Source organism: Xiphophorus hellerii, chromosome 19 (assembly GCF_003331165.1).
Source record: "Xiphophorus hellerii strain 12219 chromosome 19, Xiphophorus_hellerii-4.1, whole genome shotgun sequence".
Taxonomy (NCBI): domain Eukaryota; kingdom Metazoa; phylum Chordata; class Actinopteri; order Cyprinodontiformes; family Poeciliidae; genus Xiphophorus; species Xiphophorus hellerii.
In genome coordinates this window covers 5,020,699-5,092,787 of record NC_045690.1, presented here as the reverse complement: position 1 = coordinate 5,092,787, position 72,089 = coordinate 5,020,699, and the positions used below count along the sequence as shown (strand labels likewise).

Genomic DNA, 72,089 nt, shown 5'->3' with positions numbered 1-72,089 from the left:
CTCCAATGAATAATCAAAACTAAATTAGTTGGCAATTATTCATTACAATTACTTGTTTCAACCCTACAATTACTATTATTATTACTACTACTTAATTTTTATTTATTATTATTATGACCTATGCAGGATGAAACTATTGGTTTAGATTAATAGTTACTGGAAATGTTAACTATTTTGCTCAAAATAAAAACTTTTTTTAAAATTGAGGTTCCTTTTATATCAGAAATAAAGATTAAAGTCTGTCTGAAGTTCCTCTGTGCTGCCCTCTTCTGGTCAATTTAAAAACAACATATTCATTTCGCTCGTTTGTCCGGATGCTTTTACTAAAAACAGGTTCTCATTGTGTAAACAGAACCCGTAATCACAGCAGAGGGTCTGAAAGCACCTAATGGAGAGGATCGGTGAGTTTACCAGAGCTCAGAGCGCTTACCTTTCAGAAAATTTAAGAAAAATACATTATGTATGTTGTCTGCAAGAACACAAATTGAACATAAATTTGTGCCAATTCTTATTAGCATTAAAGATTTTGTTTTTAAATTGTCCTACAAACAGTATTTTGAAACATTTTCTGGTTTTACTGTGTGTTTTAAAAGCTCAACCATCATTCTCTGGGACTTTTGTTTAGGAACAATAATGTACATCAGAGGGGAGGAGAAATTAAACCCCATGAAGACAAAACATTCAGACAAAAAGCATACGAGGGGCTGCCCTTCGCAAATACACCACAAATACCCGTATCATGCTTTATTATCACCCTGAGGGCAAACCACACAAACACACACCTGCACGTCTCAACTTACTTCAGCGCAACTTTATCAACTTGACGCCTAAACCCTGAATTTTACTGTCAACCTTCCATCATTGGAAAGTGAGCAGAAACCAAAACGCTCTCCCCACTCACGTCTGAAAGTGAGACATAAGGCAGCGTCAAACATACATTTAGGACGTCCACTTAGACGCGTCCTCGTCTTTAATCTAACCTCCAACTGAAGCTTGTTTAAAACAACACGACAGCGCGGAGGTTAAACACATCACAAGGTGACAAAAACAAACAAGGATGAACATCCTTTAAACTGACTTCAAGTCAACATCCTGGACTCTGCACAAAGCGAAGCCTTGATGTGACTTTGTGCTTGTAGCTCAGCGGGTAAAGATGATGAGCTGCAGGTTTGTTGTCTGTTCATTCCTGCTTTATGCCACCCAGGGTTGTTTCTGGCTGCACAGTGGCGCAGTTGGTAGCACTGTTGCCTTGCAGCAAGAAGATCCTGGGTTCGATTTCCGGCCGGGGTCTTTCTGCATGGTTTTGCATGTTCTCCCTGTGCATGCGTGGGTTCTCTCCGGGTACTCCGGCTTCCTCCCACAGTCCAAAAACATGACTGTCAGGTTAATTGGTCTCTCTAAATTCTCCCTAGGTGTGAGTGTGTGTGTGCATGGTTGTTTGTCCTGTATGTCTCTGTGTTGCCCTGCGACAGACTGGCGACCTGTCCAGGGTGAACCCCGCCTCTCGCCTGGAACGTAGCTGGAGAGGCACCAGCAACCCTCCCGACCCCATTAGGGACAAAGGGTGAACAGAAAATGGATGGATGGATGGGTTGTTTCTAGCTTTTTGGGGGCCCTAACCAAGATGCTCTTTGGGGGGCCCAATAGTTTATCAATAAAATCTGAATAAATGGGTCTGGAGTCAGTCAGCGCAGACTGTCACATGTAGAGAAAACTTTTGTGCAACAACACTAAAACTGAGTTTATGATGAAGAAATTCTAGATAGCTAAATAATTATCTGAGACTACCATGCAAAAATAAACAAACGAAAAATGTCATAAGTGACATAATCTGCCAGCGAAACTACTACTTTTTCAAAGTCAAACAAGATGGCCGCCATGTGCAAGGAGTGCAACAAAACCTCTAACGTTTATCACCCAGCTCTAATTACAGGGGACTGTTGTTTTAATCTTGGTGCTTAAGTGTCTCACTGTCTTACTTTGGCTTCCTCGTTCGTGTCCCACGTGAAGGAAATGGCGTTGTAGGAAATCTCCTCGATGTTGCCAATGGTGTTGAAGCTCTCTTTATAGTCGGCTGAAAAATCGGACATCAGTTTATCGATTACTCAAAAGGTAAATAGTAGGAAATGGCTGCCAGGTTCAGCAATGACTTAAATTGAATCCAGTTAGGTGAGGCTTAATTTAAAATAATGCCATAGACATGTTTGTCAATTGGTCCCAGACTTTTCACGACTGAAATTTCAGAGTTTGCTCATTTCAAAACATAAAATACGCTGAGGTTAAATTAACTTTTTATGGTAGATTTTCCTTCACAATGTCTACCATGGAACAAATATTGAAAAGAAATGATTGGAAAGTTTCATAAACTTTAACTTTTTGAAGTTCTTCAACTTCAGTTTACCAGAACACAGGCTTGTCATTTAAAAGTTTTGTCAAGATGAGCAGTAAACCATTGATGTTTTGCTCCCTTATTGCTCAACAAAGTTGCAGCTGGGAATCTTACCGATGTCGAGACAGCGCTGTTTGGCCGTGTGCTGCCTGGAGTGCCAGTACTTCCAGTGTTTCAGCTGATCATCCCTGCACTTCTCCTCTCCGAACACGACCATCACCACACTCTGACAAAGAAACATTAATGGGTTTGAACATTTATTTCAGTAATAACACAAACAGCTGTTGCAGTTTTTTTTTTTTCTATCAGGTATATTTTTTAAGCGTTCCTACCCTGACTTTTGTGATGGGTTGCTGAATGCTCTTGTTGTCAACCTCTCTGAGTGTGATGGGGTAAAACTGCCCCTTGTTGAGGTACGTCATCGTCCCGTCACCAGTCTTCTGACGCAGAGATTTGGATGCCTCAAGAGAGTACTCAAAGTTACTCCTAGAGGACGAAAGGACAGGATGCATTCATGATGTAAAAATGATTCAAGGTATCAATAAACAGGAAGACTTATGCTTTACTTGTGAACCATTTTCAGACTGATCTGATGTTTTATGATCATTGTCATGATAAATACCAATTCAGCAAGATCCCTGAAGTGTGTGTGCTATCGCAAAAGGGCTGATGTTGGCCTTCTTTAGCGTAAATATGGTATTTGAAATGACGAACGGAGAGCCAGAGTTTTGGTAGACGACTATAAGGCTGACCAGAATCCAGCAAAGTTGACCTTTGGGCTTCCAAATTAAAGACGTCTGTCTTTGATTTCTGATGATTTTGGTTTTTTGGAAATCTCAGAGCAATGCGAAGTGTTTGCATTCTTCTGAGAATAAAAGCAAATGCAAGCCACACAAGCAGTGCTATTCACTATGATGCTAAATCTAACTTAAATGGTCATTTTGAAGATTTTAAAGTACAACCCTGTGAGGGGTGAAACAAGTAATCGGATTAATCATGATGGATTGACTAAATAATTGTTCATTTATTAATCGATTAATAGTTAACCAGAGTATACAGTCACCTAGTTCAAATTATGTAAAAGAAAATCAATTTGAGCATCTTTTGCTGTCCTTTTGGGGTTAATCAGTTAAAATAATCACAAGATGTAATTCTAATATTGTATTAAAAACCTTTACGTGGTTAAGTGAAAAATTGTCAGAATGTGCCAATTTTTAAAATCCAATTAATTAATTGTCAGAATAATTGATAACTAACATACTCATTAGTTGCAGACCTAAACCCTGTTGAATGGTGGCTGCTTTCAGACACACACAGTGTGACATCACCTCTTAATAAATAAATTCTCACAGAATGAAGGCTAAAAAATATCTCATAGCTAACTTATATGCAACTTTTCATGAAGACTATAGGAACTTGTTTTAATTCTTTAATATTGATGAAAATGTACTAGTTTCACTAGCAGATTATTTCACCTATAACATATTTTTTCCAAGTTAAAAAAATATTTTAGTGGAATTAGTATTTAAAAAAAAAAAAAAATTCAAGAATTATTTACTTAAAATAAGATCCTATATCTTGGTGAAAAGGTACTTGTAAGTTAATTTAGTTTTATTTCAACTGTACTGAGATATATACACTCGACAGAAACAGTAAGATTTTGTTTCTGCAGTGTGGAACTGGCTAATATCAGCACATGAAACCGATATCTGAAACTGGCCTCAAAAGTTTGATCGGTGGATCCGTCATGGAAAGCAGAGCGCCTTACCCTGGTGCCGTTTCAAACTGAGTGTAGTCCTCGGGGGTCATGGTGGCCATGCGTAACTGGAGATCTCCTGGGAAGGCAAACATCTGCAACACACAAACAGGAAAGAAGTAAAGCAAAGGAAACACACAACTTGCTCTACCATTATTATACAGTAAATAATCATCACTTAGTTTGTGCTGTTATTTTTTATCTATATTTAGTGGGTTTTTTGTTTTATAATCCCCTGTAGGTACAGAAATGTAGAGGGGTTTTGTTGGGATCCTCTTTTCTGAGGTAATTCCCCTCCAGGATAAAATAGAGAAAGAAGAGGTTGAAAAGACTTTGGCTATTGTACGAGAAAAGTACAGCACTTTATTGTGTTGGTGAGACAATGACATAATAACACACTGGCCACTATTTTGGCATGTTCAAATAAAAACCAGGGAAGGTTGAGCCCACCGCTGGCTCCATGGGATCGGGTGAATATCCCATTGTTCGATGGGAGAGATCTGACAGAAGAGAGGGAAATGGAGGAAAGTAAAAAAGAGGTGTAGGGAAGGAGGGAGGTGGCTAGCAAGGAAACCATTAGGAGCACATGGAAGGAGGGGAGAATCGAAACACTCGCCTCCTGGGAACCATCCTTGAAGCCCTCGGAGAAGGTGGAGTCGGGGGGAGTGCGGGACGGGGCGCTGGAGTTGCACTGCACCACGGTCTGGGCCAGATGGCGCTCGAAGGCGCCCACGTGACTGTCCGTTTCGTTGCAGTTGTTCGGCACCGTGACAGAGAAGCCGTGGGCTGGCACCTCCGTCTTTACGGGCGTGTAGTTCGGCACAGTGGCGATGGAGACGGTGACGGTGGTGTCTGGAGGAACAGAGCGCGGTTAGCGGGAACGTTTTTTTTGTTTACATGGCGTTTTCATGCTTAATGGTTAAATTTAGGACCAAATTGCAACATTTTGCATTTTCAGCTGGTGCGGTTTGCTTTCACACTGCACTAAGTCAAGCGATCCAGAATATTAAAAACCTGTTCCCCTCCTCGCCTGTGGCGGCGCTGCTCCAAGAACTACTGAAGGAAATGACACAAAAACCTCTGAAGAAGACCTGAGAGCTACTTCTGTCTTCACAAAATGTAAACTAAAATGGGGTAGCGTGAGATTTTAGTGGCTGTAGAATTTCTCTCTCGTCTTTTATAAAAAATCCCCTAAAAAAACAAAACAAACATCATCCATTTCTCCCACTAGCCCTTTACTTGATGGTTTGTTTTGGTTGAATTTACCCAGAATGCCATGCGCTATAGTTCGGTTCTTGCTTTTGGAGCAGTCTCTGGTTCGCTTGCATCCACATATGAATTTGAACCGCAACAAAGTTCACTTTAATCGAACAGAGACAGAGGTGGAGAGTTTGCTTTTTAGGTCCACATCGGAGTTTGATTGCACATTCACACCTCCTCAAATGAACCAGACTTTCTAGAAAAATGAACTGGAGTACGATTATAGCAGACCGAACTGAGCTGGTGTGAATGCAAACTTAAGATGACCTATTATGCTTCCTGGAACAGGTTAGGATAGGTGGTCAGTTCTGCCTGTTTTGAGCTCCTTTCAGAATGACCTGTTTTAGAGCCTTTTGTTACTTTAAATCTAAATAAGCTGCTGCTGGCCAAGCCATCCATACTCAACGTTTACACAAAATAGCTGCACACAGACGCAATTATACAATCGTAAATCATTGAAAGGCAGAAGTAGAGCCTCATTTACAAACAACAAGGAAAGCATCAAGTTGTTTCTGAAGGTTGTTTCAACTTGTCTTTTCCAGCAGCCATTGTACAGTGCATACAGCGGTAAAACCAGCTGACCAAATGGGTTGCTAGGTAACAGGGCTGGGCTTCTGGGGTTGCTAGGTAATGATGCAGTTCCATTAGGATTGTGACTCAACAATAAGGAGTAATATTTTTTTTTTTGAAAAGGCTCATTTTCCAGACACCAAAAAAAGCAGAAACGTATAGCCAAAACCTGTCTGGGTGTTTTTTGTTTTTTCTTTTAAGTGCTCGGACTGTTTGGACTGCAGCCAAGAATCAGATAGATGTACAAAAAACGTTCCAGGTGTGAATCTGGAATCATAGTTCCCCTCTAATGAGGGTGAGCCGACCTGGTGAAGGAAAATGAGCCCTTGTCTTGTCCTGGGTCAGCTGAAGAATGTTGACGGGTGTTTTGAGGACCTGGATCCTGTTCTCCATACCAGCTTCTGGCAGAGGAACTATTGGATGTCTGGCCTGGATCTGGTGCCTGCAACAAAAGAACGGAGATTTCTACTGTATCTGTGGGCCTTTGTCCTGGTACGCTGTGTGAAATGCTAGCATCTTACAACATACAGCAATAGATTTTTAACGCCTGCATCTTTTTAAAGTGTAACTAACCCCCTTGTGAAAACATAACCCCGCCCCTGACAAATTTTGAAAAAAAAAATCCAGCAAAGTGGACAGAACCAAAAGTCACTGGAGGCATGGCAAAATAAAGCAGAATTAAACAAATTTACTACAAAAATCACAAATACAGAATCCTAAACAACCTATTTAGACAGTTTACCAGCAAAAGAAAGTTGATATGGGGTTAGCTACACTTTAAAGGGGATGTTTTATATTTTTACAGTGCTTTGATTGATGTAAGTCCTTCCAATTCCCACTAATTAAAGTTTAAAATTGTTTTGTTTTCTTTCATTTAACTTCACTCTAACTTGAGAAAATTGATAAAACAAAACAGTTTTCATGAAAGGAAACAATTCTAAACTCAGAGCTATATGAAAAAATATCCCCCCTTTTGTTATATCATAAATTAATTACATTTTACAAATCTCACTCAGCCTTAAAATAAAAAACCTGCATAATTAAGAAATCATTAAAAAAAGAACCTGTCTGACAACATGAAGCAAGCGAAAAGCAACAGGTCAGATCCTAATCTAAAGAAATTCAAGAACAAACAGACATATATCAGTCTGGAAATGGAACCAAAGCAGATTCTAATTCTTATCTACAGATTCAGCAAATATGGAATAATGCTGAATATTCCCAGAAGTTACCAGCCTCCCAAAATCTGAGAAAATATTCTATGGACTGATGAGACAAAAGTGGAACTTTTTGAAGATTTAAATCCTCTTACATCTGGAAAAAGAACATTATACAAATAGCCAAGCATGGTGATGGTAGTGTGATGATCTGGGCCAGCTGTGCTGGACAACTTGCAGTAATTTATGAAGCAATGAAACAGAAAATTAAATTTTCAGGCCATCAGTTCATCATCTGAGACTCACCAGTTCCTGATTACATTGCAAAAAGCAATTAATCAATTAATCACATGATAAATATTAATGAGCTCAACAATTTCCATTCTTATGATTAATCATTTTGAAGGGTAATTTTGTTAACTGACCACATAATCCATTTTATATATGGTTTCGGTTGCATTTCCGTTTTATTTATCACTTTTGGTTGTTGTGTTTATTTTGAATATTTAAAATGTCTCCCAGTTCCAGTACTACATGCTTTCTTTTACATAAATCACAGTTTATTGGTCTCTGAGAGGGCAAAAATATTATTGTTTATTGCAATAATTTCTGGGGCAATTTACCTAATTGTTGCCGCCATCAATCTGCTGGTACGCCATGTGGCTATAAGTGTATAACATTGGATCCAAATGTTATCTTTTCTCAAAATACTCAGAAAGTGGGATGTGTGCTTTAGGCTGCTGTTGTGCTTTTATTCTTACAGGGTGGTATTAGGAGAGGTCCGCCGCTCACCTTTTGTTTGGATCCACATCAGAGACCAGCGACTCTGTCTTGGGTATTGTTCTCTTCTCCCTGGGCACCTGCATACGAAGGTAAACACAGCCGCTCAGCGTCTGACCACATCACATCCAACAACGCTGCCTATATGAGCAGCTAGATCAGTTACAAACTCAAGCTCTGCCTGGCAGATGTTCCACAATGGTCAGGCGTCGGTAAAAACGGTAACAGACCGTAAAAATGTCCTGGTGACCAGTTTAGTTTTACCTCATAGTAGTCGTAGAGGAAGCCGAGAGCTGCAGCGCTGTCCTCGTCTCCGTTTATGCTCATCATGGCCTTGGTGGCGACTGTCAGCGGGTTCTCCAGAAATGACTTCCAGGCTTCATCCTCTGTGGTGAAGGGACGGCGCTGGGCTCCATACCCCTGCTTGTTCTGGAGAACCAAGACCGCACGCTTACTGCAAAAGAGAGGCAAATTTTAGTTAAAGGTGACCAATTGTGCTTCCCTGAGAATGTCTGTTACATTGTTTGCACAAAATCATTCTTAGATCTGGTCAGTTCTGCCTATTTTCAGCTGCTGACCACCCCTCTCGACTCCAGGTTTACACTCGCACACTCAAAAGTGGCTGCAAACTGATGCATAAGTACATGTTTGAAAAGCAGAAGTAGAGCTTCCTGCACAACAAAGAAGAATGCAGCAAGTTGATTCTGAATGATAATTCAAATTAAAAAATACTTTACTGATCCCAAAAGGAAAGTAAATAAATAAGTCAACAATAAAACACTCAGTCTTTTCCAGCAGCCATTAGTACAGCACTTACAGCAGTAAAACCAGCTGACTGAATGCGTTGGATCTTCGCTTGGGTTGCTAGGTAACGGGCTGGACTTTACTGGGGTTACTACATGAGGGACAGTGCTTGCTGATTTGTTACATTAAATATGGAGGGTTTTTAAAATGGTTCATTTTCCAGACAGAAAAAAGTTAACTTATTACTAAAAAACAGTTGAGCATTTTTTTAAATACTTGGGCTGTTTTTAGAAGCAGCTAAGACCAAAATGAAAGTACAAAAAAGTCCAAAATGTGAATTTTGAATAACAGGTCCCATTTAATCTGCACAGATCAGTAATTAGAGGGTTGATGTTTCTTTTGAAAACTTTCCATGCAGCTAATTTGAGTCACTTTTAACACAGTGTTTCTAACAGGTACTTAAAAAAAACAATCAAAGCTTCGGTAAAAACCGACAAACAGGTTGTAAGTGTGACAAATCGGTTGTAGGGAGGCTGTTTATGCGAAGGACTTGTTGTTCAGGCTTTGCAACGGTTGTGCAACAAATCTCAGCCATCGCACCACAGATTTGGCTCAGAGAAAAAAGAGAAAAGACTGCGATACAGGCTCGTCCAGTGGGACGACTCTGCTGCTGGGATCGTCATTGGCGGACGAGCCGATCGAAGGTGACGCAGCTGACCCTGCTGCATTCCTGCACTTCAACAACACTTTGCTTCTGTTGTTTTACTGTGACAGAACCTGTTTCTGACAAAATAATGATGAGTTCTGGTGAAACAGTTGGCGCCAGTAACTTTTTTCCACTTCTTCTGAGACCTTTCAACGTCACGACTTTAAGAGCAGGAACCAGGAGTTTTACCATTTCTTTTTATCCTAATGTTACATTTTACTATTCTTTTTCATTTATTTTTCTGTAAATCAGATTGAATTGCCCTCTGTACGAATGTCACAACCCAAATAAACTTTCTTTGCTTCCTGTTTTGTGTCTTCTTCGTGGAATAATCCTCAGATTACTGAAGATTAAGGCTTTTGGGAGAGTTTCAAGACTTATTCAAATGAAGAGTGAAACTGTTCTCAGCTGGACCTTGTCCCCATTTTATGTTGGCTTTAACATTTTCACTACAAAAGTAAAAGTATCCTGTTTGGTGCAAGTATTTTGGACCAAGTTATTGCTTTAAAATCCTGCTGCATCTAGTGCCATTAATCATATGTCATACTTAGGAGTGCTTTGTGTTTTTGAAATACATGAAGATATTAAAAGGTAATCAGTTATGATACAATAAATAAATCAATTAATTATGTTGGAAAATGCACAGTAAGAATTTTGTACCACGTTTTAAAGAGATGTAAATTAATCTTTTAGCCTTTTACAGCTTTGTCTCCTTCAAAAAAGTGATGTTAATTTGGAGAAATTAATACAAATCAAATAAATATGAATTTCAATATTAAAAAAAACATTTTTATGTTTATAATAAATGTCGTCTGAGCACTAAAACCTGAATAAACTTTTAAAGAAGACTCAGCAGCTACGTAAACGAAACAGCTCAAGGTCCCGAGGTTGGCTGTTTACTGTAAATCTGAATGTTTACGCTTCTCCTTATTTTACTCAAATCCCAGAAAACACATCATGAAGTAATCCTCCTGATTGTCCTTCACAACCAATTAATTATAAAACGCATCTGGAAAATATTCAGCTTTCACCACATCTCCGATATAGTCAGAGTAATAATTAGTAATCCAACAGCTGAGTGTGTTATTCTGTAAAACAGACCACTAAGATCCATTTGGATTTCAGTTGAGAAAACTGGTCAGATGTATTTTTTTTAAGAGTTGTATATAAAAACACAAAACAGGTTTTTTAATTTAAACATAGCAAAGCGTTTATTTTTAGTGTTACAGTCCTTTGGAATGACACAACATTGGTTTTCTGTAGTAAAACCCACCCAAGCTTGTGACAGTGCGCTGCTTGCTTACATTGTTTGTGTGGGGCCAACGCCTAACAGGTGTACAGTTTCACTCCTCTTAAAAAAGTCTCTTTTTTTGCTGCCCTCAAAATTCATACAGCGAGTTGTTTAACCAAATCAAACATAAAAAAAAAAAAAAAATAAGAATCCAACTTTTTGTTTTTTTTTGGTTTCCCATTTTTTTTCTCGATAAACATCCTGCCACTTTCTGTTACTGATCGCATATTCCTGAGCAAATACCACCGAGACAGTTAAATCAAACTAAACCGCCCATCCAACACGCTTTCCAACAGGCGCCTTTTGCTCTCACGACAGGTGGAGATACACCTGTACAGGCTTGAACATGACAGGTGAAATACGCGTCACACCATGGGAAACTATGAGCTCTAGTTATCTCAGCGCCTGGCAAGCCAAACGATTGGGAAAACTTACCCATGGAAAAAAGAGAAGCTGATTTATGGTCATTCCTAATAAAAGGATGCTTAGCAGTGCCAGAAATAATTAGGCAGGAGCTCCAGGATATAAATTAATCCTTAAAAATCCACAAAGCCTGAACGAATCTGCAAAAATACTGTGAACATCCCTCAAAATATTAAGAGTTGGTATTTAGAAGAAAATAGTGTCAACATGGTCGTTGTTCAAGCTCGGAGTGGAGAGTCAGGACAACTTACTTGTCATGCTCCTGTGACATCTTGGTCGGTCGAACTGGACTTTCGAGTTGGTACTGAAAATCCGACCCGTCTTCTTTAGGCTGGAAAACTCCTCGGCTGCCGCTGGATGAGGGCCGCAGCAACAAACAAAGTATCCCCTACTGAGAGAACGGGTTTTGTCGGCTTTTCTCGCTTTTTTGAGGAACTGAGGCCGGTTTTACCTGTGATAAGGCCGCGGATTGGATTACAGGTGCAGAGGTGGGCGGGGCCGTCGCTGTCAAATACCCCGATAGCGGCGCTGATTGGCTCTTGTTTTGGCCTATACCTGGAGTTGTGAGAGACTTCAGGTAAACCAGTTAAACAATACTCCTAAAAAACTGTGATTTATGTTATTGAGTCGTGTTGATATGGAAAGTTATTGTTAAAACGCCAGTTTTAACCTGACTGTTAATGTTTTTTTTTTATTTGTTCTGAAATTATTTGTTCTTATTAGTGTTTGTTAATGTGTGCAGCAGGTCTGTATCACTGTGAATTTCCCACTAAGATATATTCTGCTATATTTTGTATATTTTATATATTTTTTGTTATTTTCTCTGTCGGAATTGAGACAATTTCTCAGTAATATTTACACATTTCTTGTGCACCGTTTTGGAAAAACATGAAAAAAGTTGGGATAAAAAGAAAAATCTTTTTGCCTTTTGTCACAGTTAACTTTTCAGATTATCGACCTATCAAAACTAACCTGTGAAAAACTGTGACTAAACATATTTTTGTTTCAAAATCTGAAAGTTACACCCAGATCTGATTATGTCCAATCAAAAAGTCACCTAAACAGAACCAGTGTGGCAACATGAGGTAGGCTAAAAGATTAAAAAGCATCTCATTGCGGCCAGATTCCAGATGAGAAACAAAGTCGTTGACATTTATCAGTCTGGAAAGAGTCACAATTGACAAAGTGACACATCTGTTATTGTGTTTTATTAGTAGTTTTGTGCAAAAACTGAGATTATTCTTAAAATACGAGCACAGAGGCTGTTACTCTGGATATTTGGGATTTTTTTTGGCATTCTTGTTGTTTGCAGATATCCAGAAACACTCTACAGACATGTAATAACATTTTACAGTTTAAATGAAATGAGAATTTGACTACACCAGATGTGAACTTTAAGTGGCTCCCTTCAAAAATTACGGTAAAAATATTAGAATATCAGCAGTAAACTTACTAATTCCTTTAAATGTTACATTTAAACTATAAAGAATTTAATTGATCTATGCTGAAATCTAATAATATTCCCATTCACAATAAGTAAATATAAAAGTTTTGGATCTGTTAGTCTTTGCAACAGCAAAACTTTGCCTTCAGCGCTAACTTATGACAAATATTTGAAACTAATTGTTGTCGGTCAAACTGATGTGGAAAATCTGTTTTAATTGCAAAAAGTTAATGTCTAAAAGGGGTTGCTACTTCAAAGACTTAAAAAAGGAGAAAAAATATGTACTAAACCTTTTCTTTTCCAAAAGAAAACATTTGTAAGTATGATTTACAAAGTATCAGTGTCAGTAGATGGAGCCTCAGTGTGGAAAAATTTGGAATTTTGAAAATGAAATTGTGAAAAAGTCTAGTTTTGCATGTTCAAATGGAGGTAAAATACTATGAACATTTAATTTAACAATATAATTTGGAGGAAAAAAGGGTAATTTAAGCTCAAAGGGTGGAAACTAAACAGAAAAAATCCCTATTACTACCCATGCAATATTTCAGTTTTAAATTTTCTTTGAATATCAAAAGTTTTTTAATGACTCCTGAACATTTTAAACCATAGCAATGCGGTATATGAAGCACTAATTATGCAACCTAAGCCAGACTCTAAGAAAGAGTAACCAGGGGATTAAAACCACAAGGTTTGGAGACCCACAAAACATTTTTAATTAAAACAAATCTCCATTTTTATATGTTTTCTATGGAAAACCAAAGTATTGGGAAACAATGATGTCAAAACCAACCTCTGACCCCAAGCAAGTCTGAAAAAACAACTGCAAGCTGCAAGGGCATGCTCCACTCCTTCCTCTTTTGTTTTTGGTGAATTGTGATGACATCATAACGCTGGCCAGTGGCCGTTCTTGCATAATTGGTTGTCTGGGCGAACCCCTCTTTGTGCAATCTTCCACCAGGTTCAACCAGTTTACATGCTGCGTTTTTCACATTTTATTAATTTAAGGTAGTCCAAATAGCAATGCAGTATTAAAATGAGATCTGATTCTCAGATTTCTGCTTTAGTTCTGTTGGGCGGCCATGATGTGCCGCCATATTTGTACAGGTAAAGAACTCAATTTAATTTGTTTTTTAACTGAAATGCAACATAATTAAACTTAAATTCAGCCATCGAAATAATACAACATGTAGAAATGACTGAAGAACCAGCCATTTCTGAGTACAGGGGGGCTTACAGGCTCTCTTCAGTCACTACATCTGCAGGCAAATTAGTCCTGAAACATTTAGAAATTATAAATTAGCATGCAAACAGATCAGGGGGTCGACAGTCTGTAACATCCTGGTAAAAATGTGGAAGCCTGTAAGATTAAGCTGATTATCTGCCAGCTTCTATCTTTCTGCTTGGACTTTAGCGACTCAAATCCATGACGATGATGTGATCTGCCTGCAAAACAAACTGATGAGATGAAATGAAACACTGAATGAAAACAAACAGCTTTAGTTGGAGGCTTAAGAGATGCTATCAGCTTTATTCAAAGTTTCTCCGCTCACTCAGGCAGAAACTGACAGAGCGCGCCCACCCTCCCCCCGAACAAACCAACCTGCAGACGCAACCTCCTCCTCCTGGATCCTGCTTTCTGTTGATATATCCCGGTACAGGGACACCTGCTTCTATTGGATCTTGTTTGTGTTTGCACTGAGGACATGGGATAAAGAGGATATGCGTGTGTGTGTGTGTGTATGGAGAAGAAATGGGAGTTTGGGAATACGTGGCAGGGTTGCTGATGCTGATTCAGCAGCACATGGAGGGGAAACCAAACAAAAGAAGAAGCCGTTCACTGGATCAAACATCGGGATGAAGCATGAGGCTAATCTGTTAGCTCCTCAAATAAAGTGGATTTAAAAAATCTGTTGAGATGTAAAAAAAAACCAAACCAATATGAGTACTTTCTGAACTTTTTCAACCTTTAATGTGACCTAAAAGCTGTAAACTCAGTGAAAAACAAACGGAAAATATTGAGGTGGATAAAATCAGCTTGGACACAACCCTTAAAACGTTTATGAAGAACAGTGTGATAGGTCTCTCTTTTTTGGCACTTTACAAAAAAAAACCTTTTCAATTTAGCGTTGAACGTCCTGAATTGCCCATATTTGTCCACTTTTAATTAAAAAAGTGATCCAAATCTGTCAGATTGTGAACTTTTTCTTAATCCGATTTGTGTCTGAATTTAACTTGAATTTAGTACTTTATGCTGAAAGATGAAGCTTATTTTCATCTTTTGCTTTCTAGCAAAGTTTTGTGACATTAACTGGTATGTGAAACTGTTCCCAACTCTCCACACTAAATACAAACAAACCAAAGCATGATAGTGCCACCACCATGCTTCACTGTGTGTATGGTGTTTCTTTGGTCATCTGCCGAAGTTAGGGCAAAAAAAAAGTCCCGCCTTAGTTCAATTAATTAATAAAATTGTACTGATTTAAAGATTTTAAAAACATTGTACTTTATTTAATATATTAAAAACAGGCTTATATGTCACTGTCTGTAATTTAAGTATCAGTTTTTATTATATTTGGTTATTTAGTCATTTGAATGATAATGTTTTCCTTTCTCGATAAATGTTCATTTATAGAATCAATGTCAATTTGAGTTACAAAAGAGGATTGAGGGATTCTTCAGCAGGAAGATTCAAAAAGCATTAATAATAAAAACAATTAGAAAACAGCTTGTTCCTGAAAATCAGATGCTGTGTAAGTCAAAGTGAAAAAACACCAAATAAACCTTAATATGCTTTACAGTGGAAAACCGTTTTGGCGCTTCCAGAGCAGCTAACATCTACAGTCTTCCTCATCAGTCAATCAGCTATAAGGGAAATTAATTCTCCTCCTTGATTGGTTGATTTGTAAATGACACCAAAAAGCAAATCAAGAAGCTTTGCATCTAGACATTTCAGATTCCCAAGCAGCATTTTCTTTGGAATATTTTAGAGATGGTTGAATCTGTGAATTTTCCATAAATGATTTGAATGTTTTACAGAAAAATCCATGAAAAGCAGAAGAACATGAGTGACCTTATTTTACTAAATTGAAAAATTCAGGGTTTAGGTTTAGATATCAGAGGCTGATCTCTTCAGTTTGTGAATTTCTTTAATTCAGGGCTCGATGTGTTGCTGTTTCTGACATGTGTTTGCCTACTTCAGATTGTCAGGCAGGTTCTGTTGAAGTATTTTCTTTTATTCTGCAGCTCCACGGTTTATCAGACATGGGTGTGGATACTGAAACTGAACTTAAAATTCAACTAAAATGCAGTTAATTGCAGTTTATTCATAATTTGAAGGGATAAGTTGGTGTTTAGGTTGGTTTAAATTGTCATTAAAACTGCTTTTTGTATTTTTTTTCAGGTTTTACAATTTGTTTTTAGGATTTGAAAAATTTAGGTGTGACTAAAAAAAACCAAAACAAGAAGAAATCTATAAGAAAGAATTTATAATGTTTTATTTGTTGTATATTTCTTGCAGGAATATCACAATTGAGAAATTTCAGTGATTTGCGTCACACAATACTTAATATTTTGTTTTTCCTTTCTTTCTTGTACGACAGAATATTAGGGCCAGATCAAAATGAGTAAATTCCCACCAGAAAAAATCTCATACATTTTTAGATTAATCTAAAAGATTTTCTAAAAAAAAAAAAACTTGGAAATTTTCTGGTTCAAAGGTAAAAAAAATTCAGACTTTATAAACTCTGAAAATTTCCATGTTTTTGTGGCAAATCTTTAACTTTTCAAACTAAAGATTTGTTTTGCTTTTCCAGAAATCACAACTCAAAAACAAGAACAAACAAGAACTTAAATAAAACCAAAGAAAAGAGGCGGTAAAAAAAAAGGTATTTGCTCTCTAGCCTGGGGCAAATACTTTGTCTTATAAGTCAACTGTACTCTTTGGAAACCAGAAGAAAATCAGTTCGTAGGTAAAAGAAGGACCTTTGAGAAGTTTTCAGTCTACAGTTATCTACAGGAGGCTTTTCGTCTCTTTTTCCTTCCCGCTGCTCTCCTCCCCTTTCACCTCCAACATCGTAGAAGGCAGTTAATGCAGTCTCGTCTCACTCCAGGCATGAAACCGGGATGGAAATGAGATGCAAATCCTCCCCCGCCTGCCCAGCGTGTGTGCACTTGTTGGAGCTCACAGTCATCGTAACTGTTTGAGGTCGGAGCGACGCTGGACCATCAGCCTGCTTCCAGGATCTCGTGTTGAAGCTTGCTCTGTTGGGTAAACAAGCCTACATGAACAATAAAACAGTGTTGTGAAGTGTTGCACAGATCACTATCGTGTTGCTGGTCTGTCTGAATGCTAACTGACATCACATACGCGCACATGGGATGTTTTAAGAGAAGATTTGAGCTTGAAAGTCCATCTTGTTGCAGTTATTTCTTCTTTTTTGGGGGGGTTACCAGTTTCTCCCTGAGGGGGGGGATCCAGAATCTGCCATCAAATAGCAGCGTGGTCATAATGTTTGGCAGCGTTTTGCTGAGGTCGAGGTTAGATGCTATCCCTCTGTTTCCCACTGATTACAGTAAAAACACGTCTAAACACCGAGGGCAGAGGAGACCCGCATGGAGCTCCACAGTTCTTATAACACACACTGACACACACCCAGAGGGGAATGGGTCATTGCTTTTTCCTAGTGTGATGGGATTCTGGGACTGTTTTGCTTCACAACATTATTGATGTTTTACCCCTAAACTGTGAAAAATAAACAAAAGGAGCTATATATATTTGTTTTATTGGCACTAAACTACAGTTTCCTGATGCACTGGTTGCCTAACAGACATTATGTCTAGATCTAAATAAGTTGTTCATTTTTCAACAACGACCTATTCTTTTTTACAACGGCGTTCTAGGGCCGCAAAGAAACATTTCCACCTACATTTTGTAACTGATCTCAGAAAGTTTTGAGGAAAAAACCTGGAAATGTCTGAGTTTGAAAACTCAAAAAATTGCTGGAAAAACAGAAATGTTGAGATTTCTGGAATAGAAATATTCCTGGAATATTTCTAGAATTATTCAAGAAATATTTCTGGAATATTTCTTGAAATGTATCTAGAAATATTTCTAGAAATAATTCTAGAAAAGTCAAGGTTTACTAGAAAAACAGAAATTTTGAGGTTTATGGAATAATTTTAGAAGTATTACAAAATATTTCTAGAATATTTTCTAGAATTAACTGGAAATTTCTTAGTTTCTTAGTTGGAGTTCAGACATGTTATTCATTTTTTAGTAACATTTCTGAAATTTCTTTCAACTTTTCAATCTCAAAAATTTCACTTTTTTCGAAAAATGTTCCCCGAAATAATTTCTAGGAATATTTTTATCACGTGCCTTTTTTTCGGTAATTCTAGAAAAAAGTGAGAATTTCTGAGGTTGAAAAGTTGAAAAATTGCTAGAAAAACTCAGAAATTTTCTAGAGAAAAAAATGACAAAATTTCTCAGCTCCAACTAAGAAATGTCCAAGTTTAGTGGAAAAAGTCACAATTTTGTTTGTTTTCTATGTGAGCCAGTATTCACCTCTCATCTTTATTGCACTAAAAGATCAGTTGCCATGGTGATATTCAGATATCTTCCAATCAAAGTGATATTTCCATGAACAAATCTACAGTCTCTGTCATATGTATTCAGCATTTTCTGTTCTTAATCCACTTTTTATCACATGTGCAACCAGTTTGATAATGACACGTTTTATCTGCTAAATAAATGTGTTTGGAAATCACTACCTGTTTTACAACCAGCCAGAAGTCGGAGGCCTTCGTAAGCTGCTGTGTTCATTGTGTGTTGTTTGGTTGAGGAATGCCGGTGAACCTGAATAAACAACATTCCAGCAATCATGGACATTTCAAAATGCTATTTAAAGACTCGCATCCATGGGAAATTTGACCATTTGTACTTCATATATACACAGACACTGAACGAACGATGCAATAATCATACTATCTGTTGGAATATGGTCTATTTTTAAGGTGCTTCATGACCTTTAATCCCAGATATGATGCAATAGAAAATGTTTTTTGTGTTTTCAGGCTCTGCAGTAATTCAGCTCTATATGCGACTGGTTTAGTAAAATAATTTCTGCTGCTGTGAAATCATAATCGGACGAGACGTCAGGCAAAATTCCACCTTATCTCAGCAGGTTTTGGAAAAAAACCAAACGTCTACATGTTTGGTATATTTCCAGACAATCGTCTCATTCTCTACATGTAATCACTTCGTCAAACAAAATCCTGTTTTTGCTTTTTTTTTTCCCTTCTTCATGAGGTGATAATTGTGCAACCCAAGCCATTATTACTGTCCTGTGACTTACAGGTACTTTCAGCAATATAAAGAAAACAGTGTGTGCGTTCACATACATCACATGGAGACTAATAAAAGGAGAATTAATGAGGTGGAAGATGTTTACAGACTGTTGAGTTGCCTTCGGTGAAGGCGTTTATTGTTGAAGAAGGCGTGAGACACAAACAAGCTCTACCACTTGTCACCAGGTTGAGCCTCCCATTCTGCCCAGTCCAGTTTTTGTTTCACCTGCAATAGCAGAAATCACAGCTTATCACTTCTGCAGCAAATATTCCCAATATTACTGATCAAACATCCAACAGCTCCGGATTAACCTGCATAGTTTTATCCTGTATTTGAACTTAAATGTTTTAATATCTACTTATACTTTCAAGATTTTGCATGACGAATTGCATAAGACCTAAAGAAGAGATTTTCTGTATCACAGTTGCACATCTTGAGTGAAAACCATACATATTAGTGTGCGGATAAAGGAGAAACTTAGTTAATTTCTTTGCTGTTATATAAAAATATTCATGCATACTAGTTCACAGCATTTGGATTTAAATATGGGGAAGTTAAGAAGCTTCTTTTAAACTTGAATATATGATTAAAAATACATTTTAAACTTATTACCTTTCTAACATGTAGAGAAATATAATCTAAGCAGCATGGCAAACTGGAAAAAGTGAGCTCTGTGTTTTCCCCGTTTTAAGCGTTTGAGAATGCGTTGTGGTTAAAGACTCTGAGACTCAGCAGGGAGGAATCCATCCTGGGTGGATCTCTGTTGTCAAACCTGAATGGTTTCTTCACAAGGAAGCAGGAAGCAAAAGTATTTTTCTTGAGAACATCTACTCTGTCTTCTTCATTCAGCTCAACATATTCACTAAGCAACAATATGTGACCTTTGGCAGCTTCGGAGTTTTATCCACTTTCAAAACTGTCAACATGACTTGTCACATGCATGAACTCTTGGTAAAATTATATCTGAGTAAAAATATGCTTGATAAGTGCAGAGAGCTGCAACTGCCTGAGATGTTGCAATACTGGTGAAAGTGTCATCAGACATTATATAGCACATGATTATGCATCTGCAACAATTGCTTTTTTGGATTTCGCTAATTCAGAATTTTCACATAATTGGTATCTTTGAATCTCCAGACCTGTTTAAATAGAAACTTAACTTAAACTTAAGTTTAAGCTTTGAAAAGTCCCATGATTACTTCATGATTTGCTCAAGCTTTAAATAGTGTGTTATACTTTCAGTGTGAACATTTTTTGTTCAACAGAATGTTTGTTTAATTTAGTATTTAATCTGCAATAATAGTTTACAATTTGGTCGTATATAACCTTGCTACATTTTTGTTATTGGCTGCATTTCCATTACAAATGTGCACAAAACTTTGTCAATATTCTGCTGAAGTTGAAAAAACATGATTTATTTTTTAATGGAAACACCGCAAATTTTTTTTTTGCAATTGTGATGTTTTCATTAAAAAAGAAATGCAATTAAAATCACATGATCCCCTAAGCAAACTGACAAAACATTTTAGCAGGAAGAAATGCAACATCCAGATGTGCAATATGACAGTCAATCAATCAATCGATCAATCAATCAGGTTTATTTGTATAGCATATTTCAGCAACAAGGCATTTCAAAGTGCTTCACATCATGAAAATATAAAAACACATTTGGCTGTGATTGCAGCCAAACTAAATCACTTGAAGGGTGTGAATATTTATCCAGTCACTTATTCTGTGTTACATATTTTCACTTTATTGCCATTGTTTTTTAGAAATCAGTTTTCACTCTGACATTAAATGTTTTTAGTCAGGAATGCCAAATTTTGTTGATCATGATTGATTTATAAAAGCAATAATCAAAAGGGGTGAATACTTTTTTTTTAGACATTGTTGTTTTAAAACTTTACAAACTAAAACTTTGTATAACTTAGTTACTAACCTTCTAAATCTGAATTAAAACATAATTCTTTGACCAGTGTCAATGCGTCCTGCTGAACGTAAAGTAAAAAATTCATCCCAGTTGGTTTGGAGATGATGTGAAAACTTTATTCAAAGTTAAACCATTTCTTATTTCTGTGATTAAAGGAGGCCAAGATGAAAATTATGCACTAGAAAAGTGCGTAAGGCATTTAAGCACTGAAACACACAGTCGCATTTGATTTCTGTGCAGTGATACAGGCAGGCATGTTTGTACCTGCTGCAGTTTCTGTTGTTTGTAGGCCAACCGTTAACTTGCCTCTTACTGTGATCTTTTTTCTTCTCCGTCTTCTTTTGAAGGCACTTACCTTAATTTTCTCCAAGTCGTCACAGCTGAAAATGTCTCTGAAATGTAATTTATTGAGAAGCAAATTCGTGGTGGTTTATTTTAGAGCTTTGCTGTGCGGTGTAAACGCCACAATGTGGGAGAAGTCGGCCTAGAAAAGTCAACGTCATGCCCAGACAGAGAGCAGGAGAGTTTCACTTGAACAAAGGCCAAGACAGCCTGAGGGACTCAACGACGACGATGATGATGATGATGAGATCCAGGGACACATGACAGAGAGCTGCAAAGTAAAACCTACGGTCACTTTAACTGTGGCTGAATAATATAAAATCAGAACACAAAGTTATCTGATGCAACACTAACAAAAATGGATTAAAAAGTTGGATCACCGTAGTTTAGAATTTCAGTAAGACAAACTGAATTAAAATATCTATTTTCTTTTCTAAACTTGTTGAAATTTAAGCAGCACAGCTTGTTAAAAATGTGCTTTATTTCCTGTTTGACAGCAAATACTTCTGAAATCTTCTCCAAGCTTCGAAACATAATGCAGTAGCTAATAATTTACTTTTTTCTTGATGCTACTCCGGCAGATTTTTACACCTTTTCCAAATTCTGGAGCTTCGAACTTCAGTTTCTCCAACGCTTCATATCACGAGTTACAATTTTTTTTTTGTGCAAGCGCAGAGTCTGCGCCGATGTTAACTGGTTCACAGACCAGTTAAACCAGCAACACCTCTGTCCTCAATCCATCCCAGGGGTGGAGCAGAGAAATCACAGCATTTCACTGCCTGGATTAGTTTTAACTGTCACCTGCAGTGTTTGTTTGTCTGTCGTTGTGTAGTTTCCGTTTGTGTTCGTGATTAGATAAAAACCCAACCTGCATGTAAACACACATGGAGAAACACTGGAACTGTAACGCTGCAAAGGTTTATGACTTACTCACTTAACTGAGCATTTTTCCTTCACAAAAGGAGCTTGGAAAAAAGCAACTGAAAGCTTAAAAATTAACATTAGAGAAAAGAAACTTAGTGGAGTCCAAGATGCAAACAAGTTTATCCGTTTTGGTTTGGACGTTTTTTTTTTTTTTTTTAACAATTTTGTCTGTGTCTCTGCAAACTTCTAGGACAAGAGTCGCCACAAGGGACTGATGAGTCAATAAGCAACAGTTTGATGGCGAGATAAAGTATCAGAAATACGGGTGGGCATTTTTTATCGCATCGTTTATCATTTATCACGATGAATTTCTTACACAATAAGAATTTAGATTTATTGTTTACATGATAAATTTCAATTAATGATGTTTAAAAGTCCTCAAAGTTGTCCAGATGATTTGTTTTACTATTTTCTCCAATTACTTGAGTGTATCAACAAATATTAAACTACTGAATTAATGCAGTTATTCTGCGCATTTTATTTTATTTATTCTTTATGTGACTCGGGTCCTTAAAAAGTATATAACCAAAATTTTCAAGAGAAATATTTGTGCATGTGGGGTTATTATTGCTGTCATTCAGTCACAGTCATACCTGAAGTTACCTAAAAAATAATAAATGGTCCTTCAAGTTGGTTTGGACAATTTTAGCGTCTAATGAGGAAACTCCTCATTTAAAAATCTATTTTTGTATTTATTCTTGTAATTAAAATTTGAATGCCACTTTGTCATAAAATTACTATTCACACTTACAGCAAAAATAAAAATAAAGGTAAACTGTAAAAGCAATATTTGATAAAAGTTAGTGCAACTTTATCAGAGTTTGATTTACTTTCACTTCATAGTGATGTCAGTGAATGACTTGCCCGTCCTTTAACCAGTCACACTAAATCAAAAGAAAAATGGAGGCTTTTATTATTTGTGAAGAAGTGGCTTGACAGCTAGGATGGCACAGCTTCAGAAAGTCATCTAAAATACAACAAGCTTTGTTTTTCTAGGGCCAACAAGCTTTCAAGTCTAACAGAAACATGCTGTCGAAGAGCCAACAACAACAAAAGTACAGTAACTGACTGAATGGGAGCCCTTATCAATTAAGTTCAAGACACATCAGATCTAGACAACTACACAACATTTCCTTGCATGAGTGAAAGACTGCAGGAAAAGTTTAAGAAAGAAAAGGCATAACCACAAATTAAGTGGTTTAAGAATTTAAACAGGTTAGCAGGACTGTTATCTGATTATAGAACGCTCTGTTCTTAAATTACCAATCCGGATAGAATGTAATTACGGATAGTCAGACGAAACTGATTTTATGTTAATGGCCTGCCTGAACATTTGGGAATCTTCCATATTGTCTTCAGTCCACTTCAGTACGGGTACAGGGGCAAGTTTGATTTTTTTAAGTTTTCTTTTTCGGTTCTAGTGGTCTGTATTCGAAAGTGGTCAGACAGGAATGAGAGAGAGGGAAGACACGCGGTAATGGGGATGGGACTCGAACCCATGATGGCCGCATCGAGGACGTATATGGGTCGCGATGCTTCACTCCTCCGTCACCACCAAGCTCCGGCAGCAAGTTTTAAAAGTTTGATAGAAATCCAACCAAGACAAGAGTTATTATCACTTCCTGTTTGATGGCGAAGGACTTGGCAAGGACTTCCAGTAGATTTTGGGACATGTCATGTGTGGCTATCAATGGTTAGTGGATGTGGTTTCAATCTTCTATTATACACTGGTAGAAGCTGATTGAGTCACCAAATAAACCTGTTTCTTCTATGAATTGGTGGGGCTAAAGTCTGCTACCACACCAATGATGACACACACACTTTTGGTGGAGAACAAATGATGCATCAGGAAGATACTGCTGTAGAGATAAGCTAGGGGGCGCAGCTGAGTCCGATTCCAATGGAATCCTGTCAGGCTCTTTAGAGGTTGACAAATCATTCAAGTCCAGTTTAGTGCCAATCGAAACGTATTCAGAGCCAACTATATGCAAAGCGCAACGTAGCTAAGTCGCCACACGGTCCAGTCAGCACTCACTGTTCAAAGATGGATGGAGGACCACCCTGTTCTGTGTCACCAGACAGAAGTCGAAAAGGCTAAAGTGATGTCACCAACCTACCATAAGAGTATGATCAGTGCAGGTCTGTAATGACAACCAGAATGTTTGATGCAGGTGAGACCTGGTGTGTAGAAGTTATTCCACCTTGATGTTTTATAGCAAATGGTGAAATTTTGAGGATTGACCACACCCACATGCTTTGATGTAGTAAAAAGCTTTTAATAACATTCGATCTCCAATTCCTTAAAATGGCGCCGAGTCATTTAGAAGTCCGTAATTCAAAATCTGTAGAAGTTCACTCAGATAAAATGTTTGTAAGAGACAAAATGGTGGCTCTTCCATTCTGGAAGTTGGCCATAGCTCCAACATACTTTTCGTAAGGCCTGAAAAGTTAAACATGTAATGAATTTTATGATTCTCAGTTACAGTGACGCTTAGGGCTGATTTTTTAAAAATGTTTGTAGAGGGCGCTGTGGAGTTATTAGGACACACCCACCAAATATTGGACTGCATTCCTGTTGGGGGTTGGATTAGGACTGATCATAGCGAGTTTGGTGAAGATCAGCTGAAATATATGGAACTTAGAAATAAACATATGGCAATGGCATGATGGCTGACTTGATTTCACCATGACCACACCTTCAGCGAAATCAAATGAGACCAACTTATTTTACGTCTTGTGACTCAATGTCATGCTGATTTGGTCAAGAGGGTCAGAGATGAACCTATCCAAGAAACAAAAAGTGACTTCCTGTTCTCAGGGAGAGGGAGTTTAATGTCAGCAGATGACAACATGGATTAGATACCTTTATGAAAGTAGCAACATTTAGAAAATTTTAAAAAGTAAGATAAACTTTGAGGCATGGCCCCATTCCTTCAGCATGCACAAAATTAAAGATTTTGATAACTTTAATCCCCCATGCCGATAGGGGATACTGACCTAAATATGAAGCCAGTAGCTCAAAACCCCAATTGTAGCAGTTTATTGTAGTTTGACATGTATAAAAGTCAGAAATGAAACCTTGACCCAAAATTGCAGACTGACATTAGGGGGCGCTGCAGTGCAGTTGGCCACGCCCATTTTTAATTCCATTAAAACACTAAAATTTCATGCAGTGCACAATTCTGAGTAATGCTTGGTGAGTTTTTAAATATTTTTAGGCCTTCAAAAAGCCACATTAAGTGTTGGGAAAAATAAGAAATCTTTCACAGTACTTTTGCTGAACCACATATTGCATGAATAATTTTTTCTTTGCATTCATGTTCAAAAAACGCTTGTTAAAGTTACACATTTGGCTTCATGAGATTATAGGTGCAGTCACAAACAGTGCAACAAAAATGTCTGCAAGTGTGGAAACAGACAAAAAAAGAGATTTAGCCAAAATGCAAACTACATACTTCAAAAATACCCTTCGCCATACATTGTTAAGAATCAAACCACCATAAAAGCAAACTACTTTGGTGTAACTTCCACTTTATCACCAGCATTTGCATCACCAATCAATCCTGTAGTACAGGAATAAGGTGGATAATAAACATAAACACTAATTCTATACCTGATTCACAACAAGACTTACCATCAGAGTAAGACTGAGGCCTAAGGGCAACACTCTTCCAAAGCATTGTGGTGAATCACTAAAGTTCAATTGGAAAAAAAAGTAGGAGGAATATCTAATTAGCTGTTTAACGTGACACGTCTCACACGTTGCCTCAACTCTGTTTCCTAATAGCAGATCAGTCCTCATCATGTCTCCTTCCCAGGAGGTCTATCATAAAACCATAAAAAGCCAATAAAATACCCCAAAGTTTTATCGAGACAGCAGTCAGATATATCTTTCACCATAAGGACATGCTAACTCCAATGTTCACTGGAAAAAATCTGATGATAGGTTAAAGTCCCAGATTAATTTTTCCAACAAGAAAAAGGTTTAGGAAAGTTCCTTTGACTCAGAGCAAAAGCCAAAGAGAGGACCTGCTACTCTTCACTGATGATACAGTTCTGTCTTTAGAGATTTCTTGTGCAATGTACTGCTTTTTAAACCACATAAAGCTTAATACTAAAACAAGAACATGTCTTATATGCTACCAGAAATAAAACAGTGTGCAGGAATGCATATTTCTCTGTACTTGTGTACTAATGCAGCATTGTTGAAGATCAAGTTCTGTTCCAGTTCAAAATGGGGATAAATGCAAGGAAACTTAGACAAGTGACCAGTCTACCACAGAGATAAACAAGGCAAGCATCAATACATGTACAACAGCTGAGGACAATTTAGAGTCTTCGGTTAGCCTGATGGGAGATCGTCAGTTATAAGAGAAAACATGCTCTAAACCCACTTCAGTGAAATTTATGTTGCCGATCAAATATGGTGTCTGTTACTTAGTCGATTGTTTCCACTCCTTCTCAATCCCTCATATTTCTTGCTATCATTCCAGTTCAGTTTTGTGGTGATATGTAGGTTTGAAAGCTCAATTAAACTAAAGGATTAAACGAAAGTACACTCCAAGGCATTAATACACAAGCCGGTGTTAAATAACCACAACTGAGTAGAAAGTAGCATCACATGTAGGTTTTATTCAGAGCTTAAAAAACACATTGCGTTTGTTTGGTAATGGGGAGGTTATGCTTCCTTTTCATAGATCCTTGTTGCAACATCTTTACCCAGAATGCATTTCTGTTGAGACAAAAGACCAACTATTAGTTATTTTAAAACTAGTCTGCCACAAGTGTAACATGTTTGACAACATAAGGTTCACTAAATATAGCTGAGATTTTTGCACCTCAGAACACATTTCCTCACTAGTTCAGTTTAATTTGAAGTTGAAATATATTTTAAAGAATAGCAGTGATTTTAGAGCTGCAAGTTAAATAAAGTTTGCATCGATCACTTTACTTCCAACTTTAAGCTTTCCATTTTTAATCTCTCTCTCCATCGTTGTAATCTTTCCATCCCAGCGCTGTTGCTGGATAAGTTTGCCATCCCTCAGGAAGAACTTGGACTAATGAGGAATAAAAACTGAAGTGTAAATATGGTAGGCTTATTAGTGTGGATCTTGCACATAATTTAATGACAGAATTACCCACCTTTACCTTACGACCGTCTGGTGTCTTCTCATCAAACTCTTCAGTTCAGCTTGAACTTGATCTTGTGCGTTTTGAAAGTGCTTTCAGCCTTTACTGAAATAATCTCTTCATCCTGGGTGACGATCAGATTAGGCTTGGCTAAGCTGGCCGCTACCTGACAACTACCTTTCATACCTATAAACAACCAAATATAACCAAATAATCCAAACCATTAGAAAAACCTGTTCCCCTCCTCTCCTGGTGGGGCGCTGCACTAAGAAACATTGAAGAAAAGGGCATAAAAACTTCATGAGAAGAAATGTGCGCAATTTCCTTCTTCACAAAATATAAACAGAAATGGAGTGGCGTCAGATTTTAGCTTTTGTAGGATTCCTCTTCTGTTGTTGGAAAAAGTATACGAGCAGTTTCTCCTGCTAGCATTGTACTCTCGCCTTTGCTTAGATTGTATTTACCCAGAATGCTTTGCGCTATAGTTCATGTCTAGCTTTTGGAGGCTTTGCTGGTCTGCTTGCATCTATATAAACATTCGAAAAAACTGCAGAGTTTATGTTAAACTAACCCAAAAGAAGTTTTTTTGGTGGACTGTAGTCCGCTTTGTGAATGCACACAGAACCTAATTTTGGCAACATCATAAGTGTTATTTTTATTGAAAAGTATAGAATATTTTCCTTTTCATTCACTTTGACAAAATGTCAGTCACACCATCCTCTTCTGCGCAGCTGATTGAATGTTTGACAATGTCACCATGGACGTTTGCAGACAATGTTCTCTTGTATTAATGACATTAAAGACCGACAAGGCAAAAGTAAGAATAAAATAACTTTATTTTGCTATAAATATATGTACAGTTACATTTAGGCCTCTTGCAACAAGCAATAAATTAATTAATCACATGATAAATTAAAACGAGCAATGATTTCCATTTGCATGATTTGTCGTTTTCTCTTTCTTTCTCTCTTTCTACCAAAAACTGGACGACAAAATTCTTCATTCTCAACTATCCCTATTTTTGAATGACAATTTTGTTTACAGACTTCATAATTAATTTTATTTGTTGTTTCTGTTGCTTCGTTCATTTATTTTGTATATTTAAAATAATGTTAAATGTTAATTAGAATTTAAAGTTTATTGATCTTTAAAAATGTTTTCCTGCATTATTATTATTATGCCATTACCATTATATTACTTGAAAATGGTCTCAAAACAACATCGTTTATCGCAATAACTCCTGGGGCAATTTATAATACAGCAAAATTTGTTATAGTGACAGGCCTAGTTATATTATCTGTGAAACTTTCATTAGAAAAGTTTAAATGGGCTACAGCACAAATTTTTATGCAATGGGATTTGGAATAAGACCAACAAGAATCATCTCAAGAATCAAGAAAATGATGACAGACAAACAAAGAATTATTCTTTAGCATTTTAAAAACCTAAATTAAAAAAAAGAATTCCAATAATACAAAATAACAATTAAGGAAGAAGAAACGCTTCTCAATATAAAACTTATTAAACTAATAAAGTAAGTATAGCAAATGTATGTTAGAGTAGACAGTGTTTACTGCGTGTATCGCTTCTGGTTATGAGCCGCATTTTACTGTTCAATAAAGGTAGATATTTGCATAAAAACTAAGATCCTCAGTAGACTTCATGCGTTCATTAGACGCCACACTGAAGCCTTGGACAAATGAGTTAGGAGTAATTTCACAAGCTAATCCCCATGCCCAGGATGAAATAAAATAAACGACTTGCTGTTCCCCCGTTATGGAGGACCAAATTAAGATGGCTGAAATATTCATTTCCCCTCATTAAACTTTGGCATGTAAAGAGCAAATCTTTCCAAATCCACAGGACTTGCTGTTCTTTATATGAGGTGAAAGAGTAAATGACTTGCTGGGAAATTAATTTGATCCCATGTTATGGAGAAGGGACGGAATATTTAAGATGGCTGAATTATTTGGGTGCCCACTTTACTTTGGTAGATCAAGACCAAATAGTCTCCAAATTCACAAGGATAGTTATGTATGATGTGAGGATTGTACAACCTAATCTGTAATCTACTGGCTAAATGTGGTAAGGCTTGTTGATCGGCAACACCACAGGCATTATTTTTACTGAAAAGTATAGAATATTTTCTTTTCATTCACTTTGACAAAAAGTCAGTCACACCATCATCCTCTTCTGCGCAGCTGATTGAATGTTTGACAATGTCACCATGAACGTTTGCAGAAAAAACAGAGCAAGCTGGAAGCAGCGTGGCTGAGAGTGCACCGTTATTCTGGAAAAATCTGGAAGAATTAAAAAGATGAATAAATAGATGAAGCTTGGTAATTATATTTTGGGACAAGGAGTGCAGTTTTGTGAACTTGAACATAGAAATCTGAATTGTTAATTGCCTTTCTTGTCATTATAATGGCTAAGATTCTTCGGCCTGCAGCAACTGCGCACACCAGGAGAATTTTTAAATAATTTACTATAAATAGATTTACAATAATGCATTCTTCAAGTGATTGAAGAGATGCATTATTGCCATCTCTTGGTTTCTACTTATCATTTCCTTTCTTCTAATTGTCTTAATGAGTCCGGTCTTTCTCAAAAAACAAAATATCTTTCTTTTCCCTCCATCACTATTTAACTAAGCAAACACATTTTCAAACTACAGTTTCCTCTTACAACCTATTTCTTTTCAGTCTCTGGCTCCCCCTTGTGGTTAACATAAAGAATGTGCCACAATAAAAAGTTTCATTTCCTAAAAGTACAAGTGTTACAAAAGCTTAATTTGGTTAACACATCCCAAGTGCCTATAAAACCTGAAAAGTAAATAATTGTAGAGATATAAAAACAAACCCTTCTGTAGCACATCATACCTCTGACACGCCAATGTCACACGCAACATCAAATTCCTTTCATCTCTTGTGGTCCTGTGGCATTAGTGGCATGACACCTATCACTTAAACTTTTATGTAAAATAAACCCCCACTGAATAGGAAAATACCAACAACAAGCCACTGCATTATACTAGCAGATGCGCAGTTAAAAATGTGAATTAATGTTTCCTGGTAAGGTAAGAGAACGTTTTTGGTTTTTGTACCACAAATTTTTGTGGAACATTTAATATCCCACAATCTCACGTTTTATTTTAGTCAAATAAATAAATAAATAAATAGAACTTATTTGATTATTTAAATTTGTGATGTAATACGATTTATGAGTTCATCTAAAGTTAATTTATCTTATCAATCTACTAATTGATAAGCGGGCATTTTCTTAAAAATCTGAGATTTCTCTTGTATTAAGGGGGCCGACCGTCTTTCCATAACAGAAATTACTTAACGTTTTTATAATAAGCTGAATAAAAACAGAAAAACAAACAAAATATTTTTATATATTTTGTCAGTTGTATTAAACACTGATTGAATAAACAGAAAGTGTGGCTCTCTCACATTAAAATTAGACATACTTATAAAATATAACAAAACTGGAACCACTGAGTGGAAAAAGATCAAAAGAATAAAATATGTGAAACACTTACAGCAAGATGTTCATCCAGAAGTACCGTTTGTGGTTGCTCTTGAAAGAATTTTAAAACTTTCAACCCGACTCTGCTCTGTTAAGCAGCTCGGCTGAATGAACGTGAAACTTAGCAGCGTGTCAAATGTTCACAATTCGAAACAGAACCGATTAAAGTGCGCTTTGCATCCCACAACGGACTCTTTTCAGACCGTTTCTTCTCTTTATCGTTCTCATATGGCCGCCATCTTTGTTTCTATGTCAACTGCTCCGCTTAAGGATGGCCAGCGGCGCCCTCTTCTGGATGGCGGCCAAACTACAACATTACAGGAAGGTCTAAGTGGCACTTAGTTAATCGATTGCAACTAATTTTCATCTTGAATCGACAAGTAGATTAATTTCTTATATCCCTAATTTAAATTAATTAAGTGAAATTGAAAAATCAAATTACATTCAAGAGCTGTTTTTGGGATTTAATGTAACAGTTTATTACAATTTAAAAGTCATGGACAGGACCACGGTTAAACATGAGCGGCATCCACTTATTTCTTCCAGTCAACCATAATTCCTGCAACTTTTTCCTGTGCTACCTGGTAGCATTCTTACACGTGTCCTAAATGCTATACATTGCATAAAATACAAGTCTTCATGTTTCAGTATTCCAAAGGCTAAAAGCAACCTCACCTCAGGAAATGCATGCATCAAGCAGATGAAGTCCCACAGGTCTTACGTTCTCGACCATGCCATTTAATCCCCTATGTTTGTCATTTCAATTTTATTTTTAAACAATGGAGGGAGAATGAGTTGAAATGCTAATAAAATGTTGGAAGAATAGAAAATAGCCACTGAGTCCTGGAGTCATCTGAGTTACTGCCACCCTCCCTGTTACTTGATGTAGAAAAGAAGACCAATTTATAAAATGTTGATTTTTAAGAAAAGTTGCTCCCTTGCTGCCTGCTCTATCTCCTCTGAGTCATCTGGGTCACAAAGAGAAATGTCTTCCTGAATGACGCATCTTCTTCAAAGGCGTACTCTCCTTCCACACGGGAGATGATGAGATTTAGTGCCTCTTGTGAAACATTGCTGGCATAAACTCAGTCACTGAAGTTACAGCTCAGATGTAGGAATGCAGCCACTCCTATGCACTTTTAGTCCTGCACTGTTTCGAAATCCCTCCGCGACTCGTCATATTCCAGTAAGTCACTGTCTCTGCAAGACGGTCACTTAGTTTTCTGCAGACTTTCAGTGTTTCTAAAACTAAAAGTCGCTAAAAGTGTGTTTGCGTTGCTTGTTTTTTCTGTGTTGCCTCACAATTACTTGTTCAAAACAGTTGCAAAAATCAGCAGAAAGAGACAAGAAAGATAAGTTGAAGAAGTCAAGCTAAAATTTGCATAAGAAGCTTGTGTCAGTGTTAAATCAATTGTTAAAATGTGAAACTGCAAGCAATGAAGACAAAAAGAAGTAGAAAATGAAGCCAAAAATTGCATTTGAAGTTTAGGTCAGTGTTAAATCAGTTGTTGAAATGCAAAATGAAATGACAAAAACTTTAAAACAAGAAATACCAGCAGATAAGCTGAAGCAGATAGCAAACGCAATGTTTTTACTACATCAGCTTCTTCTTTGCAGAAAGATAAACATTTTTTGAAGTGTAACAAATTGGTAGAAACTTAGTAATTTTAGCTAAACAATAGTAGATATTAAAAAACAAAGGCTTGTGACTTTAAACCTTGAATGGAGTCCAGGTTAAAGTAGGTAACGTTCAAAAAGTGCAGAAAATATCAACGTTTTCAAGACTTTCAATTCACTTTAATGGGCCAATGAGCAGAGTACTACAATTGAATCATGACAATTTATTTTTTGTCAAGCGTCTTTTTTTTTTAATGGAAAATCTTTTTGAAACAAAGAGGTAGTGATTTTTTTGGTGCCAATTATTTTAGAAAGGTGACAATATTGTAAAAGGTTAAAACAAAAGGTTAAAAATAGCAAAGAAGGCAAAGTAGGCCAGCCATCGTTAAAAAAGGTACAGAAGCAGCTATGATACCAACATTTAATGCTAATAAATAACTATTAAATAATCAAGAATAATAAAACAAACAAATAAATAAATAAATAAAAGAGAAATGGGAACACAATTGACACATAATTTTTTGGCATTTTGTTTTTATATGAAGAATATCACTACAAATTAAAACTTCTGCCGTTTTTTTTTTTGTATTTTAACAAATGCAGATACAGCAAAGATTGTCAGAAATAATCTTTTGTTTCTGACAATCTTTCTGCTTCATATCTGAAGCAGAAATGCTTTTACGCAGAAGTTTAGCACGATATTCTGACGGTCCTCCTGTTTTCTTTTCCTCAGCGGAATAAATCCGTGTCTCCGTGAAGGGGGAAATGAAAACCAGGTTAAGATTTCCAGCCTTGCAACAACCTGGGCATCTTAATAGTTTTTTGCAGGACTCGAGATCAATTGCGTCATGTGGGAATTTCCTCCTTCGCAGAAAGTCTCGACAGCGCCTTTACGCGCACTGACGGACACACCCCCGACGCAGCTGAAGGAGCCGCTCCGGGCGACTCATATCCGCAGGAAAGGTGTCGGTGTCATCCAGAGAGAAAAAGAAGCTGAACGGTAAGTAATGTCATCGTTTTTTCTTTGTATCAGTATAAAAACAGAAGTCTGTGGATCAACTAAATCCATATTAACTCAGATAAACAGAGATAGCTATATAAGTAGACGCAATAAAGTCGAGCTCTCCTGACTCAGAGTAAGTAATTATTTGTAATGACTGTTTATTCATGCAGAAGTTTGGCGTCGTGATGTTAATTTCTCAAGAGCTACCTCAAATGTCTTGAAACCGAAGCAACGCAGTTTGTCTTAACTTTTACTTTGGGGTTATTGCGCCTAGAATACCTGATTGTTTCACTGTTTTAACCCACAAATCAACCAAGTTATTGGTTTCAGCTCAGAACAGAAGCAATATCGGTCAAATTTATTATTTAAAATGAAGTAAACATTGCTGTTTGTTAAAGCTAAATATGGATTTATTAGAGCATAACACCAGGGTGTCTCATAGCATTTAAAAAATGTAAAGGATCAACTCAAGCATAAGGTTATGACCACTGGCAGGCGGAGACAGAATAAAACATGAATTAAATTACTCACAGGTTCTGACAGGATTATTGGCAAAAGTCGGAACTGTGATTTTTTTTTTTGGTGCAAAATTCACCACTAAATTATCGCTGCAGTGTCTTTATAGGACCACACATTTGATCACATTTGGTTTGAGATATGACTCAACTATTGCATCTCACTGCATGTCAGGTTAGCCAAAAGAAAAGTCCAGGAAGTTGAGAAAACAGATCACTACCTTTTGGGTCACAAATAAGGAAAAAGATGCATAAAGTTAACAAAGACTCGAGTGACTCCATCACACCTGCAGGACTTGGTGGCTGAAGTTTCAGCTTTAACACTGAGGCACATGCTAAACGCTAAAGCATGAAACAAATCTCAAAACAACGCCATGCCTGTAGTGAAGCATGGTGGTGGCTTTGTGATGCTCTGGAGCTGCTTTGCTTCTTCTGGCACTGGAATGTTACAGCATGTGGAGGACAAGATGGATTCAAGCATCACAGTGGGAAAATATCCCGCTCTCTGTGAGGAAGCTGAAGCTGGGGAATTACTGGACCTTCAGACAGGACAGTGATTTCAGTGACTAATACTGTCTTCTCATTAGCATACATTTAAACTATAATATGGTATGTCTACAGTATATTTAGCAGTTTAGCTAATGCATTGTTTTGGCCAAGAACTCATGGCCAAAACAATTCAAGACTCTTACTCATATAAGACTCATGTAAGAGTCTTGAACCTCTTTGTCCAGGTACTGAAAATTGTTTACTTTACTTTACCTCTGCATTGTCTGTGACTAGTGGACCACATTTTAACAAACAGTCCAATTTTAAAGGTGCATTCAATAACTATACACAGGGTTTCTGTAAGGTTTTAAAAAGTAATCTTAAATATTCCCCGATTTTACACACTATTGGTTTTAGCTATCTCTTGTAATGTGCTGTCATTTACAGTGTTGTATAGTAACGAAGTAAAAACACTTCACTACTTTACTTAAGTATATTTCGGAGTACTTCATACTTTCCTCGAGTATGAACATTTTGGATGACTTTCACTTTTACTTCACTATATTTCCGAACTTAATTGCGTACTTTTACTCCGATACATTTTCAATGTGTGGTTTCGTTACTCGTTACAAAAAAACGAGAGAGAGAGAGAGAGAGAAACGCAAGTGTTTTGACCCCACCTACTGATTGACTGCAACAAAGTCGGTAGCCTACTTGCCTGGGCTTGTTCATCACCTCCAATAGGATACACCTGTTTCGCTTCTCCCATTAAACACAAAGCAAGTCTCGCAATCAGCAGCAGCCACATGGAGGAGGAGACGGAGACCACAACGACTGCTGGTGGCTCCAGGGGAACCACCAGCTGGTGATGAGAGCCCCTGGCCTTATTTAAACACAATACACTCTTTCGTGGGTGTTAAAGATTTTGTCGTAGCGCATGCAGTGTATGTTATTCCTGCCCGAAGATGTGGAAATTCTGTCTTACAAAAACTCCCCGTCCAACTTGAAGAAACACATCGAGGTAACTTCTTATGAAATGGTTATAATCCTCCTGTGTCAGTAACTATAGCTTGGTCACTAGGCACTATTGTGAAATCTTGAGCATAACGTTACCTGTATAAATGAACTTTGTTTGGCATCGTTTCAGTTCCATACGTGGTGTATTTAGCTTAGGCTTAATGTTGACTGTAGCAGGCTACCTAGACTCCTCTGTTCAAGGGGGGGCAGAAGCCATAGCGATAGCAATTTAGACTAAATTTAACGAATAATAATCAGTTGTAAAGCAGGTTAAGTTAACCTTGTGCTATAGGTAAAGCACCTAATTTTCTTAACTAAATGATGCCTGCAGGTATATCTATTAGCAGGTTTAATTTTGCCTGCACTTGGTTGGGTACATTATTTTAAGTGTATTTGACAAGTTTACCGAAATATAAAAAAAGTCATTCAAACTGCATTTGCTTTGTTTTACTTTTTACTTGTACTTTTCATTACATTACTTGAGTACATCCATTTTTACAGTAATTTCCATACTTAAGTACAAGAAGTTTCAGATACTTTAAGACTTTAACTCAAGTAACATTTCAGTCAGTGACTTGGACTTTTACCAAAGTCATATTTTGGAGAGGTACTTATACTTTTACTTGACTCTGAGATTTCAGTACTTTATACAACACTGGTCATTTATTTATCATTTTTTGGATCAATTCCTTTAGATAAGTGGTATCTACTTCGTTGGTGTTTTGGGGTTTTAGATGGATAATTCAGGTGTTATTATGCTGTGACAAAACTACAAATCCCATTATGCAGGAAACTAATAAGCTCCATCAAATTTGTGTCCAGGCATCACAGCTTTCCCTGCAAATCTACAAAAAAGAACAACGGCCCTAAAACTGAATCAAATCTGTCAATAAAACAGTTTTTTCTTGTTATAGAATAGTACCAACCCCTTGATGATGATCATCTCTATTTCAAGCTCTTTAGAGATAGTTTGAAATAGAAATACAGAAACGTCCCGCTAAGCATTCTGGGAAATAGTTCCCACTCCTGTCTTTTTCTTCTTTCAGTTTTTTAAGCGCTGACATAAAAACTCTAGTTTATTCAGCTAAAATTAATAACATAATTTGCTGCTGAAGTAGATTTCATGTCTTTCAGTCCCAACATTTACCCAGTAAGTTTTAAAAAGGGAGTCACTGTCAGTTTAAACCTTTTGTTACGGTTTAAAAAGCGAGTTTAAAGTGAGTAAGCAGTGAGAAAACAGTGACTAATTTATGAAACTATGATTTTGACCCGGCAGAGATGAACTCATCCAACTTGGTGGTTTCCGATTCTCTCTAACAAAACAGTTGATGAATGGGGGAAAAAAATGGAAAATGCACATGAAGACAATGTTACCATTAAATGTTTCTTGTTGTTCAGAGAGTGAGCTGTACTCACAAGGCAGAACATAACTACTGTAGTCATACATCATTGATATTGAACATTATCTAAGTTTGATGTCATTTCATAATTAGCGAACAAAATACCTATTAAAATTATGCATGTATTGTACAATGGCTCCAAAAGTCCCCACAAAAGTATGTGACAAAGTAATCAGTTGTTTAGAAATGTTTAACACATTTATTTTATAAAAGGGAAAAAAACTTTGTAGATTTTTTTCCCTGATTGGAAAAAAATTATTTTTGCTAACATTTTGTCACAGTCAGTGTTTCAGACCAAATAGCTACACTGATAAAAACAACCAATTTGATCAATTCAATTTAATTGATGGCAGATTTTTCATCCTATAAATTGAGGCAAGTTAAACCAACTACACAAACATCTAGACAATGTAACTTAACTGAGTCAGGTTAAACATATTTTTAAAAAATATCCTTTAAAAGGAAATATTTTTTGAATAATTATGGTGCAAGTCTATATAACGTAATTCAGTAATTCTGTTTTTTTAATCAACACCCATGTGACATGGTCAAAATAACCTTAAAATGCTTAGAAAAAATTTTGCTTTCTAACATTTAAAACTAACCTCAGTGGTAAAAAGTGAAAACTGAAAATAAATCTTTATACTGAAATATATTTTTTGATGTTGTCCATGTTGTCTGTGGGATGAATAAGTCTGACAGAGATGACTAAATACATTTATTACGCAATCCAAGTAAACTTACAGGTTAGGCACGTCCAAAATTTAAAGATTTAGTGAGTCAAACATTAGAGTCTGTGTATATTTTATATCTTTAAGCTGCATTTTTAAAATCAGATTAGAATAGTTAGTACATATTTATGTTCATATTTTAGCAAAACATGGTTGCTAAAATACGATTATAAGTATATAATCTTTGCTTTGCAGCAGTGATAATCTTTTATAATCAATACAGTTACATAACCAAAGTGTGACATGCAGTGTGAATAATTTACATCCTCTGGTTGAGTTTCCGAGGTGGAAAAACACAAACTGCAATTTTCACATGACATTGAGAAATAGTACTGGCGTCACAGAACGCTATGAAGGAAAATGTTGTGTCACCTTACGGAAATAATTCTAGCATGTTATCTAACACAGTTCATGTCGTTCTTAACCCTTCTCAGACTGCCTGTTTGGAAGAATCTCCTGAAAGTTTTAATAATTTCCTAATGTTTTTACTGAAACAGGTTCCAACACAAAATAACAACAAACCGTGATGGAATAAAAATGTTTTGTTTTATAGTTTACATTCTTTGGAAATTGTTCTGCGCTGGTATATAAATTTACAAGTCCAACTGCACATTAGCAAACCCCAGAATCTGAACTTAGCAGAAATTAAATAATTATTATTGGAGATCAGATAACCGGAGGGTAAACTGATGCATCGTGCCATCCTGCTTCCTTCTCAATTAATGGAGGTTAACAGCCAGATTCACTTTTCCTTTTGCAAGAAATTAGACAAGTGGTAAAGAACGCTTTTCAACAAATTTCTGTTTTTTCTGAACACCACAACCACTTCCAGGTTTTAATGCTTCCTCTTGTAATTCTGTTTTAGTGCCTGGTATTGTAATAATTTGATGGTTAGTTTTCTGGATTGAATCCCTTGGAGGTTTTATCATAAATATTGGATGATATCAGGGAAGCGTTCTACAATGATCCCACATTTCTTTGACTACATCAACTTCCTCTTTTCTTTCCCATGATTTCATTTTCATTTTATTTATGGTGTGTTTCAAGAGCAAACACACAAATCAAAATATGTGACTTGTATGTAGAATGTGAATGCAGGACAATTTAAATATGATGCAACGACTATTGCGATTTGATATATCGCTTTGGTCCGACTTTGATAGTAGATAATCTCTGTCTGATTTTGGGTTTAGTCTCAGAAGTAAACCATATGTTTCACTTTTGAGTAAAATTTCAAATGTGTGAGAGTTTGTGTTGTACCGTCGAGAAATAATAAAGAAGTTGTGTTAAAGGAAAAATGTTATTGACAAGAGTCAATAACAGTTTTGAAACTGAACCTCAAAAAGATGCTTTTTGAGGTTCAGTTTAGTAACCTCATAGATTGAAAAGATTAAATGTAGCGAAGTGCACAGTTAGACAGGAAGGTATAAAGCACAAATGTGTCGTCTTTGTGTGGTTAGCTGAGTAAAAGAAGAAAGAAACAAAGTCTGCATCCTGTCAATGATGATAAGTTACCAACATTTTGTACGTAAAAGCCTTTCTCTGGAATTTAAAAAGAAGATCAGTGTCATTATGTATCATTTTATGTATTCATGCAGTATATACTGTATACCACTGCATTCATACAGATTTGTTTTCATTTTGCAGCTGTGACAAACAAACTCAAAAATATTATTCTCTATAAAAGCAGCTAGCAGCTAACGTGATTCAAAAGAAATATCAAGACTCAAACTATTCACATTTCAATTGCAATGAGATGATTAGTGGTGCAAATCACTATTAAATTCAAGATTTTGTTAAGTTATTATGTTAACGTTAATAAATCACACAAATACATGTTTAGATGAAGACACAAAAACTAAAAAGAAATTAGCAACATAAATGCTCAAAATGCTAATTATAAATCTAATAATTACAGCAACAATAACACTAAGAAATTAGGCTTTATCATAATAAAAATAATAAAAGGTTAGAAAGTCAATAGAAATATGTTTCTATTCAGATGCAAATGTAAAATTATATATTTGTTTCAAACAGAACCCATATTTTTAGTTGTGAGAGCAAAAAGCATTCTAGGAAAAAACAGTTTTAATCTATTAGAGCACATCTGCTTGATTGAACAGCTACCATTTCATCTCTAGATTATTAGCGTTGACCTCTGGCTCCTTCTGTTTGCAAGGCCCTGACTCATAACCAGAAAGTCACTTCCCTCACTGTCTTCTCAACATTTTTAGAAATTGCTAACATACTTAACTTTCACATCCTGAAAAAAACCTCAAAATAACTCGAACCAATTGCTGTTTTACTCTCTTGTCGTTGAACTGCTTCATGTTATTCATGTGCTATTTTCTCTCCCTCAGGTAGAAACGATGGGTACAGAGACCAGCTCGACCTTTCTGGATTCGGAGTTTCGCTACATGCTCTTCCCAGTTGTGTACAGCATCATCTTTATTGTGGGCTTCTTCTCCAATCTTTATGTGCTGTTTGTTCTGCGGTGTCTCCGTGAAGCAAAGGCCATGGGAGAAATACGCATCTACATGACCAACCTGACCATCGCTGACCTCCTTTTTGTTTGTTCGCTACCCTTCTGGATTGGGTACTACAGGCGTAAGGGGGATTGGGTCTTCCAGGATTTCATGTGCCAGCTGGCAGGATCGTTATTTTTCATCAACACTTACGGCACCATCCTGTTCCTCGGAGCGATCAGCCTCAACCGGTACTGGGCGGTCTCTCGGCCTTTGGACGCAGCCTCGTCGGATCACAGGCGGCGTGGGATCATCGTATGTGTCGTAATCTGGGCGTTTACCATTTTATTGTCAATCCCCTCCTTCACATCACCGGGTACCAACGATGATGGAAATGTAACTCGATGCTTCGAGGGGTACCACAATCAAACGGAGGACGAGAAGAGGAAAGTGGCAACTACGCATTTCGTAATAATCGCGATGTTTTTTGTTGTGTTTTTTCTTGTTGTCGTGTGCAATTTCCTTATTGCCCGAAACTTACTTTCTCAGAGTACACCTCAGTCAGTGGCTTTCTCTGACACAATCAAGTCCAACAGGACGCTTACGTCTACGTTTAAAAGGCCCAATAAGGCCAGAGGGGTGAAGAGGAGGGCTCTCCAGCTGCTCCTGGCGGTGGTGGGGGTGTTCGTGTTGTGCTTTATGCCCCACCACGTCGTCCAGGGCCCCTGGGTGCTGGCTGTGCTGGATATAAAGGAGGGCTGGGGCCACATAAACTGGAGCCAGGACACACGGCAGGCACTCAACGACGCCCATCAGATCACTTTGGTTCTGATGGGCGTCAACTGTATCCTGGATCCTGTGGTGTATTTCTTTGCCACAAGGAAGTTCAGGAGATTCATTGTGGAGCACATCAAAAAGTTATCTAGAGGGGAGGCTTGCTCCCACTCAGCGAACATCCAACTATCCATGGACAGCAGGAACCACAGCCAGAAACTTCCGAGTATCCAGCCACAGCCGGGTGAGGAATAACTCAATGATAGACACAAGAACACATGAGAACGGGTGTCTTTATTGGGACGTGTCACATACTGAACAGGACTTTACTGATTTTGTTTACCTTTCTGTTTAGTTTTATTGTTTGCAACTTGTTCTTTTTTATAGTTCCTTCACACCAAGCTTCATTTGACCAAATACCTAATATCTGTTTTTCTACTTATTTTTTGTAATTTTCCATATATTTTTGAACATTTTCATATGTTGTTTTTTTGCCTCTGCCTTGTGTCTTCTCATACTTTGGTGCAATATTCTAACTGTTACTGTTACTGTTACTTCACTGCCAGGCACTGAATCTTGGCCCACATTTGGGTTCGCTAAATGTATGACTGCAGTCATTTAAAACAAGCCGTAAAGCAACAATCAGATAACAGAAAAATGCTCCTAGAATGTAAAAAGCTGCTGCTTATTAATTATTTTTATTTAGACTTGTCTATCAGCATATCTTATCTCTCTTCAATTTTTATTTTATTTTTATTATTTTATTTTTATTTATTTTTTTACCAATTTTAATCTTTTCTTTGTTGTAACAAGCTGCAGCTGCAGCTAGTAAACTTCCACTGAAATGTTCCAACCTTGAACCTTGAGCGCAGGCTGTTGCCAAAAAACTGCACAACTAAGGTTTTCTGTTGATGGAAAAAGTTTTGTGTTTTTCTACTTCATTATTTAAGTTGATATTGTAGTTCTGGTTTTACTATATCTTTTAAAAGCATTAAAACTCCTTGAATGTGTTGTATTATAATCAGAAGATGTAATGTATTTCATTGGAATGCAGATGGTACAGATTGTCTCTGATTTCAGACCCCTGTGTGGCAATGGTTTGTAGCAGCAGCTTTCACTCCAACTAAAACATTTGCTTCTTGTGAAACAGCCACAAAAATGAAATCCCCAGAAGGTGCTGAAGAAAGCTGACGGGAAAGATGGAGTTACAGGAAGTTTAAGGAAGGTGAAAATAGTTTATATGGAGCAATGATGAGGAAGGGGTGACTGAACTCGGGATTGTTTTAAAGAAAACCCTAAAACCTTCGGCAATGATGCTTATATTCCCCTAAACCAGATTCCTGTGGCTTCGTTTGATGCACAATTTATTTATGTAGAGTGTAATTTATAAGAAAAGCAGCACTGTGTTTGTGAAAAATCAGTCAAATTTGAAAAAGCGACAGTTGCTAGAGTGCGCACTGTGGCAGTTGAAGAATTCGGTCATTGGATTACAATGTAAACCTGAAAACAGCCAAACAGTGTTTTAATCATCAATGATATTGGAAGGAGATCATCTGTGAACATCAATTTTTACATCTTAATTGGATTTCGGTCTGGACTTTGACTAGACCATTATATCACCTAAAATGCTTTGATCTAAACTATCCATTGTATCTCTGGCTGTATGTTTAGGGTCGTATTTAATTTCCTTTTGGGATTAATAAAGTATTTTTGAATTTGAATTTGAATAGTCCAGCTTTAAGGTGAACTTTCCCTTCCCTCTCCTGCATTTTGCAGCTCCAACGGGTTGTTTTTGCCCTATATTTACCTCCATCCATCTGACCATTTCTATCCCCTTGGCATGGTGCTGCAACCACCACGCTTTGCTTTGGGTATGCTCAGTTTAGGTGGACCAAGATATCTTGGTAGTTTTGCAGTTGTGACATTCTCTTTCCGCTCCTTAATCTAATCTTGGTTTAAATTTCTCCACAACTTCCTCCTTGAGCTGGTTGTGGTTCCTTGATCTTCATGATCCTGTTTGGTCCCAAATGTTCTCACAGAACAGCTCAACCTTTTACTAAATTACACTCAGATGGACTTTATTTATTGTACAATGACTTTTGAAGCGTGAATTAAGGCATGCTGTATGCTTCAGAGTTTGTCTCTAAGTAATTTGAAACCATTTCCCATCTGCCCATACATGTTCTGTGGCTTTAATGTGAAAACATGTGAAATAGTTCAATGGTTAAAAACATGTTTGTAAGAGATTGTACATTGGTAACATGCTAATAAAACTATGCACATTAACGTGACACACGTTATATTTAGTTGCTGTGTTCTGCAGTATTTCTGTTCTTCCTTAGAATGTAGAAGTTTTATAAACAGAAGGACATAAAAATACAGATCTGGAAAAAACTAAGAGCCCACTGCACTGAACCCCATTGAAAACCTCCTGGTTATTCCACCAAATATTGATTTCTGAACTCTCGCTGGGTTAAAACATTAGTATTGTTGTTTCTAAATCGATATTTGAGGTCTGAAAGCACTGCATTTTTTTTGTTATTTTGACCATTTCTAATTTTCTGCAAATAAATGCTAAATTTTTGCTTGGAATTTCGGAGACATGTTGACCATTTCTATCCCCTTGGCATGGTGCTGCAACCACCACGCTTTACTTTGGGTATGCTCAGTTTAGGTGGACCAACATATCTTGGTAGTTTTGCAGTTGTGACATTCTCTTTCCGCTCCTTAATCTAATCTTGGTTTAAATTTCTCCACAACTTCCTCCTTGAGCTGGTTGTGGTTCCTTGATCTTCATGATCCTGTTTGGTCCCAAATGTTCTCATAGAACAGCTCGACCTTTTACTAAATTATACTCAGATGGACTTTATTTATTGTACAATGACTTTTGAAGCATGAATTAAGGCATGCTGTATGCTTCAGAGTTTGTCGCTAAGTAATTTGAAACCATTTCCCATCTGCCCATACATATTCTGTGGCTTTAATGTGAAAACATGTGAAATAGTTCAATGGTTAAAAACATGTTTGTAAGAGATTGTACATTGGTAACATGCTAATAAAACTATGCACATTAACGTCACACGTTATATTTAGTTGCTGTATTCTGCAGTATTTCTGTTCTTCCTTAGAATGTAAAAGTTTTATAAACAGAAGGACATAAAAATACAGATCTGGAAAAAACTAAGAGCCCACTGCACTGAACCCCATTGAAAACTTCCTGGTTATTCCACCAAATATTGATTTCTGAACTCTTGCTGAGTTAAAACATTAGTATTGTTGTTTCTAAATTAATATGAACTTGTTTTCTTTGCTTTATTTGAGGTCTGAAAGCTCTGCATCTTTTTTGTTATTTTGACCATTTCTAATTTTCTGCAAATAAATGCTAAATTTTTGCGTGGAATTTCAGAGACACGTAGTCAATAGTTCATAGAATAAAAGAACAATGTTCATTTTACTCAAACATAAACCTATACGGAGTAAAATCAGAGGAACTGGTAATTTTAAGTGGTCTCTTAATTTTTCCAGAGCTGTATAAGCATTTTTATAACTTTTATCATAGATAACCATGTAAATCTTCAACAAGGTTCTTTGAATCTTGACACTCTTGTCGGGGAAAAACAGGATCAAGTGCAAAGTACCTTGATATGACTTGTTATGAAACAGGGCTTGGTGTTCTTGCTCTTTTCCCCAGTCTCTCTTTTTATTATTATTATTATTATGCTTTATTTTATTATTATTTTAATTTTATTATGTTGACCTCTGATCTTACCTGAGGTGGTGCTTATTATGGTTTGCATGAGTCTCAAAGCCTTTGACAATCTTTTTAAAATACATTCCCAAATGATAGAGAGTTTCTTACCTGTTCTTGAATAATTTTAGCCTGGGGGTAAGATGTGTTGCATCGTGCACCATTCAAACAAAACAAATCTCATCTACATTTTAACATTGATCCATTTTGGTTTAGATTTTCTTTTTCTTGAAGGGGATGTATTATGCAAAATTCACATTTTGCACATTTTTGTAGTTTCATTTAGGTTTCTACTGTTGGGAAAAAAACAACCCAAGTCATTTTTTTGGAAATAAGTAAAAGTTTTTTGGTATCAAGGAACTGAACTGAAAAATGAACATCCTGATTATTAAATCACAATCAGTGTTTACTGCCTCGTTACTTAGCAACCCCACGTGGAGCTCCAGCTGGTTTCACTGTATGCGCTGTACAGTGGCTGCTGGAAAAGACAAGTTTTGACTTACTATCCAGAAACCACTTTCTGCAGTTTTGTTGGTTGTGCAGGAGGCTCCACTTCTGCTTCTCTAAGATGTATGGTTATATAATCGTACAACTGTTTGCAGCCATTTTCACATGCAAGTGTAAACAGGGAGTTGGGACTCATCTGGATTTAAAGTGACAGGAGGCCCTGAAGCAGCTTAACGTTAGAGGAGCTCAAATTAGGCAGAACTGAGCAGACTGAAATCATCTGAGAATGATTTTATTGAAAACATGTCAAAATAAGTTTAGCATGGCCGTTAGGCCTGTCTTAAGTTGTTCAAGGAGGTGACCTTTAATAAATGAAATCAACATGTGGAAACCGCTTACCTGAGAGGAAAATTATTTTACCTGACATCTTAAAATTACACAAACTTTTACATGTAAGTGTTGAAAAAAAGAAGCAAAAACAGAAGAAATCTGAAAGAAGCAACTTTTTTTTCAGAGTTGTACTAGTTATAAATACTACACACTGTGGCACCACTTAGCCCTATTTAAGTCTGTGAAATAGTACTACTCAAAAGTTTGTGTAGTGATTTTCTGGCCCAAATCCCAAAAGAAAGTGGAACATAAAAAAAACCTAACATACAAAAACATTAACCTAAAACTTTCTTTTTATTATTTAAAATCTTTGTGTAATGTGCTATTTTGTAATATTTAGAGTTAAATTACAGATGTTTCTTAAACAAGTCAAACAAAGAAAGTTAGTTTGAAGATAACTTAAAAAAAAAAAATAAAGAAAATAAAGATAAAGACAAAAATCACTAGAACATTTTTGACAATTTGGACAGAGACCACAGAAAGCTTTCACCACATTGACATTGCAAACATTTTGTTGTTTTTTTTGAAATGTCAATCTCGCATGATGCAAGTAGATTTAATCTAACTGAAACCATAAAAGTAGATTAAATCTAACTGAAACCATAAAGCACGGAGGTTCAGACAGCATTGCAGAGATTACCATTACCAGCAACCAAACAATTATTTGGCTCCACCCACTCACATCGTCATTTATGACAGAGAGGAGTAAAAATCTTCCCCTGTAAGGTTGGAAGGGTTGAGGTCAGTGTAGGGTTGAGTACTGCTTGTATAGTTCATGTAGACATCCACATCAGCATCACTCGTCTGTGGCAAATTCCTGGAGAAAGAAAATTTTTGATTAATCTTGTCATATTGTACATTTTTACCCAGATAGATTCAAGAATGAAACTCACTTTGGGATCTCTTCAGGTGGCGGTGGGACATCTAAAATAAAACAAATACATTTTAAAGATTCACAAATGCTTTAAATAAGAATTTGACTCGAGCAGGTTTGTCTTTACCTTTCTTTGGAGCGTTCGAAGTGCTTAGTTTGTTGCCAGATCTTTCCCAACAGAACCAGCCCAGACCGGCAGTGATGCCAATCAAGATCACGATAGTAAAGGCAAAAGCTGCTTTTCCTAACTTCTCTCCTAGGGAAACAAGGTGGGGAAACAGATTGTCAACAGAGACAAAAACTTTCAGTTTTAATATGACAACGGACATGAAAACAGACAATATGGTTAAAGCATGGTCCAGTTTCTAAGATTTTTCAGTTTTTTTCAGTTGTTACAGTTTATTGTCTTAATGTAAGGAAGATTCGGTTGATTTTATAATGCAGAAGGTTTATCTCTATAACTTAGAATGATCCAAAGTTAATTTAGCTCAGTTATTCAGTTCATATAATGAAACTCAAACACAGTAACATAAAGATTTGGCTGATTTGTGGCAGTAAATGGTGGATTAGATCAGTTTCACATAAGCTTTGGCCAATAATCGATCAACCGAAATAAGAATAATCAGGGCTAATTGATCCTCCCAAACTGCATTTTCTTTTGAATATTTCAGATATGGAAATCTGTAAGAAATCTTTTTGTTAATTTTGAGAGAATTGGTGAATCTATAAATAATGTTCTGGAAATAGGTGAGGGTTCTCTAGAATCTAGAAATCTAACCCAACTGAGAAGATGTTTTGAGCTGTATTGTCATCATGCAAAATCAGGTAATAATACAGAAATGATTATTTAAAAAGCAAACAAAAAAACCCAGAAAACATCTGACCTGCTGTTGACATGGAGACGATGTACACATCGTGATTTTGGCTCACGCACTTCCCAATATTGAGGATTTCACACCTGTACGTCCCCGTTTGTTTGGGCTCGGTGAGGAGCAGTACCTTACCTGAACCCACATTTTCCCAGCTCTCATTTTGAAGAAGGGACCTGGACCAGATTATGTTTTGTGATGGGATTATTGTTTGACAGCTTAGCTCGACTGTTAGACCTGCAGCAACTGGGTAGTCTGGTGTGGCCACAAGATGCGGGCAATCCAGTGGTATTGTTGTTTTTGGTTCTATGGTGGAAAGAAGGAAAAGAAGATAAGAAAAATAGAATATTTTCATTAAAAAATTATAACAAAGCAGTATTTTCTTCTGTTTGTCGCTTTTAGTTTTACTACACACAGTTTAGATATTTATGATCTGTCATAATCTTATTTTAGAATGAATATTTCACACATATGTGGTAACTGTACTGCATCATTTTCCTATATAATCTTTAAACAGCACAACTAGCACTACGTTTAATTGTTTTTATTGGAAAATATTAGACAAAATGAAGAGTCTTTTTGGGTCTAGATCACGAGATTATGGTGACAAGCTGGGTTTTCTGTTTATTAACACTTTCTTCATATGCTTAAACAAACTAAAACAAATATATCTTGTGTACTTCAAAGTATTTTTATGGTACTGAAGGTGATCCTACTGAAAATGGAAATCTCAGGAAGAGATGCTGTGGGGACGAATTCTCCAGTCAGCCGATAGCCAATGCAGCCAATACAAGAATAAATCAGGCTGTTTATTAGAGAGAATAAGTTTCAAAAACATCAACAATATAACTCTCCGTTTCAAAGATGTCGCAATAGTAACTACAACTTCACAATATATTAGAAATTTATTGTTATTAGGGTAATTGTATGCAATATCAATTTCAAAAAGAATTGTTTGGTTTGAGAAAAAATAGCAAATAATCAATGTTTATATTGACAATTAGAAAAGTACAAAAAAGGTGTTTCTATGCCACAACAGTAAATATAGTCACATAAAACCATGGTGTTCTCTGTAATGAGGTCAAAGCAGAAGCACTGTTTAGTTAAGTTGATTTAATTGTTGATTTATTGCACCATATCATCACTATAACTTCCAACATTATTGCATGTTTTATTAATATTGCCCAGCCTGATTAATAAACCAGATTTAAAGTCAACTCTGGTTAACTTAAAGCTTCTGACTTTCTAAATTTAAAGTAAAATTGTCATTTGGAAGTGATCTGGAGAGAAATGGGGAAAATATGTTAAAAGTTCTAGAAACACACAAAGAACAAAAAACAAACAAAAAACAGAATAAATGTCACAATTCGTTACCTAGCAACCTAAAGCCAAGTCCAGTCCCTCACCTGGCAACCCAAGTGAAGCTCCACCCACTAAATTCAAGACGCTAAACTGCCGCTGTGGCGTCTTGAACAAAGCAATACAGAGCTGCATATATGTGTCCATTCATTTTCTCCCAGTCACGGAGAACCCAGCGGCGTCGCTTCATTTTATTTTTGTTTACAATGTTTTGAAGAAAGTTGCAGTTTGCACAAATCGGTTTAGGAAGGAGTCCTCTGAAAACTACCAACACTACATTCAGGATTTACCAAAACACCTGGACGGAAGGAAGATTATGTTCGCCACAATTCTGCAGATGATGGCAAGGTAAGTACATAATGATGTGTGCTTTGTATTGTTTGGCACGAACATGATTTGTTAGTTAGCATAAGCTAACGTTGTGCTAACTGACGCCTTTGCTAGCCCTGTGCCTCGCGTTACATTTACGAAAAGAACGTTTTTTGTGCTGAATTATTGTACTTTTGGTTGTGCTTCGGGGTCAAATATGTAAGGTTGTACCACTGTGTGTCTGCTTGTAGCCATTTTCAATGTCTGAGGTTCTAACGTAAACGCTGAGTTAGGAGGGCGTGACCATCAGCAACTAATTTGCATAATCGTGACGTAGCTCTGAAACAGCGCATTCCTAATGAGCTCAATACAGGCAGAACTGATCATAATTTTGTGTATTAAATGTAATTAACATGTTTTGTATAGCTCACAGACATATCTTAGCTTGTTCAAGGGAGCAAGGCAGATATAAAAATCATTTACTGATTTAATAGATTGATGTTTTATTACTTTTTTCACCTGGACAATGTTTGATTAGCTTTTACTTTAATAGTTTAAGGCTAGGAGTGGTTTATCCAGCATTAAACTGATATCCGTTCACGTTTTCATTTATTGGTTTTGTATCTAATCCAGGTTTGGTTTGAAACCTTCAGGGTTTTATATAATCCAGGCATTTAACTGCACGTGTTTTTGGAACCTCAACAAATTGTGATGTTGAAAATTAACAATTAAGGACATTAATGAAAATGTGTGCTGAAAACACATAATTTTCAGAAATTATGTTTTCTCTCTTCAAACTTAAGCATTATTTTAAGCCCAATTTTCTTTTCCCCAAAAACAAATTCCATGTATTTTCAGATCATGCGGAAAACCTGCATTGTTATGTATTTGTCCATAAAAGGTGAACAATCTAGGCCTATAAATCTTTGCTTGTTTAAACCTCAGCTTTACCTTTACAAAGCTACCTCTATCTTTTAAATCAACAAAGAAAAAAAATCCAGGCGTGTATTACCTTCTGTCGATGTCGTGGTCATCGGGTGGGATGTTTTTGTGGGTAAATTAGTAGTCAGGGATGTCTCTGCAAAGACATTTTAAGAAAGAGATTTTAAAAGGCATCAAAAAACAGCTGCTCTCACTTTCTGCCTTGAGACATTTTACTTACCTGTGCTTGTACACAGGGAAAAAACAAGAAAGCAAAGAAACATGTTGTATGTGATGAATCTCCTCCTGTTACGTCTGTGTGTGATACACAAAGCTGATTTATTGTTCAACTCCAAACTCAGGAGGAAGTATGAGACATGGAAACTGTAGGAAGAGAAGTCTCAACTTCCCTTCATAAAAGATTTACAAAACAATGCGATGATTGATCACACAAGCTTCCACAAAAGGAGAAAAAAAACCGTAGCACGCTCTGTTTTCCACAGCATGAGCACAGAAAGTCAGCAGAGGTTTTATAAAACATAATTTGGTCGGGAAAAGTTTCTAACATTTAAAATCTGCCACTCAGTTATAACCTGCAGGAAGAACAGTGTTTTTTTTTTCTAACTAGCTTTTATTGGATTTTTATAAAAAACAAAGCTGGCAGGCAAGTCTATCAGAAACACAATACGTTTGGTCTCAGAGTTTCATATCTCCGACAGAAGGCCCCTTCAGGCTCAGCTTGAGATGGCAGCTCAGATTGTAGCAGGCAGGTAGGCAGATTAGATCGCTGACCTGAGGGAGCCGCTCACTAGCTGCCAGGAGGAGCAACTGGATTTTAAACCGTTTCTGCACAAAACAAAGAAACCTGCTTCAGAATATTCAGCAACCTTGACTGACAGTCGGCATTTTAGTTGAGTATCTTCTCAACATCTGTCAAATAAAGAGCTGTAAAAAGTTTTTGCCATTTTTTTTTGCTGCCAAGTCACTTAAGTATTTCAGTTTGCCAGACTAGTTTTTATTTTAAACAAAGATCTCAACCCTGCCTGGTTCAATGTGAAACATTAGTTGTGATTAGTTACGTTTTTTAAAAATTGAGTTCAGTATCACAAACCACACCTCAGTCCCAGAAATCACTTAAAGGGGCAGTTTTACACATTTCCCAGGCACACACAGCTATTTTATAGCACAAAAATTTAATATGTTACCTTCAGTTGTTAAGAAATTGCTTAAAAGAAATTTGATTTCTCAATGTCGACGCCTTGAAATTGGGCCTCTCTCTCTCTTTAAGAAGATCCTGCTCGTTCTGATAATCTGCCTTCAACAACCGTTAACAGCATTGCACTGAGAAGTAGTTCTTATAATGCACTCAGCAGACGCGTAGTTCCACCAGTTGTTTACCAATTGATGCTGCCACTAGTCTGGAGGAACGGAGTAGAGAAGACAAGGGGCCGGGGTGCTCAGTGGGGCAGAAACTCAGCCGGGTCGCAGCTCTGTGGAGGAAGTTTGTTAGGCACTCCGATCGGCTTTCCCAGCACAATAAAGTGATTTCTTCAACATGCATGAAAGAATCAAAGCAACATCATGATATAATGCTCAAAAAAGTTTATATTATGTACTAACCCAAACAGACTTGTTTGCCAACATGAAACGGACTAAAGCATCTCAAAAGTCAACACTTAAAGAAATGTAATAGCTGATGGAAAAAAACAAATTCGCTGACGTCCATCAGTCTGGAAAGGGCTACAAAACCACTTTTTAAAGGGCATTTTCATCTTCAACCACTCATCCATGAGGTTACAAAAGCCACTTCTCCATTGTCAAGTCTTACTCTAGCTGGTTAATGTCTGGTTCGGCTCTAGCCAAGTGGTTTCTGTCTCCATCGGCAGTGATTCCTCACTACAGTGGGTGTGTATATGTGCAGGAACGTGAATCATTTGTTGAGAAAGGGCTAACATTACCCAGACTTTCAGAGTCAGGATGATGTTGTTGAAACCATGAATTCTGCTCGCTAACTGAAAATCCTGAAGGCAATACCTCTTGGATCCTCAAGCTCAAGAACAGGCCATTAGAAGCTGCACCATTTCTTGTGCTTCAGCAGGACAAAATATTAATTTTATAAAATCATGAAGATGTTTTATTCAAGATGACATGTATCTGAAATTATTCAACAACTGAAGTGAAACGGTAATGGTAAAATTTCTGTCTGAAAAAGTGAAAAATCAAGCAGAAATACTTAAATATAATAATAAGCATAATTTACAGAGGAACTGGGCTGTAGCTACTGAGGTGTTTTTGCAGATACAGTTACTAATGTGACATTGTGATGTTCCTATAATAAAGGAAGTGGTTTCTCTTGCATCAGTAAAGTGTTGCTAAAACAAACTGACTGATACTGTCCTGAGTGAAAAGTGGGCAGATACAGGTTTCACAACACATAGTAGAAATGAACTTGAGTGACTTGGTGTAAAAAGTTATAGCAGTAAATAACATTTAATGCAATCACTTTGCGTGAGACTCTGAGGTCTGTCAAGAGTTTCTATGATTCATTTCAAAACATTGTAAGTAGGTTAAGTTATAAAGAACAGGCCATTAGAAGCTGCACCATTTCTTGTGCTCTCTTAGTTACTACTGCAGTACATGTGGGTTAATTTTGGTTTTGTTCAGTGGAAAACAACAGAAAAATAAGCCTCAAACCACACGAGAGAGCTCTGTTGTAATTCTCAGCTTCTTAGAGAAGTCAACATGCAAGACATAAATCTGTCCTCAGAAGTGCTGTTACCTTCTGGCACTAAGGGCTGTTAACTCTGCTGCAAATCTGTTATCTTTTTGATTTTGTAATGATCTTCATAAAAACTTATGGCATTTTTAAAGTACCTCCAAACTTGTTCTGTCCTGGGTTGTTTTGAGTTTTGTTTATTCTGTGTTCCTTAGTTTCTTTCTTTAATTAGATGAATCTTGTTTCTGTTTTACTCTAGTTCAGTCCTTCTTGATGTTTCTAGTCATGTTTATTTCCTGTTTCAAGTTATTCCTTGTTACTCTAGTTTAATTATGCTTTTTAGGTCCAGTTATTCTTTAATGTTAGGTTAATTTCCTAGTACCTTGTATACTCTCCCTCGCCCCCTGTGCCATTTTCTTTCTCTCTCCCTTCACATCTGCAATCGTTAGCTCACCAGCCCAGGTCTTTTGTTCAGTATTTAAACCTCTTCTCCTGTTACTCCTTGCCAGTTCCTCCCGTTACTTCCTCGTTACTTCCCTGCATTCCCACTGTTCTCCTTGCTGTTTTATTTCTCTTGGATTTATGTTAATTTTTGTCCTGGCTTCATTTGGATTTTGTAAGCTTTGTCCTTAATTTTTTTTATTAAACAATTCTTCATCTACTCAATGCCTCTGCCACTCTCCATTTTGGTCCTCATACCAACATATCATCATCAGTAAGACAAACTTAGTTGTCTTATTAGCCACATAAATGCAGGATGCAGTCTCAAGAGTACCATATTGGTACAAAACACCAGTGTGTTTTGGATTAGGCAGATATGGATTACTTTTTGGTCTATCTCATAAAATTCCAATTTAAATTACTTTAAAATTTGCAGTTATTTTTGTGATGCACTGTATTTTTAGGTGTGGCAGTGAGCTTCATCTTGTTTTAGGGAAGCATTAAATGCAGATGTTGTTTCCTGTAAAAGAAAAAAAAAGTTTCCGTTGCCTTTGTTGGTTATAGTTTGAACATCTCTTGATGACTACACCCACAGTTCCCTTATTGCTGCAGAAGAGTACTAAGCTGTGATCGTGCACTCTGCCCTGCTGTCACTTCCTGTTGACCAAGGAAGAAAAAAAAAGAGCTACAATGTTAATGTAACATCGAATACCTCAGATGTTAAAGCTGCAGAATGTAACTTTTATAAAGAGTTTTTTAGATATTTGTTAAAACTGTCATCAGGTTAAGATTGATCTTCTCCACTTCCTCCTTGAGTTACTATTGCAATCTGAAGAAATACACAAAAACAATCAATAAGAGGCAGGAAGAGGGTCTTGGTGCTGTCAATCAACTCATGTACTCACCACTAAATGTACTAAACAAGTTATTGTTAAAGAAAAACCATTTATCTGCCTGAGCATTCACAACAGGCTATGCTAACTGGAGTATACCAGAGAGAAGGGGGGGAGAAAAAGGGGATGAGCAGTGACACACAATATTGTGACTGACAGCACTAAGACCCACCTCCTGGCTTGGGTTGGTTGTTTGTAGCACTGGGAGAAGGCAGAGGAACTCAATTTTTTCCACAGATTATCAGTCTCATACCGTACAATCATGTCATAGTGACGAAAAATATGTTTTCTATAAAAGTTACTGCAGCTTTGATCATTAAACTAAAATGTAGTGAAGTTAGAGAAAGATCTACCTGTATTCTATCACTTGTGCTGGTTAACATGTGCAACACTGAACAGGTGAGCAGGGACATTATAGTGTAACTGAAGCTGTGTGCACCACAGGTGAGAGCGAGAGAAAGATAAATGGTAATGCTGTATAATTATCCACTCTCACGAGTGTGCACATCAGAGTGTGTATCCCTGATCGTGTATTTTAATCCCGAGTCATTACTCTTCATTATTCCTCCATTATTCATCACTCATTCATTATTCTGGCTGTTCTGCAGGCTGCATAGATGTCTGTTGGTTATCGCCACAGAAACCCCTGCAGCCCTCCTTCCAGTAAAATATCGAGGTCAGGCTTTTCTCACTCACTCATTTTGAGATCTTGATCTCTGCTTCTCATACTTGATCAAATGAAAAAGAAATAAATAATGTTTTTGTCATGCCTGACTACCTCTATGGGAATTTTGTCGTTATTAATCTCCATAGTGCAGCATTGGCCCAGTAGAAGCAAAACCAATGTCTGTGTAGCTTCTCCTCAGGGTAGGCAGAATTTAAAAAGGGGTAGTGAGAAAATCATCTCCTCCGCATTAAGCAGTTTGAGTCATTATTTCACTATTTGCACTATTTTGCATAGAAATAGAAAAAGCCACCAACACAGAAGAGTACATTCTTATTGGCACACAACAAAAACGTGAAATATGAATAATAACAGCATTTTAGAGTTTTAAACAGACTTGATTTAGTAACTGGGTCAGGCTTGTCGGCTCACAAACAACTTTTCTGCCCAAACTCTGAGATCAGAGCTTTTTAAGATTTTGCCCTTTTGTCACTAATTTAGCAACACGTTTAGAGTAATTGTCCATTTGCAGAGTTCTTACTTTAATATTTCTAAATATCAGTGTTCTTTCTTAATGATTGTCATTTTCAACCTCTATTTTTATGTTCTTTTTTGAGTAATATTTTCCTCTCTAAGCTCCACCAGGATCTTCTTAAGGCCTGGTGGATTAGTTCAGGGGTTAATGTACGAAAAGATGCAGAAGGACCCATCTGCTCCTCAAACACTATGATGGCTGCACATTTCCATGGTGTTTATATTTGCATATGATTGTTTAAAGGGGGGTTATTATGTAAAATCTCCCGATTGTTGAGTCACAAGCAACGGGCAAGGTTACCTAGAAATCCCAGCACAGCTCCAGCATGTTTGGTCGGCTGGGTTTACCGCTGTATGCGCTCTACAATGGCTACTGGAAAAGACAAGTGTTTTATTGTTGACTTTAACATCCAGAAACTACTTGCTGCATTGTTGTTGGTTGTGCTGATTGTTGTTACTTATAATGTTCAAAGACGTAAAAGTGTAAATGTTGAGGTGGGGGGCGTGGCCTGCAGCTGTTCATTTGGATTTAAGGTGGCAAGAAGCCTTAAAACAGCTCATTCTGAAAGCTGCTCAAAACCAGCAGAACTGACCTAATTAATCTGTGCAAATTTTTTTTTGTATAACCCATAGATTTATACTAACCTGTTCAAAGAAGCATCATAGATCCTCTTTGAAGAGACAAAGGCCAATTTTGAGGAACCAAAGTCAAAGTCAGTTTTGATATATAAATAATTTTTGCTTGATTGTGCTATAAAATGGTAGTATGTGCCTGCAAATACATAATACCGCCCCTTAAAATAAATGAACGTGGCACCTGGAGGCATCTGGAAATTTTCCACTACAGTATTCTCCTCCAGACATCTTGGCTGATTTTTTTATTTCTGTGTGAGGACAGAAAAACAGTTTTTTATTATTATTTTTTATTTTTTACTGCACTTGTACAAGTCTGTATCTCAGTGAAGATTTTTGACAGTACAAAATCAACCACTGGATGGTGCTAAGTTTCCACAATTTGAATGAATGCCTTAATGCTTGCAAAGCCCCATTTGTAGTCTTTTATCATGTGCTGTATGTATATTACACGAAATTATGAATTTTTTAGTTCGTTTTCTGGAAGAAGTCAAGAATAGAAATTCGTCATGGATAATAAACAGATGCCACTTTGCAGTCTCCTCTAAAGAGGCTATTTTAATCCACATGTATCAACACACGAATAGATGTATTTATGGATTTATTCTGTATATTTCAGATTCATTGGTTTGGTTCCTTTAAATGAACTCCTCATGCAGCTGCTTTCAGTGTCTCTGTGAAAGCACTTGGCTGTGGGCTGTTTTTTTGTTCACACTTGAATTGCTGCTTCCCTCCTCTGGTGCCTTCAGTTTGTCTGCGTCTTCTGAACATTCGCCCTGTGGGGAGCAGCAGCAGTCACTTCATTACAAGGGAAAATGCATTATAATGTTGTTGAGCGGCGAGAGCTCGACGTACAGTCAGAGATTTCCTTTCGGAGGCAGTTGCTCTTGATGACTCAAATGAAATATGAAAGCAACGAGTGTGTGTGTGATTGAGGGTGCAGTCATCCCTGCGTCGTGCGTTGATGGATAACTTTCCTCCCTCCTCTTGCCACACGTTGGTTGTCATGCTGGTGATGAGTGGCTTCCTCCTGCCTTTCTGGCGGGTGGTGGGATGTCACAGTCTTACAGGCAGCTGCCAACATGCAACCCCCCTTAAACCCATTCACCCTTCCAGTTCAAATGAGTTACTCCACTATTGTCACTGTCCGTTTAATCATTCCTCTCAAAAGCAGCATCTTACATCAAAATATGGTTTCCCTTTTGCACCTTGCTTTAGAAATGGAAGAAAACCAGTAGCTACAAGAGTTATTATAACGGCATACACGGAAACAACAGGGTACAGACGGCGCTGAGCTCCAGATGGGCGCTTCCTGTGCCAGGCAGGAAATGGGACCGAGCTCCCTCGCCATCATTTTTCATTTTAGCAGAGAACAGAGATGATCATCACTTCATCCCAGCCACATCCATTTCCCCTGAATGCATGAGCTGCGAATTCATTTCTTTTTGTTCTTCTTTCTCTGTGTGCGTCCCAACTGAGTTGACGAGAAACAGACGGATGATCTGACGAGCGCCCGCTCGGCTCTCTGGTGGTGTTTCTGAAAAAGGAAAGAAGAGGATTAGATTGTGATTTGACCAAACAAAAAAGATCTATCGTCTACTGAAAAACACAAATACAATCACATTTAGGAGTTTACAAACATTTATTCCTGTAATGAGTTTTGCTTGAAATGCTTGAAAAGTGGGATTGAAAGGCCTTTTTGCTGCTTCCTGGGGAAGGCTGGGGGGTTGAAGTGAACCCACCAATGAAGCTTCTGACTAAAATAGTCTCAACTGGTTTCTGAAAGGGTAAACTACTGATGAGGCTCAAGTGTGACGTCTAGCTGACTGAATTTAATGTAAAAAGACAGAAAGACCACTTTGGCATTTATTTCTTGACATAAATGTACACTGGACGAGTTGCGCTGACAGAACTGATAAATGGGCTTCAGGTGCATATTTTTTCTTCAGTAGTATTTATTTCAAAATAAAATGGCAGAGTGACTGCCCTACTCTGCCATTTTGTTTTCTTTTCTGACACTTATGTGTAACACTTTATTTATGCTGAAAAGTTTGGTAACTTATAAAAAATGGTGGGCACTGCACACAAAACCCTTGCACACACATAGCCGGGACTATTGGGAATATTGTACACATGGTATGGGTTCAAAAAAGTTTTCATCCACATAAATATATCACTCAGCGTTGTTTTAAACATGCCAAACCCATAGGGGGCAGTGTGTTGCTAAGCCAAAACCTATGTCAACCAATCAGGTTACTTTCATTTGTTTGGACCGATACGTAGGTTGAACTACTTTTAAATTGCGTATTAGAATAAAAAGTTAATTAAACATGAGGCAGTGTTGTTTGGAAATTGTGTCAAAGCAAGTATGTGGATATCTTAGCACATTATTTGCCAGTTTCTTTCAATTTTATTGTGAACTTAAAAGATGATCCAGAATGGCAAATATTCATGTCAATGAGAGGATGTAAATGTATGATCTGAACTGGTTTTCCTACTTACACAATGATTGCAGCCTGAAACTAAAATAATCTTTAAAAAATCTCATTTGATGCAATGCTTGAAACATCCTCTTTTTTATTACGTCATTGTAAGCCTTTTCAGAAACTTTAACAAAACTAAGGTCTAACTAAAATATCTAAAACATCCCCTCAACACTCCAAAATATGCATGCTTCAATAACTTCTTTAATTTCTCTGTGAACATGGGTTATCATTGATTCTGCTTAATCAAATGTGAAAATTATTTCAGTTTAATTTAGTTTGACCTTTACTCACTCCAAATGGTATTCTGGTTTTATTCAAGTGTACAGAAATGGAACCAATCATGCAGAAAAGAACCAAAGTGGCCCTGAAATTAAAGACATTGTGTTTTTTTTTTTTTTTATCTGGTCCCCAGAACCCTAACCTAAATACAATTTGGACTTGTCTATTGGAGTTGGTGAGGTTTCAAAAAGTGGGTATCCTTCATAAAACATGTTAATCATGTCAAACAGAAATAACAACATAAAAAAGTTAACTAGTTGTTGGGTAAAAGCAAGGTGCTTTTTCAAACCTTAACCTTATTGTAGCGAAACATATTAATAACATTTGGTACAGATATATTTCCGAACCTTTGAATGTTCCAGTAAGCACCGGTGGTAAGAAAGTCCTTTTACCATAAATCCACCATGACCGGATTCTCCTTATAAGATTTCTTACAGAGGAGTAAAAAATAACCAGGGTTGTCCAAGAACCAAGTACCACCCATTTACTCTTTAATTTATGTATTTATATAGCACTTTAAAACTCAAGGGGAACCAAAGTGATGTACAGAGCAATCAAAAATACACTCTGAGAGCTTCAGAAAGACCTGAAAATAGCATATGTGACTTATCTATGACAACAAGAATAAATTCCCCCAACTGCCATGACCCCTAATAACACTCATTGCACAAGACTCCACTGCTGAAGAAAAAGTAGGTTGAAGGCCCTTTAAAGTTAGCAGAAAATCCTTTTGACAAGGTTGTGAAATATCACAATGATATAATCTGGTCAAATGACCAAAGTTGAACTTGTAATTGCACACAGCATGCTTAGGAAGAAATAAGAAGTACTGGAAAAATAAGGAAGATGCTAGGAAGAATAAATGAAGAAATTTACTCATGTGATACGATATCTAATACATTTTTATAAGAATCTGAATATTAAATGGGGATTCTAAAACATTACTAGGAAGTCTTCACATCTTCATTAACAAAGACTTCTCTACTAAATCCGTCTTTTCTGTATCTGGGTGTACATGAAGGTTTCTAGTGGTGTATAGCAACAGTATTAGGACTGTGTATGTGTGTGTGTGTGGGCGTGTGTGTGTAGGTATTTTGCTGTCTTGTGCAGATGTCCTGTGTGGGCCCTGTGTTGAACAGATGTCACAAATGCTGATACTTTCCCCGTGCTGAGCGGGAACACGGGAACAAATTACAGCCCCCACCCCAACATACACACACACGCACGCCCCCGCACACGCACACACACACACAGCAAACATAACCTTCAGATTACACATGGCCCCTATCAGAGGAAGCAGTCTGGATTTGCAAGATGTAAATACTGAGAGGGTAATCCAGCACAGGGCACAGAGGTGAGTGTGTGAGGGGAATGGTTTAACATGGGCACCAGATGGTGTGTGTGTGTTCTTTAGAGGGAATTTTAGGTGCTGACATTGGGATTATGGTGGTCTGTTTCTAAAGTGATGCAGATGGACCTGCACATTTATTTATTTTTTTCTCCCACACAAGCATCACATGGAAAAATCCCCCAACAAAATGTAACAGATATATATATTCAGTCCCTTTTTCATTCTTCCTAATGGCTGCTGCTCTCAAAATTGACTTTTTTGACCGTTGCATCATATTTTGTTATTCCTTCATTGTAAACATATACGGAGTGTTACCTTGCATGTTTGAGAAACCTTTTAACCTCCCCCACTAAGCTCCTTCAGACTAGTCAACAGCAACTAACAAACACCTGGTGGAATGGCGCATCAACTGAGCTCATTATACAAGTTACTTCTCAGTGCAACACCAATAAAAACATTGTTAAAGGACTTGTAGAGTAGTGATATTTTCATAAGTTCCTGAAGGTGTAGTTTCAGAAATAGGAGGAATTTCAAAAGGTTTAGAGACAGAGGCCATAATTTCAAAGTTGAATTTCTTTTCAGTTATATTTGATACGCAGCATTTTAAAACTGAAGGTTACATAGTTACTTGATTGTGCTCTAAATTGAAAAAAATATGCCTGGAAAATACATAATAATGTCCCTTGAAAGACTTTTAAAAGCATAAAGCATTTTACTACAACATTTTTATCAGATTTGCTTTTTAGCAAAATAAAACAACATTGTGAGGTGCATCATTTTCCTATTATGGCCCTATGCAGCTTTCTTGCAGACCCAATGACATAGGGATTATTCTGTTGTTTGCTGTAATTAGCTACAAGCATTCGGCATGCTGATGTGAGTGAATTATCTGGTCATTATTGTGGTAATGTTTACATCATAGATGGTCCAATTGTGTACCACGCACGTTTTACGTGGTGTATGAAGCACTAAGTATGCAATAGAGTGAACTACGGAAAAAATCAATAGCAAATAAGTGAGCACTTTAATTTTTGGCTTTTGGATTAGCAGTTAATATTCTGATTTCTTTAGATTTTCATTGTGCAGTACAGACAGACATTGTTTAGTATAATTGATTTTTCCTCCCCTCTCAAATACATTGCTAACTTTCCATGCTTATTTTTTCAATTAATACAAGTCAGAATACAAACACTGCATTTATAAGTCCTCTTGAAGTGCAGTTGTTAAGTCTTTGGAAAGGTAGAATTTCTCCTCTAGATTAAATTTGAGAGATTTTTGATAAGCTATGAGCCTGCCTGAGTTATGAACACTAACATCTTTTGTAATAGCTGACATTCACTACAGAAATCAGTAAGAGAGAAAAAAGTTCTTAAATGACAAGTTTCTCTCACTTTCCAGCACTCAGAGGTCACAAAATGATAGAGCCGGCATGCTAGGGTGCATCTTCCCATTCCGGAGAACATTTTCTCCCTTTTCTCCCTCACGGTCCCCTCCTTTTTCCTCCATCACCATCCCTCCCACCCTTTTTGTCCTTGCCATAATTTCATCTCTTTGCACGTCATTAGCAAGCCAGGCACCTAATGAATTTCTTATCTCGCTGAATTCAGTGGCTGTTGTGATAACGCTTATTGTTTTCGGTTTGACTATTCCCCATGTTGGAGGCAGTGGTGTGTACAACTGTAAAAATAGTGGAGAGGGAAGGAAAAGAGACAGATGTTTAGAGGCAGAAGGTAGAAGGAAGCTCTCACCAATGGTGGCATTTTGGTAGCAAATAACCAAAAAATGTTAAATGTCTGCACATGTGAGTGCAATAAAATGTGTTTATAAGTGGTTAGAGCGGATGGCAGCACTCTGGGAGGGATAGTACAAGGAGTGCCATCAAGAAGAACAGGTGGTGCCAATGACAGACAAGAGGCGAAAACAGGCAAATGAAAGCAACGTTGATTCAGCCATTTTTAAATAAATAGAGAAACAAAGAAAAGGCAAATGAAACCTCGAACTGAAACAAGGAGTGAGTGAAGAAGGAACTCGGAGATGATGAAACGGGAAGAGAAAGTGGGTTGGAGGCAGAACGAAGGACAGAGTCGAGGCAGATGGGAGTGTTCTGGTTCGCTACTAATGTTTCTCACAAGAATTAAAGTCCACGAAGAGGTTTGCGGACACACACACTAAGTTGCACACATCCATGCACTGTGTCAGCTGATGGTAGTTGTTACCTAGGACCCTTGTAAACATCAGCAGCCCCCGACTGGCTTTCTCTCTGCAGTACTTAGTAACTTAGTGACCCATGCACCCCCCAAACACATGGGCATCGGTCCCTGTGGCACCGCATGGCTGATCTGAAGTGTCACCCTGCTAAATACACACACATAAACACACAGATTGCTTGTTGTAAGTGTTGAGCTCATTCCTCTGACACCTCTGCTGATAAGAGAACGCATGAAGGGTGCTATATACAGAGGAGATGGCGAAGGGAAAAGGGGCACAGAGCTACAACCAAGGGTGTCACATTATCAGCATAGCTGTTGTGTTGTTTTCAAACTGTTGTGCACTGAATTTTATAAGTAATGAGTTGGTGCTACTGTGGCTTGGGAATTTGTGACCTTTGTTGGTCCGCATTAATCGAACTCTCGTTCATTTTCCCAGAATGTTTGGTTCGTTTGGAGAGATGTGAATGTGGAATCAAGCTCTGGTCTGCCTAAAAACCTCAGTCTCGGTTCGGTTGAAGTGAACTCTGGAATGGTTAAAATGCATATGTGAATGGAGACCACTCCAAAAGCAGGAAGCATAGTAAACCACAGGGCATTATGGGTAAATACCACCAAAACAAACACATGAGACTAGCGCTACTGTAAGAAATGGCTCATGATGTTTTACCATCTGACAAAAGAGAAATCCTACAATTGCTAAAATCTGATGCCACTCAATTTTTGTATACATTTCTGAAGAAGGAAGTTGCGGTCATTGTCTTGTTCAGAGGTTTTCATATAATGTCCTTCAGTGGTTCCTGGTGCAGCCACAGGCAAGGAGGGAAACGGGTTTTTCAAAGAGTGTGAAAGCAAATCACATCAACTGAAAATCTAACAAATGCTGCAACTTTGGTCCCCAATAGAACAGATTCTAATGGATTATCAGATGTGAAAACACCCTAAGATGCAGTTTTAATTCAGTCTGAGAACCTAGGGATTGAACTATGCAAAAGCCTGAGCATATTTACACACTGACCAGTCACCTTATTTCCTGTTGCAGTGCTTGTTGTTACAAACAGTGACTCAGACAGTCATGTGGCAGCCACTTGATGCATTTAGGCATCTAGATGGGGACAAACTATTGTCAAGGTTTAGAGAAAGATGACCAAAAACAGTGAGAATTCAATGAGTAGCAGCTGTTTGGATAAAAATCTCTTTTTTACATGTCAGAGGAGAGTGGGCAGTCTGGTCTGAGATGATAGCAAGGCTGCTTGTGACAGAGAGTGAAAACTCAAAAACATCTGATCTAAATGATTCAGAATTTTCCATTTCCACTTCTGACATAAGCCGAACTGTTAAAATAGCCTTCTGTGACCCAACACTTGCAGAAACCTGATATGAAATCCAGTTGCGAAATTCGGCCCACGCCGTGTTCCTGTTATTCTTCATTCAGCATAATCTCCATATAACTGCATGAATTAATCTGTGATGCACCAAACCTACTGTGACTGTTTGGGATAAAAACACTTTTGCAGGATTACACATTGGAGCACTTACAACTTCTCTGCAGTCCATTTTGTAAAAACAAATTAGGGCTACAATGAGGTAGAAATGATTATGCTTAACTAAATGCGGAGATAATTTTTTCACCAATGGTACTAACTTATGTCTAATTTTTTATGCGTGTTTTTTTAGCTCTCTTTCTGTCTTACTTATGTTCCCATTTGTGTTTTACACAATTCATTTCATCTCCTTCTCTCAATTATTGCTTATTAAAATGTTGCAATCACATGGAATCCAAAATATAATTAATCATCTTGCCTTGAATCTATGATTCAATTTTAAAACTCAATGTTTTCTCATTTCATGGACGATCCATAAAGACTTGAAGACTGCGTATATTGTGTTTTAACTACATCCACGACTACAATTTTTAACTCTGCTTGTTTTTATTTGTAAAATTTTATTCATTATATGTTGAATCTAAAAATCTTTCACTAAGATTCACATAATACAAGCTGAGTCTGAATTTGTTCTCTTCACCCAACTGAGCCTTGAAGCAGCACAGTTTGTACTGTATTCAAAGCAGCATACTGTAAATGTGTGTATGAAAAACCAGATTTATTCTCACATTTATAAAATCGGCAATCTTATGCTGCAAAAACTAAAAAAATGTATTTGTTTGCCATCCGGTTCAGCACCAGCAGCTCAGACAGCCATTGTCCAAGAAGCAGCAAGTCGACACAAGGACCCAGAAGCTTCATTAGGCTCTCGGTCTCATTGCTGGACATGCAGCCAGAAAGCAGCCACCGTGTTGTTCGGCTGCCAATTGTCCACATGTCCTGCACAGGGATGAAGTGGGCGCGGCCTGCTGAGAGACTCTTAACTGCCTCAGCAGGAACATCAGGAGCGCAGCACGGCCTGCTGTCCCCACACATATGGCCTTGTTTTTCAGCTTTTGGATGCACATGCCAAAAATTTGAGAGCGATGGGAGTGTATAGAGTGACAGCATGACTGAAGTTCTACAAAAGGATGGACTTACAGACAGAAGCCCAGGCAGATAGAGACAGAAAACAGAGTTACAAGAATTGAGTAATTGAAGGAGATGAAGAGAAAAGGGTTGAGAGGGTGTGAAATGGGTGAAGGGCGAGCTTGATTTGTTTTTCAGCAGTGTCATGCTGTCACAGAAATGTGTTTACCAGTCCCTACTTTGCCATTAGTGACACTTGGGCGCTCCTGTAGACGAAACCAAATAGGCTGATAACTGCCTCATGTATCCTCCAAATATCCCTATAGCTCTCCATCTGTTGGGCTGCATTTCACCGTATGTCTCCTCTCTCCATCCATCCCCTCTCTCTGCCTGCCTCCATGCTCTTCTGCTTTTTGCTTCTGTTTCTTCTTTTGTGCTAAATCTTCCTTCAAGTTTGAACAGCTGCCTGTTGCCACGGTAGAAAAGGAAAGCCGGATGAAGATTAGGAAGATGAAGATTTGCAGTTTAGTGAGAGCAGGACACAGAGATGTTGCAATATTTTCATGCGTGGAGCCATGCAACGAGGATGGGTAAAAGCTGAAGCTAAAGGAGCAACTGATTTATTATCGCGGTTGATAAGGTGCATCAACGTATATTGATGCAAGTAATTAAATCAGCATTATAATCCACCACATAATCGATCAAAATGTTCCCAGACAAACTTCTTTCCTCCTGGTTCAGTGGTCTTTAAATAGGAAAACATTTCTGAATAACAAATGAATGTGCAAAATATTATTTCCACTGAGTAAACGTTTGACTTTTATTAATGCAACAGAGTATTTGGGCTTAACTGAGAAAAAAATTTAAATATAAAGTTACCAGAAAAAAGTCATAATATGAGAATAAACTCGTAGAAGACTGTCATATTATTATGAGAATAATGCCAGAATGAATGGCGCAGTATTACAAGAATAAAGTATTATTATGACTTCATAATGTAAAGTTGTCTTGTATTATTTCGACTTTATTCTAGTAATATTACAACTTCATTCTCATAGATTTACTTGATTCGTGTGATTATATTATATTTATTTTCTTAGTGTGCTCTCACACTAGGTTGCTCTCAGGAGTTAAAAAAATTGGGGTAATTTTGAATCTTAGTACTTAATCTTAATTTGAATGGAAAGACGATGAGTAATTCCAAGAAGTGTACACATTTACTCTTAAGTACAGTTTAGAGATAGCAGTTAATCTAAACATAATGTAATTTGAATTGTGAAAGGAAGCCAGAGTACAAGGAGAGAACCCTTACATGCACAAGGAAAACATTCAAACTCTATGGAGAAGTATATGTTGCATTTTGGGCTAAAATGTCCAGTTTGTGCTTATTTCTTATTCTTCACTTTGTCTTAAACCAGGAGACTTTCTCATCACTGTACTTCTTTCTCTCTCTGTTTTAATGACATTTATCTGGTGGCAAAACCACAACACCCAGTCATTATTACCCAGACAAATCCTTTACCTAATTTGAGACTATTTTTCCAATGTGTAATATTTAAATTTTTTATTTATTTACTGGTTTATTTAAATTAGGACAAGGTATATTTATCAGCATGCCAGCAGTAGCGTCTTTAGATTGAAGTACATCAGACTTTTATTCTTAAACAGGCTGCTTTCATCTCTCTTGCTTCCATCACAGTCTGTGCACAGATCTTACTTTAAAAAATCTCTTCCTCTGTTGCATTTTATGCCGTTTAAGCGCATCCCAAGGCTGTTCTGTATCTGTGCCAGGATGGCGATTCATTTTCTGCCCAAATTTACCTCTTGGAGACTGAAGCTCAAATTAGAAGTTTATTTGCACTGAACTTTTTCTTCAATGAACCTTAATGGAGTCCTTTCACTGTTAAACTTTGATGGGAGTCTAAAAATTAAAGTACACATTACTGCGTGTTGCAGGTGTACAGAACGCCATAGGCAGGTGTGTGAAGAAGTACAGCATGTAATAAGCATGTTTACTTCATGCAAACTTGTTTAAGAGGTTGTTGTTTGAGCAACATACCGAACAATTTGTACAGTTGTGACAACATTCTTCTATGTGCACATCAACAAAATTTGTATAATTACTCAAAGAATTAAACTTTGAGATGTTTTTCAGACTTACTGTGGTGTAACTGTGACAAAGTTGAGTAAAGGGCTTCAGTACTGCATACCACAACAGATAAGAAGAGTTTTGTGCAACCTAATAAAACTTTTCACATGTCTAATTGAGACTTAAAGGCACAATATGAAGTTCATCTACTCAATCTAAAGGGTAAATCTAAGTTTTTTCATTTGAGAATAGGTAAATAATTTAGTACTACTAAAAAATGTAAACTAAACAAAAAAGTTATTCTTTAATGAGATGATGTTGATATTTTATGTTAGAAACATGGTGAACCTCATGTTACCACCACATTTCCCCATCCAATATTATACAGTCTAGATATGAAACGAAAATAAACCTCGACTCATTCAAAGGCAACAGTTTGGCTTTGCTATATGGTCTGACAAAAAGTGCATAACTGATTTCTTCAAAACCAGCCTGACTGAAGGAGTGGCTGCTTCTGTGCTGCTTTAAAACGGTTTTAGTCTGATTCAGATGCCAGACCTGATGCAAAGTGGTAGACTTAAATGATAAATATTTCCTCAAGTTTCTTCACTTCCATGGTAACAGTGAGGAAGCAGGCTAAACATGGTCAGCAGGAGATTAGGAATTGGAGTGGGGGAAATTAGAACCGATGCTTTGCATTATATTCTCCACAAGTTTTGCAAACCTGCTTTATTTCTGCACCAGATTCATGACCCAGATTGCCTTAGTACACGCAAACATGCCCATCAAGTCTTGCATATGAAAACTAATTATAGCTATTTTTACATGCAGTTGTGGTTTTTCTCTTTTTAACCACAAATACAGCTGCTGCAGAAGAGACAGAAAAACATTTTTCTGAACAGACAGATTCCATTACTGACAAGATACTCAATGCTGTAAAAACAACCTCTGACTTTATCAGAACAGAGTAACATTCAGGTTTGCATTTCTACATTAGTAAAGTATGTGGATGTTTTTAATAGACTGCTGCAGATATTTAAAATGGTAAAATGATTCAGCCCTGATTCTAAAACTGTTTCATATAGAAATTTGTATAAAAATTACTACCTATTATTGTCACTTAGTGAACTCATCCTCTTTGTCTCCACTGGTACTATTGGGTCAGTTTTCACCTCAACTGGTAAGTGAGCAGAGACTCCACCTAATGCCAATTCAATAATGTCAACACCATATCAGGTTTTTATTTATTTATTTTTTAAATAAAAATTACTCTCAGATTTCAGCACAGTGTATTTTTTCCACATAATTTCTGTAATGCAAGTAGCTCTTCTATTCTAGAACTATCAAAAACCAAGACTCGCATTAGTCTTACATTTGTAGATACTGAATGTATGCATGTAGGTAAAACTATTTTTCTGTTGCTTCTGTTGATGCACATAAATCAAATACATGTGGCATCTTGGGGGCCGTCAGGATGTTGGTGGGTTTAGTCAGGAGAAGTTTGAGCAGGAAGCTGTTGGAGGTAATCTTTTGGCCTGCAGCTGATAACAGCTTTCCACCTGGAGCCTCTTTACAAACGCCTGGACCACCATCAATCAACCAAATGTCCTTCAGAAGGAAAGGGAGAGAGAGCGAAAAGAAAGTGTTTGAAGTTTAGAGAGGGAAAATGTGGCAATGTGGAGCTGATTAAGACCCACTTCTATGCCTGTATGTGTAATTTCAAACAGCATAAGAAGGGAAAATGTTTAATGTTTTCAGATTATCACACTTCTGCACCAGTTTTTCATCCTTGCAAGCGGTTAGAAATAACGGGAATGTCAATCTGGGAAGCTACAGACATATCCAAACGGTTGGTTTGAGCTTTAGTTTAAATATGGAAAGATTGATAAAAAATATATAATCCTTGGACACAGAAATATGGTATCATGTCAGAATGATCATTACAAACCTTTACAGGTATACAAGTGTATATTTTTTTGCCATTAATTAATAGATAAATAAAACCTGCCTGATAAGATGAAGTTAGTCAAAATGAGTTTTTAAAAAGAAATGCATAACACTTCAATGTTAGAAACAAAGCCATTTCAAAAATCTTTGCAACTTAAGTGGACGACAATTGTTCAAACGCAGAACATATGTAATGGTGCTGAATCTGCCCCATGGTTTTGGGAATAATTAAGACTTCTTTGAAGATATTTTGTGGGCTTCTGAGAGTGAAATAAAACATTCTCAATGTGTCCCATTTTGGTCAGAAAACTTTGAAAATTAACTTGCATCACAGCTTTTTTGATAACAAAACTTACACTTCACAAAACAGAATAAAAAGTGTGTTATAAAATGAGCAGTAGATGACTCAGACTGCAGTTCAGCATTGGTTCTGACAGTTTTTCCAGAAAATTATCACACCCACAGCCAGACACAGTCAAAAACAGCCAATCAGAGGAGGAGGGTCTTAACTGTTGTCAATCAAATTAGCTAAATGTGCTAATGACAAAGAAACGACTTACCATTACAGGCAAACCGTTTATTCACCATCATTGGTGGTGATGCTAACTAGCCTTAGCATTCATGGCAAGCTATATTATGGTGAAGAGAGAAAGGGGCAGAGGTGAGCAGTGAGTACATGTGAATGATTGACAGTGTGTAGACCCTCCACCTTGCTCTGATTGGTTGTTTCTGAACTGAGTGGTGTATTTCTACTGGGAGCACTGGGACAAGGTAGAAGTTTTTTTTCACACCTTATTTGTCTTATACTGTCATGACAAAATGATTAAGTTTAATAAATATGTAAAAACATTTTCTTTTTATAAAAGTTACGTACTGCAGCTTTAATAAATGAAAACATCAAGTTAAAACTACCTTTAGTTTTGACTCATGGTATCTTTGTCGAAATTTCTAATTTATCTAATGTTTTGCTTTATTTAGGTGTGTGTGAAATAAAATGAAAAAATGACTTTTTTTCAAACAATGCCATAGCAGAACTGCGGTCCTCTGAGGTGGTCTCCATATTTTACAGTTACTGTCCCAGTGGGACATATGGACAACATAGGTACTTAATCATCAGAGACTGTCTGCTTACCTTCACTATGATGCAACAACAAATCTGTGTTTCAGTAGTTATACCTCACACTGCAGTGGGGATATGCATGCAGAAATATTGCAAATTTTGTACCCAGAGTCATTTAGATGCACGATGTGGTATAGCTAATGTGTGTGTGTGTGTGTGCTCACCTGCACATCTGTCTGTCTGTCTGTCTGGCCCTCGCCTAATAGGCCCTCAGCCCTTGCATTTCTGACAGAAAATCAATGTCCCTCTCTGTAGAGCCAATACTTCTACCTCTGTTTAGAGACAGATAGGAGAGTGTCGGGGATGTGGGGAGGTAGACCCTTGGTAAATACTATGGATTCACGCCCGGAAAGACATGAATCCATAGGACAGAAATAAAGAGTTGTCACGCGTCTTCTTTCACTGAATCTTGATTTCCTTTGTGAGCTAATCTTCTCGGGGACTCAGGTGCTCACTTGCGACCTCGACCATCCAGACGACGAACAGATCAGTGCAACAGATGTGCTTGTGGTCCTTTGTATTTCTGAAACGGATCAGGCTGGAAAAAAATTCACAGAGGAGCTGTGTTAATCAGATTAGTTTTTAACTTTGAAGAGTCAAATCAAGTAAAAGAGCAGAGCAGAAAACATGAAATTAGCTGATATTGTATGAAGATTATGGTCAATTTAGTTGTCATTCTTTTGCCTTTGGCAACAGAATTTAGAATTAATTTTTCCAGACGCAACAAAATTAAATTAATTTTGATAGTCTCAATGGGAGGAAATCCAATACCATTAATTTAAAAATTATGTTTTTGCTTGAAGCACTGCTTGTTTAGTTATCCCCTCTGGTTTTGGACAAGTTTATTGCACTTGGACAAAACTTGTTGTCATTGTCTGGTTTCTTCATCCACTTTGCAGTGCCAGAGCTCCTTCCACCTTAGATGGTTTCTACATTTGAAGGCACAGTTCGATCGTTTTTTTTTTTTTTTTGACAAATATATTCGATGGTTTGCTTGCAGAGACTCAGACAGCGGGATCAATAACAATGCATCTCAATAATTTGGTCTGTATGGGGACTTTGATCTTGAGCTAGAAGCTGTTTGCCAAACTTTTGTAATCAGTTAGAGGTCAATACAAGATTGTGTTTACAATGGTCTCTGAAATGCTGATAACATTTATGCTCTTTAGGACCAAGTGAGTCTTTTTGTTTTTTACAGTTTGTTCCATAATTAATCAAACACATTTTAATAAACATTGAAGTGAGTAGAACTTACTGTGCATAATGAAAAGAGAAGAGAAAATGAAATTGAAATTAATAATTTGCTACAGTTTGCTTTAAAAGGGTACACACCCTGTTAATAAATACGTGATGCAAATGATTAAATGCTACAACCCTCTTCCACATTTGATTTGATGTATATTCTGTAAAATTCAGCCCCCAAAAAGACCCAAGAAGTTTTTTTTGGCTACTCGGGGTAGACAAAAACGCTGCATAAATGTGGCTGAATGAGAGTGCAGTCCATTAAATTTAAAGTCTAAAGCCATATTTGACCCTAGAAATTTTCCATCAGTTTTAGTTCTGGCCCAGGCGATTCCAAAACTTACATTTTCATCTGAGGAAGTCATTATTTTGTTTTCAATGTCTACTTGAACCAATAATAATAATAATAATGAAAAGTCAAAATTGTCATTATTATCCTCAGCTTTCTGACTGGCATCTAGAGGTTTTGAGTCAGAACCGACTACCATTTGCGGATGTTGATAACTTCACTGAACAGTTACAAGAGTCCCCGTTCCGTCTCAATGAAAGCCCAGAACATAATGCAGCCACCACCATGTTACACTGATGGTTCCTTTGGTAAAGTGCTGGCTTGTTTTTGTGCTATAAGGTCTTTTGGTAACATGACCAGACTGCAGCAGTTTGATTTCATCAGACCATAAAACAATCTTCCAGTTTTGGGAAATTGTAACAGGCCTAGATGTTTTATTTGGAAGAAAATGATTTTGTTTAACAACCCAACAACTTCTTAGTCCACTCTAATAAAGAACGGATGTAGAACAAAACCATACTGACCAGATTTTCAGTGTAACTGTCAGCCTCTAGGCAGCCTGCCTGACAAATGTACTTATTGTCTCTTTATCCACTTACTGGAAATTCCCTATTAGTTCATATTTTCTCCTATTGTTGACGACTCTGAGCTTTGGTTTGTGTGTAAAACAATGACAGATAAAATAATTTTTAATGCCTCTAAATATGTACAAGGGACGATTATGACTGGAATAGCAAATGTCAAAACTTGATGATCTTAACATTAATTTATGACCTAATTTTATGTAACACAGAAAGACAGAAGAAAACAAATAAACCAGGACAGTTTGTTGTGAAGAATTTTAATACTAATTTGATACTTTTAATTTTTTTTTTTTGAGATGTCAAATTGTGCAGTTATATGGTCAATAGGAAACACAGCTAGTGTCACATTCAATAAACTAGTACCTGTTGAAAATAATCCATAAGCTCACATTTTTGTGTTTAAAAATGTGTTTTTATTGATCTGATGTAATGTTCTAATCTTAAATATTGTGATCCATTAATTGTAAGCAGAAAATTACAATCACAATTAAAACAAACGTGTGAAAACAT

The 72,089-nt window shown here is 37.1% G+C and overlaps 3 protein-coding genes and 2 long non-coding RNA genes across 7 annotated transcripts in view; 1 reads left to right on the top strand and 4 right to left on the bottom strand.

The window, feature by feature from the left end:
• The window catches only part of grhl1 (grainyhead-like transcription factor 1), a 22,005-nt gene extending 10,501 nt beyond the window's left edge, over positions 1 to 11,504 (bottom strand). Inside the window, 9 exon segments of the mRNA XM_032547945.1 lie at positions 1,980 to 2,074; positions 2,504 to 2,615; positions 2,722 to 2,875; positions 4,158 to 4,240; positions 4,762 to 4,997; positions 6,281 to 6,417; positions 7,925 to 7,992; positions 8,177 to 8,366; positions 11,328 to 11,504. Coding sequence (XP_032403836.1) covers positions 1,980 to 2,074; positions 2,504 to 2,615; positions 2,722 to 2,875; positions 4,158 to 4,240; positions 4,762 to 4,997; positions 6,281 to 6,417; positions 7,925 to 7,992; positions 8,177 to 8,366; positions 11,328 to 11,347 — 1,095 coding nt within the window. The 5' untranslated portion in view covers positions 11,348 to 11,504.
• Positions 11,505 to 16,951: 5,447 nt separating this feature from the next.
• Positions 16,952 to 20,293, bottom strand: LOC116709429 (uncharacterized). Its single transcript, XR_004336868.1, has 2 exons — positions 19,479 to 20,293; positions 16,952 to 19,091 (listed from the first exon to the last, which is right to left on the bottom strand). It is a non-coding gene; the product is annotated as an uncharacterized LOC116709429 (long non-coding RNA).
• A 6,376-nt stretch (positions 20,294 to 26,669) lies between these two features.
• LOC116709427 (uncharacterized) lies at positions 26,670 to 31,054 on the bottom strand. Of its 3 annotated transcripts, none has more exons than XR_004336866.1 (4): positions 30,737 to 31,054; positions 27,205 to 27,452; positions 27,014 to 27,119; positions 26,670 to 26,794 (listed from the first exon to the last, which is right to left on the bottom strand). It is a non-coding gene; the product is annotated as an uncharacterized LOC116709427 (long non-coding RNA). The 3 variants fall into 3 exon arrangements; XR_004336867.1 differs by having other exon boundaries at positions 27,205 to 27,378; XR_004336865.1 differs by lacking the exon at positions 30,737 to 31,054 and having other exon boundaries at positions 27,205 to 28,289.
• Positions 31,055 to 33,084: 2,030 nt separating this feature from the next.
• Positions 33,085 to 43,023, top strand: ptafr (platelet-activating factor receptor). The gene is made up of 2 exons (XM_032547936.1): positions 33,085 to 33,340; positions 39,856 to 43,023. The coding sequence occupies exon 2, from the start codon at positions 39,865 to 39,867 to the stop codon at positions 40,987 to 40,989; it is 1,125 nt and encodes a 374-aa protein (XP_032403827.1). The 5' UTR covers positions 33,085 to 33,340; positions 39,856 to 39,864; the 3' UTR covers positions 40,990 to 43,023.
• Positions 43,024 to 45,205: 2,182 nt separating this feature from the next.
• Positions 45,206 to 50,021, bottom strand: LOC116709424 (uncharacterized). The gene is made up of 6 exons (XM_032547944.1): positions 49,893 to 50,021; positions 49,743 to 49,808; positions 47,078 to 47,368; positions 46,321 to 46,449; positions 46,213 to 46,243; positions 45,206 to 46,136 (listed from the first exon to the last, which is right to left on the bottom strand). The coding sequence occupies exons 1-6, from the start codon at positions 49,933 to 49,935 to the stop codon at positions 46,010 to 46,012; spliced, it is 687 nt and encodes a 228-aa protein (XP_032403835.1). The 5' UTR covers positions 49,936 to 50,021; the 3' UTR covers positions 45,206 to 46,009.
• Positions 50,022 to 72,089: the final 22,068 nt, after the last annotated feature.

Bases quoted from the DNA above. Each gene is read 5' to 3' on its own strand.
- ptafr (XM_032547936.1), top strand. From the start codon at position 39,865: ATGGGTACAGAGACCAGCTCGACCTTTCTGGATTCGGAGTTTCGCTAC.
- LOC116709424 (XM_032547944.1), bottom strand. From the start codon at position 49,935: ATGTTTCTTTGCTTTCTTGTTTTTTCCCTGTGTACAAGCACAG. The intron at 49,809-49,892 runs GTAAGTAAAATG...ATGTCTTTGCAG, and splicing joins TTCCCTGTGTACAAGCACAG to AGACATCCCTGACTACTAAT. The intron at 46,244-46,320 runs GTAAAGACAAAC...GTTTTATTTTAG, and splicing joins TTCGAACGCTCCAAAGAAAG to ATGTCCCACCGCCACCTGAA.